The 72,089-nt window shown below is 31.6% G+C and overlaps 1 protein-coding gene, 1 long non-coding RNA gene and 1 other non-coding gene across 3 annotated transcripts; 2 read left to right on the forward strand and 1 right to left on the reverse strand.

The window, feature by feature from the left end:
- Positions 1–1,989: 1,989 nt before the first annotated feature.
- On the forward strand, positions 1,990–11,245 carry LOC127711557 (uncharacterized). The gene is made up of 3 exons (XR_007986785.1): positions 1,990–2,196; positions 5,724–5,917; positions 11,120–11,245. It is a non-coding gene; the product is annotated as an uncharacterized LOC127711557 (long non-coding RNA).
- A 13,628-nt stretch (positions 11,246–24,873) lies between these two features.
- On the forward strand, positions 24,874–52,766 carry LOC127711548 (SH2B adapter protein 2-like). The gene is made up of 7 exons (XM_052217632.1): positions 24,874–25,706; positions 32,746–32,847; positions 36,591–36,724; positions 41,892–41,929; positions 43,351–43,500; positions 44,745–44,953; positions 46,298–52,766. The coding sequence occupies exons 1-7, from the start codon at positions 24,999–25,001 to the stop codon at positions 46,694–46,696; spliced, it is 1,740 nt and encodes a 579-aa protein (XP_052073592.1). The 5' UTR covers positions 24,874–24,998; the 3' UTR covers positions 46,697–52,766.
- Positions 45,789–45,909, reverse strand: LOC127713151 (U6atac minor spliceosomal RNA). The gene has a single exon (XR_007987492.1). It is a non-coding gene; the product is annotated as a U6atac minor spliceosomal RNA (small nuclear RNA).
- Positions 52,767–72,089: the final 19,323 nt, after the last annotated feature.

The raw sequence follows: 72,089 nt of genomic DNA on the forward strand, positions 1-72,089 counted from the left end.
AAAAGTCACTCAGTACATGTATATATGTTTTAGTGAGCGTTGAGGGTATACATTCGATAGATAATTTAAATTTTGATCTTATAATTTTGGTTTTGATAAAATCAACCCAACATTAAAGAGAAGTTATTTGGGAAACGTCATGCATGACCGATGATCATATTCAATACCAATCATCATTTTGATTAGGACGTTTGATCTTTAATAATTAGGACTGATTGGTGATGGTTATAAACACATACAAGTAAACTTTGCAAAAAAAAAAAAAAAAAAAACGTGTCCTTGGAAAAATTATAAAAATACATGAATATTGTTTTTACAAAAAGAAGTTTAATACATTTTTCGTTTTGTATGTAATAAATAAAGCCATTTAGAAATATAAGAAATCTTCACATAGTCGGGAATTTCAATTCAAGTTATTTCATTTGAAAACGTTAAAAAAATATAAATCTTATTCGATGTAAAATGTGGCGTCCTTGGAGATCCAAACCCCGTTTAAATAGGGTTTGTATACTTTCGTCTATTTGTGACAGCGATGTTTTCCTCTTTGTTTTATTTCGTGGAAATTCAAACTTTATCTAAAAGCAAGCGACTATTGTTCTCGAAAGTGTTAGCTTACATGTTGAGAAGTTAATCCATTTTAATCCTAGCATTGTCCATTTCTTGTTATCATATATATGTTTTTAATTGTATTATTTGTTTTAATCATTAAGTGACAAATTTCATTATTACATGTAGTTATGATTAAGTAAGATTACGTAATTCATATTAGATCGTTTCTATGTAAATGGTCAGTTGGAGACCATCGGTCAAGCTGTACGGACGCCGTACATTTACAGTGACATTCATTGTGTTTAGTATAGAACATTTATTGGAATTACCATTTGTTTTATCTTTCTGGAATATTACCGTTGAACTTTTATTGTAATTAATGTATTGCACTTTTGGAGAAGTTATATATAAACCATCGTAAAGCTTAACTTAGTTTTGTTGACTTTAGACAGTGACTTTCCCCCCAGAATTCCAAATATAACAGGAACGACGAAAACCCCTGTTATATATATTGCCGAACATTCTATAATCAAGGATATGTACAAATCCTTGCTATAATATAATAAATCGCGTCGCCAATATCACCACAATTACATAAATTACAAATACAATCTTCTCCTAAATATTTGGCATCTAACAATTTCAATAGGAAATTTTGAGTCGAAACTGAAGTACCAAATCTACAAAAAGAATCACTATTTTTTGTAGTAGTAGGCGTCTAAAACTAAACTGTTTATAATCTTTTTTTTCTCTCCTAAATTAAATGAAACTCTTGAAATAATTTAACATTATCTATAGACAGCTTACAATTTCAAATCTTTTTAGAAGTATATGAGTGTATAGTAATAATTTGTTCATTAACCCCCCTTTTTTCTTCTATAAAATTACATTGTAATCGATTTTATTTCCAAATTTGTGTTTGCTAGGATTGACACTTTGAACGTACAACATGCATAAAGTAACAAGTAAAAAGTCACGATTCAGTTTTGGGATATTTTTTTCTTTGAATAAACTTAATTTTAAGAACGTTTCAGTATTTTTCTGAAATATTTTTAAAAGGAAACGGACTTGTAAACAAAATTTATTTTTGAATATTAATATTGAACAATGATTGTTAAGAAAACAATCTGCCAAAGTGGTTTGGTAATTAACTGGCTTCATGCTGTCAAAAATGTCTCCTTTTTATAAGTTTTTGAAAAAAAAACTATTTGAAGGCGAATTGATCATTTCCTCAACTATCTATAAATAAAGGTAATTCGTCAAGAACTTTCTCTCATATATTTAAACAATTGTAAAATAATTAATTTAAACTTTTGTACTGCGACTTTCTGTCCGTTTACCAATACTTATTCCTTGTTAGGTTTTTTCATATCCATTTACGAATACTTATAATGTGATAATTTTCGGAAGCTTTTATCCTATTTTCATACCAAACAACCATGTTACCCGTAGAACGGAGTTAAGTACAAATTTAGGAATTTAGTACTTAAAATTTTCAACAACAAAATTTTATACTTTCATTTACCTGGATTTTGTTCTACGCTTCGAAGCCGCCACCCTGTATCAAACATAGCCAACACCTCGCATGGCGTATTCACGATGTTGAGGGATTGACAATATACAATCAAAGTTAGCAATATACAGCAAGTAAGTAATTGGGTGTTGAATGCCAGTAGATCTGAATTTGTAAATTGAATTTAACCTGTTTAGAATGTGTATTGTTGAATTGTTTAATAAAATTACACACATATGATAATCCAGTCTGATATGCATAAAACCACTTTAAGTTCAAAGTATCAATGAAACTGGGTCTGCATGAAAAAATGACTTATCACATAATACCAGAACCTATGTTTACTGTTAGATGATAAGAAAATATAGCTGTAGGCCTAGTTTACAAATTATTTATTCTTTTAATTTCTATTTGACTGTCTGGGTGCTTCTTATGTGTTTTAAATGTTTGCGTTTTGTATGCTATAGTTAAGTTTTATAGACTGTTGTACGTCATTTGGTCGTTTTTAAGTTTTTGCCATGGCGTTGTCAGTATGTCTTCGACTTATAAGTTTTATATAATCTGCATCTCTTGTGCTGTATTTTAAAATGTATCTTTACACATTCATCAATACACCAAAAAATATGAATAAAGCTTTCGTATATATAAAAATAAGGAGATGTGGTATGATTGGTAATGAAACAACTATCCGGGATATTTTGAGACAAAGTGCACGTATTAGTAGTCAGCCGAAACCACTAAGCGTTTTGCATCCATACGTTGTTTTTTTTTTTCGGGATACTGACTGCATAGTATTTTATCAATGTACTAGTTAATGTTCTCGAGGGATGACCCTATTACAGAGACATATATACACATATGTGTATATATGTCTCTGCCCTATTACGTGTCAGTAACCTCCTCGACTCGGTTCATTTTACGGCGGCTAATTTTTGTCTTAAGAATAAACATAATTGATAAGTTTCTTTCCCCTGCATTCCTCGATCGCACTTGTAAATAGCACATTGGCCTCAAGACATTGGTACACTATACGTTACAACTCTTGCCGTCAGTACTCAAAATTGGAAAAATATTAAATAAGAAGGTATAGAAAATTATTGCACACACACTATTACCAACCACAGACATGATGTTTTTCTCAATTGGCCTAAATCGTTATTCCGCAATACAACGAGGGTGATGAAAAGAATCTGAAAACCCACCACTTTGAACATAGGCACCGACATGCTGTGAATTTGAAAAATTCCCAAATGAATAACTATGCATTACTTTTCTACTGTAAAGTTTTATTAAATACACATTTGATTTGAAATGGCATATCAGAGAGATATATAAACATATATCATAGGCTGATCCAAGGGAGGGGGAGGCTTGGGGGCCCGGGCCCCTCCTTTCTTAGGAAAAATTTGGTTGATTATATAGGGAATCACTGAAGCATGACTGGAGCTGGCCCTCCCTTATGAAAAGTTCTGGATCCACCACTGTATATTCATAAAAAAACCTAACAAATTATCCAAAAGATGAATAAATAGTCTTTAAGGACTCCAGGAGTCAATTTCACAAAAATACTTACGACTAAGATTGATTATAAGTATACTTGAGTCGGTTTTACAAAAAAAAAACTTACAAGTAATCGTAAGTATACTGTATTGTACATGACTTAATGACTATCAATATTATTTGTAAGTTTTTTTGTGAAACTGCTGAATTGTTTTTCCATGCTTATGGTACATCTAAGTTGTAAGCTTTTTTTAAAACCACCTCAAGGGTATAATGTCTGCTTGCCCATAGAATCCGTTTGCCCTATTTTTATCAAAAATGAACTATATTGATATTAATAGTATAAAGGTTAAATAATTTATTCATACATTTTTAATTGACTAGAATTATTGAGGAATTTAAACCATTCCTATTTTTAAAAAGTGACAAAAATAAAATTTATATATAACAGGGTGATACGAATGAGAAAAACTCAAGAAATTGTTTTCAATTAAGATAAATACATGCAGTTAATAATGGTTTTCAGTTGTTTTTTAAAGCAGAGGCAGATTTAGTGGGGGGGGGGGGGGGGGGGGGGGGGGGGGGGGGGGGGTATTTGGGGCCCCCTTTTCTTGAATGAAAAAATTGGTTGATTATATAGGGAATCACTGAAGCATGACAGGAGCAGGCCCCCTCTTAGCTTTAGGCAGTCACTTATGAAAATTTCTGGATCGGCCACTGTAAAATCGTCTTCAGTTGTATTATATTAAAAACTGTATACCTGTATTCTATAGTGCAAATCAAAGGAAAATAATGTAAATTATCTGGTAGTAGCAATACAATATAAATATTATTCAAAAATAAACATTATACATCAAGATAACAAAATAAAATTTAAAATCAGGGCGAATGGACCCTGGACAAACAGATATTAACTTATTCAGGCTAACAAGTAATTAAGGTTGAATATGAATCAGGGCGAACGGACCTGGATCCAAACTCCAGTAGGGTAACTCCTATAGGTCAAAAGTTCATGTTTATAAATTTCGTCAGGTCACCAGTACCTCACTAATCAAAATGAAACAACATGTTACAGACAATTTACATCTTTAATTTCAACATAATTTAGGTTATAAATATCTTTCTTCTACATTTTTGGATAAATACTCAATTATCCGGCAAATTCCAAGTTGAAACTTCTTCAGCAGGCCTATCCCCACCAGAGACCAAACGATGCACAAGTTAGGTATAGGTAACGATATGAATGCAACAATGAGCAAAAGCCATACCATCTAGCTGGCTATAAAAGTCTTTGAATAATAATAATAAATATAAAATAAATCAAACAAGGAATTTAATGGTTAATTTGGGCAACTGTTTTGAATTTAAAAAAAAGCTTTAACAATGTTAATTTTTGTGTGCATTTATTGTTGCTAATTTTGAATAATGGACAAACATGTGAGATTGATTATTGTGATTTAAGAAAAACCTGCATACATAAAATTGAAAATGGAAATGGGGAATATGTCAAAGAGACAACAACCCAACCAAAGAGAAGACAACAGCCGAAGGCCACCAATAGGTCTTCAACACGGCAAGAAAATCCCGCACCCGGAGGTGGTCTTCAGCTCATAAATATGTATCAGATATAAGAATTCAATACAGCTCTCAGTCGCATTAAATAATAAAAACCTCACAATAAGTTCTGAAAATCAGAATGAACAGTATTGTAAGATTCTCAAAGTGTACACATCATGCACATGGAGTTATGAAACTTAAATTAATCATGCTAATTTAACATGTTAAAGATTGGCATTCAACTTGGAGTAGCCTTATGGCATTGTATAGTGTAATGAATTCAGGGGATAATGGCACTACCTCTTTGATTTTAAAGTCCTCAGAATCAATCTTTAATATTAATATGCATACTCTTGTACAAAGGAATATAAGTATGCAATAGACATATAAAAAAATAAGAGGTATCCATGCTATACATTTATGACAAGATCTTAATCAAGTATTAATTTTGGTTTGTTTAAATATTTCGGATGTTAGTATGACTATGACGTCCTTTTTTGTGATGATGTTTTCGTTTAAATTTGGAAAAATTGTTTGTACCAACAAAAATAAATACACGAAGTTATTTCAGAATTATGTGTTTATCATTTTTTTTTATGTTTAGGTTGCCAGCAAGATGAAAAGAACAATGCAGTTCAAAAGTTAAAATGTGGATAAGCTGATGTACAAGGTCCTACTTTTGCAGATTTTCATAATTTGCATGAATGAATTTGAAGTTTATATCATGGAGGGCAGAGAAAGAAAAGAAACACTTCAATTTTCCTGCTTCTGAAGGATAAATGTAAAACATCTTGTTCGGTAAGTTTCATGCTCTGTTTTGATACTGTTTGTGCATCCATCTGTCTTTCTCTAAATTATATTCACTTAAAGTTTTTGGTTACAGTTCACCATGAACTTCAATTAGTAACTTGTGGTTTTACATGTATATACTCAAAATTTAGTACTTTAAAATGTTCATGTATTTTTGTCGAGCCTGCGACTTTTGTCGCAGAAAGCTCGACATAGGGATAGTGATCCGGTGGCAGCTACGGCGGTGGCGTTAGCTAACTTCCTAAAAGCTTTATATTTTAGAAGGTGGAAGACCTGGATGCTTCATACTTTGTATATAGATGCCTCATGATACCAATTCTGTCTGTCACATGTCCATTATCCTTGACCTCATTTTCATGGTTCAGTGGCTACTTGAAAACAAAAGTTCAGATTTTTTGTAATGTTAATTTCTCTCTTATTATGAGTAATAGGATAACTATATTTGGTGTGTGCGTACCTTGCAAGGTCCTCATGCTCGTCAGAGAGTTTTCACTTGACCTAGACCTCATTTCATGGATCAGTGAACAAGAACTTAGTCTTAGATGCATGATTTTTTATATTAGTTGTTAGTGGCTTTGAACTAGCTGTCAGTAACTGCGAGTACTCTCAGATCTGTACTTAGTGTCTTTTTGTTGTTTGGATGTACAAGTACCACTTGTATTTGTAGTATTTGTATTTTTATCCATCTGATGAGTTAAGCCTCTTTCAACTGATTTTTATAGTTTGTTCTTATGTTGTACTGTTACACCACTGTCCCAGGTTAGGGGGAGGGTTGGGATCCCGCTAACATGTTTAACCCCGCCACATTCTGTATGTATGTGCTTGTCCCAAGTCAGGAGCCTGTAATTCAGTGGTTGTCGTTTGTTTATGTGTTACATATTTGTTTTTCGTTCATTTTTATACACCCGTTTACGGGACGTATTATGGTATTTACCATTTCTGAGTTTTGAGGTTTTATTCATTAAAAAAGGGGGGATTTTCCAGTTTTCGGACAATAACTCAAAAACAATTTCACTAATTTGCATGAAACTTGTTTGAATTGTTTATATCTATTGATGTGAGCTCCCTTTAGTTTCTTATAAATTTCAGGTTTTCTGTTTCCGAGTTTTGGGGTTTTATTCATTAAAAAAGGGGGGATTTTCAGTTTTCGGACAATAACTCAAAAACAATTTCACCAATTTGCAAGAAACTTTGGTGAATTGTTTTTTTCTATTGACATGAGCTCCCTTTTGATTTTTACAAATTTTAGACTATACATTTCCGATTTATGGGGTTTTATTCATTACAAAAAGGGGGATTTTCCAGTTTTCGGACAATAACTCAAAAATGCTTTCAGCTTTTTTAGCTCACCCGGGCCCAAAGGGCCCCATGTGAACTTATGCCATCACTTGGCGTCCCTCGTCGTCATCGTCTGTCATCGTAAACTATTTCAAAAGTCTTCTCCTCTGAAACTACTGGGCCAAATACCTTCAAACTTTAAATAAATGTTCCTAAGGGTATCTAGTTTATAAATTGTATCCAAAGTTTTGATCAATTGACAAACATGGCAGCCATGGCTAAAAATAGAACATAGGGGTCAAATGCAGTTTTTGGCTTATATCTCAAAAACTAAAGCTTTTAGAGCAAATCTGACATGGGGTAAAATTGTTCAATTGGTCAAGATCTAGCAGCTTTGAAATTTTCAGACGAATCGAACAACCCATTGTTGGGTTGCTGCCACCGAATTGGTAGTTTTAACAAAATTTTGCAGTTTTTTGTTATTATTTTGAATATAATAATAGATATATACAAACTGTAAGCAGCAATAATGTTCAGCAAAGTAAGATCTACAAAAAAGTTAAATGACCATAATTGTCAATTGACCCCTTAAGGAGTTATTGCCCTTTAAAGACAATTTTACACAATTTGTTCATCAAGTTTGCTAACATTTAAAAATCTTCTCCTCTGAAACTACTTGGCCAATTACCTTCAAACTTTAAGTAAATGTTCTTTAGGGTATCTTGTTTATAAATTGTATCCGAATTTTGTATCCATAGACAAACATGGCTGCCATGGCTAAAAATAGAACATGAGGATCAAATGCAGTTTTTGGCTTATATCTCAAAAACTAAATCTTTTAGAGCAAATGTGACATGGGGTAAAATTGTTTAATTGGTCAAGATCTATTAGCCCTGAAATTATCAGACAAATCGAACAACCCTTTGTTTGGTTGCTTCCACCGAATTGGTAGTTTTAACAAAATTTTGCAGTTTTTTGTTATTATTTTGAATATTATTATAGATATATATAAACTATAAGCAGCAATAATGTTCAGCAAAGTAAGATCTACAAAAAAGTTAATATGACCAAAATTGTCAATTGACCCCTCAAGGAGTTATTGCCCTTTAAAGACAATTTTACACAATTTGTTCATCAAGTTTGCTAACATTTAAAAATCTTCTCTGAAATACAGGTGAGCAATTCAGGCTCTTGAGAGCCTCTTGTTTATGAAACTTTGGTAAATTGTTTATATCTATTTTTGTAAGCTCCCTTTTGATTTTTATAAATTTTTGATTTTACATTTCCAAGTTATAAAATTTTATTTGTTTATAGTCTGACAACAGATTTACTAAGTATTGCGCAACAGCACAGTGTATTGCACAATAGCAAGAAATCTTTAATTGAATATAAATTCATTTTATATAACAATTTCAAGTTCTTTGACTACATTTTAATATTCAGAAACCTATAATATGTCAAATATTTAATTACATTCCAAATTCAGACCTGTAGCTTGAATATTGTGTCCATTTTTGCCCCAACTGTTTAGGGTTGGACCTCTGCGGGCGTATCCAGCTGCGCTCAGCAAAGCAGTTTATTTGTACATAAATTAGGCCGTTAGTTTTCTCGTTTGAATTGTTTTACATTGTCATTTCGGGACCATTTATAGCTGACTGTGTGGTATGGGCTTTGCTCATTGTTGAAGGCCTTACGGTGACCTATAGTTGTTAATTTCTGTTTCATTTGGTCTCTTGTGGAGAGTTGTCTCATTGGCAATCATACCACATCTTCTTTTTTATATTTAAGGTTAAGTTTTGGTGGCCAAGTCCATATCTCAGATACTATAAGCAATAGGTCTATTATATTCGGTGTATGGAAAGACTGTAAGAGGTACATGACCAACTGGCAGGTGTCATCTGACCTTGACCTCATTTTCATGGTTCAGTGGTTATAGTAAAGTTTTTGTGTTTTGGTCTGTTTTTCTTATACTGTATGCAACAGGTCTACTATATTTGGTGTATGGAATGATTGTAAGGTGTACATGTCTAGCTGGCAGGTGTCATCTGACCTTGACCTCATTTTCATGGTTCAGTATTCAAAGTTAAATTTTTGAGTTTTGGTCTTTTTTTCTAATACTAAATGCAATAGGTCAACTATATTTGGTGTATGGAAACATTTTATGATGTACATGTCAGTCTTGCAGGTTTTATTTGACATTGACCTCATTTTCACGGTTCATTGCTCAGTGTTAAGTTTTTGTGTTATGGTCTGTTTTTCTTAATCTATAAGCAATAGGTCAACTATATGTGTTGTATGGAAGGATTGTAAGCTGTACATGTCTGCCTGGCATGGTTCTTCTGACCTTCACCTCATTTCCATGGTTCATTGGTCAGTGTTTACTTTTCTTGGTTAAGTCTGCTTCTTAGAAACTATAAGCAATAGGTCAACTGTACTGTAAATTCAGAAATTATTGCGTGCATTTATTATTGAGATTTTGTCATTTTGGACTAAAATATGATTTAAATTATTGCGATAATGAGAAAAATCCTGTATAATTCATATAAAAAATTTCAAAATGCGTATTTAAATTATTGCAATTATAACCTTTTTTCGCAATAATAAAAACATCGAATAATTTCTGAATTTACAGTATTTAGTATATTGAATGGTTGTAAGGCAGTGTAAGGTGTACATGTATTTCTTGTCGGGTTTATATGACCTTGAACTCATTTTCTTGGATCATGTTGAGTTTATGTGATAGTTGTAGTAAAGCTTTATATTTAGGACTATCAACATGATATCAATGATTAGTAAAGAAGGCGCAACATTTCAGCGTGTGCACTCTTGTTTATACATTATACACCACATTTACTGTTTTTACCCTGATTTTATGGATCACTTAACATAGAAATGTCATAATGTGAAATTATAGTACATTCTTAGGATAAAGTTTTAGGTTAAGGTACATAGCTTACCATGAAGTTGAATTTCATACACATGTTCATTATGTGGTGAACTTTTAAATTCAGTGCCAAACTAAGATTTTGAGCCTGATTACATGATTGACTAGACATTGACACATGCTAGTGTTTGCCAGGCATGGTGTCCTGTACTAGGAATTTGTCCTGTACTAAGAACTTTAATAGTACTCGCTGAGTATGGAGTTTTTATGAAATTTTTGCATGACATCCTGTCAACTGCTTGTTGATCATGTTTATACATCATGTACATGTCTTAAAATTAATATCTGACACATTGGTGTTTTGTGAACTTGAAAATACGTTATTTGATAGAATAATAATATTTTGAGATTATCAAAATATAAAATATCCCATTTTTACTATTAATAATCAAGTATTAAAAAAAGAAAATTTAGGATATATGTATAACCATATATAAAAATGAGACAGCAACCGAACAACACAAAAATAAGAAAAAAAAACAATATAATTTTTTGTATCAATGTTATAATTTCCAACATGTCCAAAGAATTCAAGGTATTTTCTCATTGAAATAAAACACAAGTGGAACTCTTTCAGAACTTCAGAAGCTTAAATATGTTTTGTTTGTTGGCGTTTTGTATAATATATTGCAAATTCTTGTGAAAAATGGAATGTTATTGTAATTGCCTAAAGTTTAAACATTGATCTATATATATATATATATATATAACAGGGGAAAATACCCAAATGTTATAAAGAAGAATACATAAATTGATTGTTATATAATATTAAAATAGGAAGATGTGGTATATTGCTAATTTGACAACTCTCCATCAGAGACCAAAGGATGTAGGATGTTAGCAACTGATGACACTGGACAACCTACAACAATCAGTAGCATAGCTATTTTTATTGAAAATCATATGTTATTGCTACATGTACAATTTTTTAGTATCCGTAACTTGGGATTTTATTGGTTCTTTTTCAGAAGGATTGAAATTCATCAATTAGAATAAAAGGAGAAAACACAGAAACAAGACCAGAATAAATTCAAAGACAAAAGTCAGATCAGTTATTATTTTCATCACTAAGTCAATGAATTGAAGTTCTATTAATTATCTAAAGTCAAAAGATATTAAAACCACAATAATGACAATGTTCTGTGTTGAATGGCCAAAAAGTGGACTATACATTATGATCACACAATGCTGGATGATAAGAAACTATTAATTTTTTGGGTGGAGGGATATCCTGAAAAAAAATAGATTTATGTAAAAAGCTACTAGTATGTTAAGCCTAGTAAAAGAGTTTTCATTGATTTCAAATGGGAAAAAATTGTGTTTCAAATAATTATTCTAGAATTCATAAATAAACATATATTGATACTTACATTATCTACTTTGTTGTTTAAAAGTTTAGTTTTGAACAGTTATAGAACAATATAATTGCATTAACATTTCCAAGGAAAAAAAGATATACAACTAAAAAGATTCATCTTAAAACAATTTACTACCAAACAGAATTCATTGTAACATACACATTACTGTATATTTATAATTTGAATCTCATAGGATTTTATTTCGTCCCATGGGATATTAAAAATCCCATGGGATAATTATAGTCCCATGGGATTTTTTTTGTCCCATGGGACAACAAATATCCCATGGGACTACAATTATCCCATGGGACCCCAAAAAATCCTATGGGATTTAACCAAAATCCCATGGGATAATTGTCAATCCCATGGGATTTGCCTTATCCAATGGGATATTGAAAATCCCATGTTTTTCTAAGTCAAATTACAAAATATATATAATAATAACAGCAGAAAACCAATGAATTTATTGAATCCCATGTAATTCCGCACATTTTGGTTATATACACGACACTGTAGCTGTAAGGAGAGGCGGCGGCGGATTTGCAAATGAGTGTTTTGCAAATTAAAAGTGTCCAGTGTTTAAAGTTTGAGAACAGAAACGACAGCTTTAGCTTATTTTCATTTATAAAAGGGCATAACTCAAGAACGGTAACAGTGACGCTACCCAATTTATAACTTGATCTGTGTTTTGTGGTGATAAGCATTTCGTGTAAGTTTTAAAACATTTGGTTAATGCATACTAAAGTTAGAGAACGGAAACCAATTTTTGGGACTTTCTGGACGGACGGGAGAGACAGGTCGGACGGACATGGGTAACATTTAACGCTACGTCAGGGCAGAACAACAGGTCAGTAAAACAGTGACATGCCTTTCCGAAAGTTACAACATTTGCCAGCTTTTGTATATGCCGTATTCATATTGTATACATCAGGTATGAAAAGATGTAATAGGACTGTGTTCAAGCCTTATATTGTGTATACATCTTAAATGGTGTCAAGCGAATTGTATTTTTATCAAATGCATAATTAGATATTTGAACCTAATACTTTATTTTCTTTAAAAAGACGGCAAATAAATATTTTGAAATTAGCAAGTTGCCATACAGTTGAAAACAAGTTGCCATACAGTAAATTTGTCAACATGAGCAAATTGCCGTACCCTAGACTTTATTTTTTATGGTCTATATTCTTTAAAAACGTTCATTTTGACAACAAATTTCAGTAAATATGATGCCAAACTATAATAATTTAAAAAAGTGTCTGGAAAAATAATGAAAAACAGTTGAATATCTTGCCAATGGGGCGACAGAGGACAATCGACATCGAAATTTTCAGGTACTAAGTGGCAAGTTCTTGAGTATAACACAAAATCTTGTCTTAATTTTGTACTTATCGACCTAATAATTTAAAGAATTATATATCAGAAAATCATTTCTTAAACGGTACCCTCGTCAAATCAGAAGAAATGCTTTAAATTGAATGAATTCTTACCTTGTTTACTTTTTTTTCCATTTCTTTCCGCTTCGTTAGTACCCAATTTCCGGTGGCGATGATACACAGTGAATTCATAGTAATATGAAATTTTCTTTAATAAAGCTAATCGACCATTCTTTTCTTTGTAATTTTTACAGGATACAATAATTTCCATCTCCCCCGCTACAAATTTTATTTTTTTGTTAGCATATTCTAATTGCAATTTTGACTGTGGTCAGTTCTGTGGATACTTTGTTTTTTGTCTAGATGACACCACTAATCCGGACTTTCTCTTGTTCTTTCTGTACTTCTTTTTTATGCTCCTTGTAAAACTTTCCGACTCAGAACTTGAATCTTTGCTATCGGAAAGGGAACTTTTAGAAATAGTATCTGAACTCTTTAACTTATGTTTGTGTTTTTTACTGCGAGTCTTCCGTTTCTCTTTTGACAAAACAGAACTTTCACTGTCTGAATCTTCCGAGCTGAAACAACTCGTTTGACTAGAATCAGATATTAACTGATACCCCTGTAATTGATCATGTACAGCCTTTAATAATTTTTTGTTGGATCTTAAGTCATCTATATCAAAGTTTTTCTTGATTAAAGATTTACCTGAATCTTTCTTTTTCTGTGACCTCTTTTCTTTCTCCTTTTTATTGCCTTTCTTCCCTTCAACCATGCCACCGATCGCCACGTCATGTTTCTTTAACTCCTCCAACTCCGCCTTCCCTCGTTCTAACTGCTCCTTCAATTTTTTACTACGCATCTTCTTTTTAATCAACTCCTTCTCTTTTAAAACCAATTCTTCCTTCTCGTCAAACGAATCGAGACCACCGGACACTATTTCTTTAACTTCACTCATGTCGCCCTCTGCCGGAAAATATGCGGACGTTAACAAACCAGTCGGCCTTGAACTTGTCACTTTCACTGGAGAACCTAATGGGGAAAACAGCCCAGAACCATGAAGGTCTTCCTCCGACGAAGAATTCGGAGCACCAGAAATACCAGTATTGTGCAAAGAATGATAGTTAATGCGTTGAACCTTTCGTGTATCGTACGGCATTACAACCGCATCATAAAGGTTGGGAGAAAATGAACATTCTATCCTTCTGCCAACTTCCAACTGTGTAGATATCAGCGTGGACACCACAATGCATAGAGCACTAACCAACATGGATGCAAACCAAACCATAAATTAAACGTGTTGAATTGACCAGTAAACTAATTGAAATGACAAGGGAATATGAAATTTGCCAGAAGTGAACAGATATTTCTATCAACCAATCAGAGGAGATTAAAATACGAACGATAAATTATGCATACAAACAGGTAACGAGTTATGTCGAAAGTATCCGAGATGGAATTAAGCATTTTTAATTAATTAAAAATTTACCAATTAGGTTAGATGTCTAAAAACTACCATAATCTCCTGGACATATCAAAACATTGGTGCTTCCTAATTATACTTTTTTCCCTGGAAGAGTCGAAATTCCGGAATTAACCAAAGTTCAGTTTAAAGTTCCGTTTGGTGCATCCTTTTGTTGATTTTTCTTCCATATATTAATTCCGCCCCATAAAAATGTTTGGAATTGGGAAAACTTAACGTGGATGGGAATGAGGGCCAAGAATAGGTGGTGTGCGTCTTATCAAAATTTTAGTACACACACTGGCCTTAAATTGGGATAATGATGTGGCACACATAAGAGAAGTTATCTCAAGAATAAATACATGCTAACTTTAAAAATACAGAAGAGCATACACATATCAATCACGGTATATAGAATGCATCCAGTGACTCCTAGTATTTTTTAATTAAAATGGAAAAGTTTACAGCAATAACATTTTTTATCAAGGGGGCCTCGGTGGAGCTGCTAATCACCCATTTTAAAAGTTAAATTAAAAATTTCAAAGATCGCGAATTGGTCAGATCTTTTGCTCGCCAGCTCAAAGGTACCAAATTTGGGGTGAATGAACAGATCCCAAATGAGGTTAATGACCGCCGCAAACTTCTTTGGCCATATTATAAGGAGGCAAAAAAACAAGGACAGAAAACGCACTTTAAACGAGACAAGTTGTTTATTAACGGCGAAGAAATTGGACCCCCTACTGATCGTCACATGGAAACAGACAATAGACAACGACATGAAACAGAAGGTGAACCATCCCGCCGAGGTCCTCAACAGAACAACGACCGTACCCGTGGAGCCCCTCACAGACGTGAAAGACGAAGATAGGTAAACCGTGGAGGTTTAACGGACAATTTAAATGATAGTTTAAATCACTCAGATGGAACTGGCTCTCGCACTAACACTGGTATTAATTCTAATCATGTAAATAAAGATATTGTTCATTTATTGTCATTAAATGTTTGTGGATTAAAACGGAAACTACTGTATCAAGAATTTAGGGATTTATTAAACTGTAATGATTTATAATGTCTTACTGAAACAAAATTGGACGATTTAGATGAAATTAGTTTTGAAGATTTTACCTTTCATTATAAAAACAGGAAAAAATTTACTAGCTTTAGATCAGGTGGGATAGCTTTAGGCTATAGATCACAATATGCAAAATTTATTCATTGCATAGAAACAGATTGTCCTTTTGTTTTATGGTTTAGAGTGGATCGTACATTATTAAGAACAGAAGATGATATAATTATGGGTATAGTGTATATCCCGCCTGAAAATACTCGTTATACGTCTGAAAATGCGATGTCAGAAATTGAAATAGAATTACTTGAATTACAAAAGAATAGTAATTGTATTTTTCTTCTTGGTGATTTCAAAAGTCGTACTGCAAATGAACAAGATTTTTTAGATATATCTGATTTCGAAGAACATTTAACTGATTTTATAGATGTAAATGAGTTTAATGACATTCATGTCTTAGACCGTGATCTTAATATACTAAGAATACGTAATAGTTCTGATACATATGGAAGAAAATTAATTAATTCAATTTTGTAAAAATAATCACATGTATATTTTAAATGGAAGAGTCGGTAAAGACCGAGTACTTGGTAAACCTACAAGCCGAAGTATTAGTGTAGTAGATTATATATTATGTACTGCTAATATTTTATGCAAAATAGATAATTTCGAAGTTTCTGATTTTTGTAATTTATTCTCAGATAGACACTCTCCTTTGTGCTTGTCTTTAACTGTGAATGGTTTTAATAATACACAATGTGAATGTGAAGTAATTGATGAAAATAATGTACACATTTGTAAATGGAAACATAAAAAGACAATTGAATACAAAAACAACATTGATGTTGATAAAGTAAACGAATTATTGTTAAATGTAATGTCTAAATATGATGATATTAGTTCAGTTGATCAAGGTACTGTAGATGGTATTGTAAGTGATATTACGACTGTACTATTGAGTGCTGCAAAAGACACATTTGGGGTATTTAATAAAAATTCTAAAAACACTGGCGGGAAAGGGAACTTTTCAAACAAAGATTGGTTTAATAAAGACTGTAAAAAAGTTAGACAAGAATTTCGAAAAAACAGAAGACTTTATAAACACTATGGATCTAATTTATTTAAAGAAAGACTTCGACAATCAGAAAAACATTACAAAAAAGTCATGGACGAGAATATCAAACTGTATAATGAAAACTTGCGCACTAAGATGAGACATATGCGATTCAAAAACCCAAGGGAATTTTGGAAAATATGGAATAAAGTAAAGCATAAAAACAATTGTAATATCACCACTGAGTCATTGTTTAACTTTTTTAAAAGAAATAAACAAAAATAATTATGAAGGAGATACTTATGATATTAATAATGATGTTAGCCAAGAATCTTCAAATTCTATGTTAAATGAAAGTATAACAGCTGAAGAAATATTGAAAGCTATAAAAAATATTAAAAATAACAAATCGATATGATTGTAAATGAATACATTTCCTCGTCTATTGATTGTATGATTGATATTTATGTGTATATATTTAATATTATTTTTGATTCGGATATTTTACCCGAGGCATGGATTATAGGTACCGAACCACAAAATTACCGTTCTATTACTCTTTTGTAATGTCTTGGTAAGATTTTTACTTCTATTTTGAACACTAGATTATGTGATTATCTTGATGAATATTCTATTTTACTAGAAAATCAAGCCGGTTTCAGACATGGATATTCAACTACTGATCATTTATTTTCATTATATGCACTATTTGAGTTACTTAGATTAAGGAAGAAAAAACTTTACTGTGCCTTTGTCGACTTTGAAAAGGCCTTTGATTTTATACAAAGAAATTTTTTATTATTTAAACTTTTAGAGAATAATATAAATGGCAAATTTTTCCGTATTATACAAAATATGTACGAAAATGTAAAATCACGCATTATATTTAATGGTGAGAAATCAGAGTTATTTGCTTGTGAAATGGGTGTAAGACAGGGAGAAAATCTTTCTCCTGCTCTTTTTGCAATATTTTTAAATGATTTACAGCATTTTTTTAAGGCAAAGATGTACTTGGTGTTAACTCTATTAGTGATGACCTTGAACACGAGTTGACAGGATTTTTGAAAATATTTATGTTATTATATGCGGATGACACTGTAATGTGTTCCGAGAGTAGTGAAGATCTAAAAAACATGTTAAATGAATTCTGTGATTATTGTGAAAAATAGCAACTCAAAATAAATATTAATAAGACAAAAGTTCTTATATTCTCCAAAGGGAGACAATCCAAAAATATAAATCAATTGCTTTGAAAAGCAATTGTAGACGGTCTTTCCCCGTTCTAAAACATGATTGATTGATATGTGTGTGTGTTTGTTTGTGTTTTTTTGTTTGTTTGTTTTTTTTTCTCTCTTTAAAGGGTCCATATTAGTGTGTTGGTTAAATTTCTATATTTAGTTTGGAAAGTTTTTATTCTATTTCAGGGTCTGCGCGCGTCTTTGTCTCGCGCCAGGTTGTGGCGTCACGTGACAAGGCTTTACAATAGCGAAAACTTAGTATTTTTATTTCTTTTTAGGTGGAGACGTTGGACAGATAACATGTATAGCGACGGAATACACACAATGTATTTCTTTTGTCATTGTAGGTAATTGACGTTTCGATCACAGTTCACGAGCAGTGCATGCTTTGGATTTAATTGATCCTGTGTAACTTTAAAACACGTTTATCGATTATTTTCATACAATGTACATTTTTCAGCACCAGTTTGTAACACAGATTTGTATTTCAATCTAGGAGCGGACATTTTATTGTAGGATTTCACTGAAATTTACGGAACTAGCAAGCGATTTTTACGGCATTGCAATTTCTTTTCTCTAGGAAAATTCTTGAGAGATATCTGCACCACGTTGTTTTATGAAGATGTAATACATGTATACCCTGCTGACTGCAAATTTTGGGGTCAATTGGACATGTAGTTTCAGAGAACATCTGATAACAAGCATGTGGATTTTTTTTTTCAGAACAGATGTAAGAACAATATTAAAAACCAATTGTTCAGAGAACAATTGAAGGTATTTCCACCCGAAACGATATATTTTGATGTGAAAAATATTAAAACTCGGTTAGAAATGTAATTTTCAGCGCCAAATGATAGCTTATTATACGCTGAATATAGTAAAAATATATGGTTTCTATACATTTTTGTTTGAAATAAGGGAGATAATTTGTTACTTCCGGTTTGAAAAGGTCACTTCCGGTATCATTTGATAGTTTACTTGACACTGATTCCAAAAATATATGGTTCTATGTACTTTTACATTAAATATAGACAAGAAATAGCTACTTCCGGTTTACAAAAGGTCATTTCCTGTTGATTTTTTTCAAGGTCATATGGCTTGCAACTTAATGCACAAAGTACCATAGCTTTATCAGGCATACATTAAAAGTTAAAGCAAAGGTCAAAATCTAGAACGTCAAATCAAACTTTGACCGTGACCCCAATTTCACGGTCATGAAACAAGGGCCTCAAATCAAAACACCCTAGGTCTCTACTATATATTGTTAATGAGTTATATTACCATACAGCTAATATTAGATATAAAAGGGGCGAAAACTCCCATTAAATGTCTACGTACCCTTTCAACTAAAATTTACGCGTTACGACATGTCGCAACTAACAATTCTGTAAAAATATTTTGTCGATATCTTATACAATCTCTGAAAATAAGTGATAACAAGCCAAAATCAAAATTTAGAATATGACCTTGACCTTTGACCTTGACCTTATTTTCTTTTTTTTTGGACCGAGGACCTCAAATCAAAAGACCTCAGGTCTCTATAAGTTGTGGTTTTTCAGTTACAAATGCACATCACTTATATCAAATGCATAAGGGGAAATAACTCTCATATGGAGTCTCCGAATAGCTTCGGTCAAAATTAATCAAATCATCCTGAGGATATAACGAGCAATTTGGTAAAATAAATTAGTCGGTTTCTTATGCGGTTGCGACGTATAAGTAATAACAAGAAAAACAGTGTTCAGGGAGATAACTCTTATATGGGAAAGTATTCGGTTACGCGATGTCAGTTTCAAAAGCGTATTAACTGTTCGATATCATATACCATATGTCTAAGCGACATCTTGCGAAACAAAAAAACAGCGAAGTAAAAAAATTAGGCGGAAGAAAAAAAATACTAATCAGAACAAAACCAATAGGTCTTTCCACGGAAAAGTGGAAAGACCTAATTATTAGATTTTTTATACAGAATAGAGAATTAGAAATTGTAACTGATTATAAATACCTCGGTATATTTTTTGCTAGAAGTGGTTCATTTTTAAAGACCCGAAAATATATTTGTGAACAAGCTACTAAAGCAATGTATGGTATATTAAAAAAATGTAGACAAAACAGTTTAACTATAGAATGTCAGTTAGACATGTTTGATAAGATAGTTTTACCTATCCTTCTTTATGGTTCGGAAATTTGGGGATTTGAAAATTTTGATCTGATAGAACGTGTACATTTAAAATTTTGTAAGCTTGTTCTACATTTAAAACAGAGTACACCTAGCTGTATTGTTTATGCAGAATCGGGTAGATATCCTGTTATTCTTAATGCCAAAGTGCGTATGGTTAGTTTCTTATGGACTTATCATTTTTTACCTGGGAGGGGGGGCTGGTCATTTTGAAATCAAAAATACAAAATTTCTTGACCCCCCCCCCCCCCATAATATTTGACTATTTTTATTTGATCCCCCCTGTGAAAACATTTTAAAAATGTGACCGCCCCCTCTATTAAACATGCCAAAATTTAAGAAGGCAAAACACTTATCATTTTATTTCACGAACATATTGAAAATGAAATATTCTCAGTGGTTTGAGTCCAAAAACATATTTGAGGGAAAATTGCCTTGAAATAGGGCTCTTCCATGAATATTCGAAGTTGAGCAAGCCTGTGCTTTGAGTAGCTTATTCTGACCTTTTTTCTAATTTCCTATATTGGGCTATTAAAGAAAACTTGATCCTAAGTAACTCTGTAAAAATCTACATTATAAAGTTAACTTTTTGAAACAGTAACAACACATTATTTACTAAGAGGGGTCTATTATATGTCCCTCTCTTGAACGCTGCTTAAACTTAAGGCCTTATTGAAACCTCCATTGAGTCGCTAAACTTTTATATGGATAGTTCATTTCAGCTTGAACAATTCAATTACTCATTTATTGTCACATTTCATTCATAAATGTGTGATAGTAACCTCAAAATTTAGATTTATTAGCCTAAAAAGTACAAATTTTGAGGGAGTGTGAGGTATAAATGGAGTCGAAGGGATCTTGTAATGAAAACAAAAAGATACATAAGGGTTGTTCATCATCTCAGAATCATCTTTTGTATCAATATTCAACTGTTTGTATGCAATATTTAATCATTTATTGGAGAAGATATTGCTCTACACTATATTCTTTCATGATGTGGCGTGATTTGTATTTTTGGACAAAATTTTGCACAAATCGCTGCATGCAGATTTCGTTTTAATTTATACTTAATTTCTCTCAAACTATTTAGCTCATTATAACAAAACTTGGCAGTAATGCTTGTCAATCTAGTGATCGAAGTGAGTGAAATATCTTGACTGAATAATTCGGATTACGAAGCACCTATGCATTTTATATGGGACAAAATGACACAAAATGGCAGCTTCCTACATCACCAGAGTCTAATGTGATGTCTTAATTAATTGTATATGAATGATGTTAAAGATGTATTTTCGATTTGACTGTTTTATAATGTTCATCTTGATATTTTGTCTTTTGAAGTATATGAACTACTAATCTCCATGTGCAAAAAATATTGATCCCCCAACTTTAAATTTATAAAAAATTTGAACCCCCCTTTTCCACATACAGAAAAAAACTTGATCCCCCTGCATTTTGACCAGCCCCCCCCCCCCCTCTCCCAGATAAAAAATGATAAGTCCCTTATGTAGATTACTGTGTGGTAAAGAAAGTAAAATTTCATGTCTTTTGTATAAACTATTGTATATTAATTTTCACAACTATGGTCTTAATTGTAAATGGATATCATTTGTAAAAAATGTTTTTGATACCTGTGGAATGTCAAATATCTGGTTTAACCAACTGTTAGATAAATGGGTAATTAAAAGTATTGAGTTGAAACTTAAAGACCAGTTTTTGCAGAATTGCCTAAGCGAAATTAACACTACTCCTAAATGTTTATGTTATAGAATTTTAAAAACTGATATTAAATTGGAAAGTTATTTTTCCAAATTGTCAATATATAATCAATTTTTATTGTGTAAATTTAGATGTGGAAGTCACCGATTACCTATCGAGACGGGAAGGTGGAATAACATATCCAGAAATGATAGGTTGTGCCATCTTTGCGAATCAAGAGACATAGCTATAGGTGATGAATATCATTATGTTATGACATGTAATGCTCTAACTCAAGAAAGAAATAGGTTGTTACCACACTATTGTACTTTTTGTCCAAATGTATATAAATATCAACAATTAATGAGCTCTAGTAACTATATTGTTCTTGAAAAACTATGTAGATTTATAAAAATTATAAATGTGAGGGTCACTCCTCCTGGTTAGTTTGTAATTTAATGTTTATGTCTGTATTGTTCACATGTGCTTTAATATTCAATGCAATTGTTTATACATATATATTCTCTGTAACTATGTAATTTGTAGTTAATGAGATATAAAATTCATTCATTCACCCAGGCGAAGATGGATCATTATGACTATAATGGAAAATGCAGTTGTAAGTGTTTAAATGAAAGTTTGTACGATTAATAATTACTCTAAACAACAATAATAAACACGATTTAGATCTATGTTAATAAGATTAAAATCTATGTAAGTCGTATCATTGCATAATTTATGTTCGTAAAATGTCAGGGTAAAAAATTCAAAAGGATTTTTTTTTTTCTGTTTACTGATTGCCTTGAAATCTACAAAATGAACTATTTTAGAATGTGTATGATAACTCTAGGAGTATTATATGACCATTGTTTTTCAATTTTTAGTCTTTGTTAAATTGACATTTTTTTTTTCTAAATTGTGCAAAATTTATCTTTGTTTCAAATAAATAAATACTGGGCATGAGTAAATTTTTATCCTGTCCAGTATTACAGTGAAAGTTTCACATAACATTACATTTCATATAAGATATGATAACCATCACCGGAAGTATAAATCAATCAAATTTTAACCCTTTTGTCCATGTTTACGAGTGTTAGGAACCATATCACCTCAAGTTTCCAAAATATTTTATAAAAACACCAAATAATAAAGGAATGGTACTATGAAACATCCAAGATATTTGTTTATGACTCAGATTTTTTTCCCTGTAATGAAATGCAGGGTTTATTTCCTACAACTGTCAAATTCAATGGGAATATTTTTTATCGACGGATGTGAAGTACTAGGTTTAGGTGGTATTACACCTCAAACGAAAAATCACAGTTCATTTATTATTCTATGTATAAGTTAAACATTTTTTTATACAAACTAAATTCGGTCAGCGTATATGGAAAGCATATCTATTATGTTAACGATACTGGATCAACCGTTAAATTGTTTCTCCCTATAAATATGGAACTATTCAAATATGATTTCAAAAGCACAAAGCATCCTAAAAATTAACACGGCATTTTTTTTTTTTTTTGCATAACAGTGTAGAGAACAGAAAATTCAAGATATTGCGTGAAAAAAATAAGAACGCACCCTTTTTAATATCCTGTCTATGCTGTTGCCAACAAATTTATTATTGACATCACTTTTATACTTGTAAAAAGTGCAATTACTTGTTGTAAACCAAGACCACAGAAGGAAAACAATATCACTGCATAAGAGAGAATATTTATTTCATAACAGCATTCATAAATATAGAAAATTGTCTATCCTGTTATATATACTATGGTTAAAGTAACTGGGTAGACAATATTTGACAGAAACGTCTTAAAAAAGTATATAATTACATGTTTTTACACATGATGAAAATAAAATGTTTGGTTTTTTGAACTCATTTGAAGGTTACAGCATCGTAATATTCGCAATTTTGCACACACAAAATGCAATACTGCTTTCGGTAACAGGATACATGTAGACAAAACGGGTAACATAACAGAACTTATTATAGTGATATATGATTGTTTACGTTCGTTCATATGTTAACAAAAAAAAAAGACAAAATTGAAAGAATATGGACGAGGGAATTACTTGTTGTTGGGTTTATTAGAAAGAGAGAGCAAAAAAACGGAACATTCTCTGTTGCTACTTTGGACGTATGGTTATTTTTATAAACTTTGAAAAACAATTTTAGATGCATTTTTCGGTAAAACATGGAAAATTGACAAACAAATTAATTAGTACACAGAATACAAGAATAAGAAGTTTTGTTCTTGAAACCGCAACATTAGCACAAGCTTAACTTAGTATCGAGATTTTTTCTAAATAGCCGAAAATTCACATTGAACATGGTAACAGGAGACGAGAGACAAACTTATATTGCACCTATAAAAAATGTTTCAATATATATATATATAGTATTCTTGTAAGACATTTTTATTTTTTATGTATTGTTCCAAAAGTATTGTTTGTTTTGATTTCGATATAAAGAGGGTGGTTTAAGCTGGTAACTTTTTATCAATTTCAAAACTCGACATTTTTGTGAAAATGACCCATATATATGGCTCTGCTTCTCTAAACACTAGTTTGCTATTTGTGGAAGAATACACCTTATCGCTATTTATTTAAATCCGGATAAGTTCTAGAATTACACAACTTTTTCATCCAGTTGAAGCGATCTTACAATGCATTGCCGTGCATAAAACTTTTCAAAGAGAAATGTCACGTTTTATAAACCATCGTAAACACTTCAATCAAAGCATTTTTATTACTTTAACTTGTGTTTTAAAAAAGTGGATCATAATCTATCAAAGTTTCAAATGTTTGCTTTCTAATTTTTTCCTTCCTTAACTCGTTACTGATGACCTTTGTTTTTGCGACACTTGACCCAAACAGGAAGTTGTCTAAGTGACTGTTTTTTTTCCGGATTGGACTAAAAAGCGATAAAGTGTATACTAACCCGAATAATTCAGTCGTTATATTCCGCTGATCTACGATTACTTCATTAACGCTCAAGTAGGAGAGAACGATTACGGGGAGGGACTGAATTATTCGGGTTAGGTGTATACGTTTATTTAGAGTGTCCACGTATTGCCTTTCTTTTTATCTGCTTGTTCGGCAATGTAATCTATGATAAATGCAGTAGCATGTACTGTTGAACTTTAAATACATTGATGACAATTTGTAAGCTTCGAAATCTGCTAATTCTGATGCAAATTATATTTATGAAGGTTATGTGAACATTTCCCTTCGGTTCCCCGTTAATTGTGCGCATGACGTCTACGCATAATATATATGTTTGTCTTCCGGTTACAATGACTGAAGTGCAACTCCGTACAAAACACTGAGGTATGGAAAGTAAAACCAGCATAAAAGGTAAAGGGAAGTTAAAAATTAATAAGAAGATAAACAATGAAGATTATTTGTAAATGGCATCCATGAACGGCGAACTTTCAAGTGCATCAGAAAGCACATCGTGGGAAGATTTCTGCGACAGCAGGGCCGAAACTGCATCGGAAAATTTTGTAAAAGACTTCCTGGATTTTCGACGTGTGAATGGCAATTGTCAGGTTAACGATCCCTTACAGTATGCCAGAAAATTTGTGGACTATTTCCTGAAATATTTCGATGAAAAATTGAAAAGAAGTTCTTATTATCAGGAGTCAAACCAAACAGTTCCAAAACTTAGTCTCAGTTCAGTTCCACACAGACTGACACCACAGATTAGTTTACATGACGACTATGACGATGATCCACAAATTGTCCCTCAGGTTAATTTGTCAAGAAATGGGGAGACATCAAAATCTGTTAAAAGTCCACATCACAGAAAAGGGGGCTTACTCCGAAAATTTTCACTCAGGGGAATACGGAAGAAAGGTAAGCATCAGGTAGAAGATGTGAATAATGACCAGCCCACTCAAGATTCTAAAAAACATAAACATATTAATCCACTTAAACACGAGAAATTACAAAAACAATCAAAACTATTGGAAGTTAATGAAAACTGTGTCAAGGAAGGAATAGTTCATGTTCTGACCGGAGAAGATGCCAAAGGAAAGTCAAGATGGGAGAAAACAAGATTGGTATTACTGACGAAAGATGGAGGCAGCTCATTAGAATTTTATTCACCTCCAAAGGTAATAATTTTAGGTTAATTTGAGATTGGTCAGGTGCTTTTTAACCTGATGAGCTCTGATGGTTGATATTAGTTTTAAAAAAGAAACCTCACACACAGTTAATGTACATGTGTACATTTAAATTTGTTATACATTTTGTACATGCATATGTAGTCCAACATCTTTAAAGAGAGTTAATGAACTGAACATGTTAAACTTACAGATGAACTCCAAAAACTGTGATTTTTTAAGAAACATCTTACAAATGTAACAATATGTACTTCGTAATATTTAATTTGTAACCAATTGATATTCAACAAAGCAATGAACATGCATTTTGTTTTATTGTTCTACATGTGCAGTGCAACCAAAGATTAAGAATAATATACTGCAATAACATTATTTTTAATTAGATAACTACAAAATTTATCTTTTGTCATTGGATAAAATCATAGGGAATCTTCCTTGATAAAACGTTATATTCACCGCAGGAAAGTCATGAGAGTTAAATAAAAGATTTGGTACAGCTTATGTGAACCTAAAAAGTTCTTTTTCTAGGCAAAATCAATAACACAGATTTATGACCAGGGCGACCAAAACGGTTGTATTGTCCGGACTTGACCGAAAAAATTATATCTATGACTTGTTGTTCCGAACCTGAAATGGACATTTAATGTGGGTTTGCCATTTTAACATTATTCAGAAAAAAAATGAAGTTTTTGGGATCTTTTTGATCTGATCTTTTGCCTTAAACAGCCACATTTCTGGTTATAAAAGTGACGTGGCGAATAAGTATTATCAAAACAAACCCTACTTTAACACCTTCTCATTACGATCAAGGTTAATTAGATGTCTGACAGTTGAAATTTACCCTGTTGAGGTTTCAGGTAACCTGATACATGTATGTGCCGGACATTGATCGGTCTATTTAAAGTTATTTTCATAAATTTCAGTGGTTTGCATGATGCCATCTAATTAATTTAGTCAGAAAGATTTAGATTATCAAAAATACATATAAATATGATTTGATGAAAAATTAAAAAAGGTAGTTATAATGGTTTTAAGCGAAAAATCGTCAGAACCACATTTTTTGAACTAGTACAGCATTTGTACAGTCAGGGGTAATACTTATACAAGTCACTTTTATTTACTTGTATAAGTAATTTTATAGGATTTTTATTTTATTTCAAGGTTTTAATCTTCTCCAAAAATTTACTTATACATGTACAAGTAATTTTTTGTACAACCCCTTAAATCTCAAGTTTTGGGAGGTCAAAACATGCCTTAACAGAATTTTTTGGGTTTTTTAACCTTTTACCTCAAGAACTAAGCAAAGAAATCTATTACACAAAGATGTTAAGTTCAAGATATTTACACTTGTATGTACACTGTAACTAACTTTTACATACTAAATATATATATTATCTGCTTTGACAGTTGCTCACTTTTTTAAGTAGAAATATTCGATAAAATTCACTAAAAAAACTAGATATCATTGAGATGGGAGCCATCTCTGTGGGCCCCGCTGTAAATAACGTGTCAACTGAAACCAAAAGTTTTTGACCTTGAACTTTGACCTAGGAAGTTGTACAAACATTATGACACACCCTCTGGTGTTGGTTAATATACATTCACCTGCAATCACCCTTACATTTTGTATATATCATGTATATTAAATAAGTTTTATTATAAGGGTGAAACCAGCAGTAAGATTATTTTTTTTTAATATCGTAGATCCCCTTGTGTGCACATGCAATATTCATGTACATGTACATGTATAAGGGTCTAGATGGGAAATAGAAAATAATAGGTCCATAGTACAGAAAAATGGACAAAAATATGCCAACAAAATAAGAATATTGTTGTATGACGTCAGAGAGTGAAATAACCACGTTTATTTCACATGTGAAATTATCGGTTTTTATTTGACTGGGAAATCAATATAATTCATTGCTACCAATGTAATAATAGAGAATAACGGCCTAAAAAATTAAAGAATGCAGAAAAGAAGAACCTGCCATTCAGAGCCTCATGTATGGAAGACAATGTTACATGTATCATGTGGTGCTAAAGATTAGTCATCACTTGTTACATGTGAAATCTACATTTGTACCTATTCCTATAATCCTTTTGATGTATATTTATTAGCTACCTGTAATGTACTTTCACAATCATGGTGATTGAAATAATTACACAGCTCTCTTCAAAGGGAAAATCATATATACATTGTAACAGGAAGTTTGTATTCTTTTGTTTCATTCCAATCAGATATAATTTTCTTTGATTTTAGAATCTGTTAGCCTTGCAGCATTGTCTTATATATAGTACAATATACATATTACATGCAAGGTATAATCATGTAGTGCACCAGGTTTTAATGTTTTTGAAATATTGTTTATATAATATTAAGATTTAACTTTCAAAATTATGTCATTTGGACAAGGCACTAACTAGTTGAAGAATTTGACCTTGTTTAACTCAGTTTGATTAATTACCATGATTGCAATTATTCAAATGTATATGAAGTTTTTTTAACATTTAATATATTCATGATACAAGTCAGGCCATGCAAAAAAAGATAGTTGATTTTCCCTAACCCTGCAGGGTTTTTTTTTTACCCTTTGGGTAATTTTTTTGGTATTAGATGGAAAAAAAAGAGCAAGAATCTCTTTAAGACATTTATCAACGATGCCTTAATTGTCTAATAATTTCTTTAAAATGTTTATTTTATCATGTTTATCATTCTTAAAAGTTTAAAATTGCTTATAGCACATTATATAGATCAAGATATAAAGCTCAAACAATTTTTCTTCCTGAATCTCATGTCAGTTTTTTAGAAAAAAATCTCGGTAGAGCGAAACTGCATGTGCCTCAATTGAATTTTTGACAAAAAAATAAAATAAGATAGAAAATTTCCTACTCTCATGCCTGTCAACCCTATAAATTTGTTGTGTTTAAGTGGAAACAACAATTTTTATTGTCTTAAATGCACTAAAAGATTATATCCTCTTCCTGTAGATCTTCATAGTACATGTACATGTGTTTTATATATATACATGAACAGTATTTACAATGTAAGACACCACACTTATAAAGTTGTCTAAATGCTACATACATTTGTAGTACTCCAATGGTATAAAATTACAAAATGTAATCAAATAGCAAAACAATAAGACTTTAAAGATCTATATATAACAGGAAAGAGTTAGACCAAAAATATTAAATGGGCCTTGGTAAAGCAGAAACACACCTACCACAAACACATACATTTGTAACTCCTCCGAGAAAAGGAGACATTCAAATGAAGACAAACAATGATGAACAACACAGGGTCCAGGGTTTGAAATTAGCAGGGGCCCACTAGGCAATGGCCCCTAAAATTTGGTGTGGGCTACTTAAATTTCTGCCTTTCTTGTATAGGACTATATATGTGGGCTACCATTGCCAAAGTCTTAAGTTCAATCCCTGGGGTCCAGATAGCCTGATATGGTACAGACTTGGTACAGTACATCATACATGTGATTCAATGTAAATAGTATATTGTCTTCTTATAAAAAGCAAATTATCAAAGAACCTTAAAATCTGCATGTATGATAGTATCAAGGGCTACATTGTACGTGTCCTTTTTACACTCCACTAGGATAAAACAAGGACAAACATATCATTTGTCAAAACTAAGAGAATGTAAGTGTGTTTACATGTAAGTCTGTCAGTAATCATGGTGATGCAATGTTTTAATTCGGAGGTGCATATATATACTTATGGCCGAACATATTGATAAGCGTGTTAAGGGTGTCCTTCAAAAGAAAATAGCTAGGGTAGGTACACGTATGTACAGTTACCAAAAAATGTAGGTAGGATATTTTGCTATTTTAGCACTTTTTTTTTTAAAACTTGAGTACATGTATATGGGGGAGACCTGTAATTATATCATGATTCTCTACCAGAATTCTAATAAAACTTTAAATAGAAAGCATTTTTACTTTGAGGTTTTCAAAAAGGGTTGGTGTTGAAACTGGGTATTTTGACCTTACATATAACTGTTACTGTTACAAATGTATGTGTGAATTATGTAACTGAAAGCAGATCTGTTTAAAAAATTGAATCAGAAGTTATTTACAGAGTCCCTTAAGCTTTCAAATTATAAGCCTGGTACCTTTGATAACTATTTACACCAGTGGGTCGATGCCACTGCTGGTGGACGTTTCGTCCCCGAGGGTATAACCAGCCCAGTAGTCAGCACTTCGGTGTTGACATGAATATCAATTTAATATAGGGTCATTTTTATAAATTAACTGTTTGCAAAAGTATGAATTATTCGAAACACTAAGGATTTTCTTATCCCAGGCATAGATTACCTTAGACGTATTTGGCACAACTTTTTGGAATTTTGGGTCCTCAATGCTCTTCAACTTTATACTTAATTGTTTGGCTTTCTAACTATTTTGATCTGAGCGTCACTGATGAGTCTTATGTAGACGAAACGCGCTTCTGGCGTATCAAATTATAAGCCTGGTACCTTTGATAACTATTTGATATGAACTCTTAGTGATAAAGGATAAAAAATGAGATAAAGAGGTACAAATAATACTGATATATTGGAAATTGAAATTAATGCATGAGGCACTGGTATATATACATACGACTATTCTTTGTATGGCCTTATAATAAATCCTGTTAATGTTGTTTGGAAATTCAAATAGCTGATAGGGACTTTAACTTAATTTACTCATTTTATAAGTGACAAATATTTTTGACAAAATAAGTGGAACTGAAAATTAATTAAATGTTTACATGTACATATTTTTGTGTATATATATAATGAACACTAATTATCAACATGTACATGTACATTCAGTGCTCTCTTATACATGTAGCACAAATGCTGCACCATGTGATCATATTTCTATAGTTTTTAGCATCATGCTTTCTGAAAAGATTTTCATTGTAGAATGTATTATAAATGTGGTATTTTTTATTTTATTTTTGGGGAAACTGCTTTTTGAAATCTATTTATGGTGCTATTTGAAAATACTGGTCTGGTTGCTGACATGTACAGTATGCTTAAAAAGATTGGTGAACTGTAATAACTACCCCATCAACAGACAAAACTATGTGTAGCCATACCATGAAAGATTTGTAGAACATTGACTTTTAATTGATAAATGTCATAGAACAACAGCTGTGATAAATATTTTGTTCCATAATATTTATGGTGCACATTTATATATAACAACAACAGTTAATTCCAATCTTAAAAAAATGGAGTTCAATGACAGAACTAAGTAACCCTCGATATGACTTTATAGTACTTACAACAATGATCAAATTACCCCTCATTGTGCCTCAGATTCCACCTACAGAACTATGAATGAAAGGATATGCCTGAGGGAATACACCAAATGCTATCTTTAAGTTGATTAATGTCCCTGAAAATATGTTTGTTTACAGTCAAGGTCATTCTATCTACATTTATCTACATTGTAGTGTAAACACTTTTTATTGAACATGAATAAAGGGAGATTTAATTCAAACACCTAGGAATTGATCATTGATAGTTATGCATGCATTCAAATAAAATGTACTTTTGAAGTGATCCATGCTTTGATTAAATTGTTCATAAAGATGTCCCACATTTTTAATTTATTACAGAGCTTATCCCTTGAACATGTTGAATGTCTGATATTCAAATAAATGTAAATTCATGATCAACCTGTCTTGAATATCATACCCATGGTATTTAACTTTAAACGTGAAGTAGAGTTGTCACATGTACATTAGTACGCAAAGTTTGTATATATAGTACGTACTGTATACTGGCAGTGTCCTGAAAAGGGGGACTCAGACAATGTAATTACCTTGTTAACGTTATATTTAGTAAAGGGTGTCTGACTGGATGATCAAACCAAAATTTTTGTTATATTACATCTTTTTCAATGTACATTGTAGCAAAAATAAAGAATTTTCAAAAGATGAACCAAATGTACATGTTGTCTTAATTTAACACTCAGTTTTTTTTATCTGATTATTTTTCAAATATTTTATTTTCAAAAATGCAGATGCTTATTAATCTCATAGGATTTCGAATTCTCACAAAACCATCCACGTGCTAGTTAAGTAGAGTTATAATGAAGTTGACCTCTCAGGTACAAGATGGAAATCTACTATATGGACTTTGTTGGTATACATACATGTATAGTAGTTACAGATTTGGGGTAGTAAGTCTTTGACTGATGAGACCTGAACATGATTTACTATAAGGCGAGGTCATATGTTGGAGAAGTGAATGACCCAAATAAATAATCATCAACCAAAAAATAACTTGCAAAAGTCTTTGAAATGCAAAGAGAATTTGCATAAAAATGTATGTGAATATGCCACTATAGTCATGCATCAATGGTTACACCACTAAAGTCAAACATCAGTGGTTATCATTCATGATATAAAACATACAGCAAAATTTGAAGAGACTCAACATTTTTACTAACTAAAACAGTTAATTCTGAGCAAAGAAGTGCGATTTCATTATTGTTCTTTGAATTATCTAAAAGTTTCAAAGAGCACACCCTATATATTAAAGGCTATCAGTATAGGAGATTCAATAGGATCCGTATTTCTGATTGCTATTCAGAACATAATGTATTATGCAAAGTGTACAATAATATATGTACCATTAAAATAAAACTTTTAAGTATAATTGCAAATAGAACTACTAGCGTATAATTACTTACGTAAATAAGAAGATGTGGTATGACTGCCAATGAGACAATTCCCCACAAGCATTTTACAAGAGACCAAATGACCCAGAAATTAACAACTATAGGTCATTGTACTGCATACTCAGCTCTAGAAGGCCCCGAAAAGACAAATGTAAAACAATTCAAACGAGAAAACTAACGGCCTGATTTATGTTCAAAATAATGAACGAAAAACAAATATGATATACAGCAAAAAACGACAATCATTGCCTACATTTATAATAATTTAAAGAAAAAATACATTTGAATTAATAATATAAAGACTTTACATTAATTGGTCTGTTTTTGTTTTTATCTTGCAGTCCTTAAAACCCAAAGCCGGTTTGTTTTGTTTCCTGATCACTCAAGCCAGGGTGACTACATCCCTAGAGATGCCTGACCATGAATACACATTTGTTTTAAAGGTATGTGTATAATTATATGTGTACAAAGTTGTGTGTATAATAGAGTTGCATAATTCCCATTTAAAAACAAACAAATAATGTAAATTCAGAAATTATTGTGAAGTTTTTATTAATGCGAATGAATCGACTAGCTGAGTACCTGATTCATATATTTGTATGCAGCTTTTGCTCTAATCGCAATATTTGTACATTCTTTAAAAATCGCAATAATAAAAATCGCAATAATAAATGCAATTTCTGAATTGACAGTATATATTATACTGGGACTAAAACGTGAATATATTGGTCTCAGATATATAAAGGAGACTTACAAATGGTTATAATATATATAGTACATGTAGGAAGTCAATAGATAAATTATACTTGGACTAATACATGAATATATAAATCCCAGATACATTTATATCGGAGTCTTACACCTGGTTAGTACATGTAGGAAGTCAATAAATAAATTATACTTGGACTAATACATGAATATGTAAATCCCAGATGTACAGGAGACTTACACCTGGTTATACTACATGTAAGAAGTCAGATGATATGTTAATCAAGTCAATTTGATTTAAATTTAGTACATGTAGTAAAGTCAACAATAATAAATCTAAGAATACAGTTCTAGTGTCAACAAAGGATTGTCTTATAACCTAACAAATAGTCAATTTAATCTAAATAAGATTAAAAATGAAGTTTAAATTCCATTAACAAGTCAACAATAACAAAGTCAAATTGATAAAATTACAGTGAATCAATGAAAATTAAGTACAATTTACACCTCCACAAATGACAGAGTTTTATAACCTCACCAAAAATACTAAGATTTAAATTAAAGTTAAATGTATAAGTTATAACCACTAACATTTAATACCTCAGATGTTTATATCACAATTGAAATTCCAATACATTTTAATTCTACATATCCGTTGTTGAAATAGGCAAAAAAAAAAAGAGCTACAATGTAAGATGTACACAGATTTTGAATTGTTATAATTGCATGGGTTGTTCCTTTTTTATGCCTCCGACGTCAACGGAGCGGGCATTAAGTGTTACCCTTGTCGGTCCGCCCATACGTACATCCCCAAATTGGTTTCCGTTCTCTAACTTTAGTTTGCCTCAACCAAATGTTATGAAACTTATACACAATGCTTATCACCACAAAACACAGATCAAGTTTGAATTTGGGTGGCGTCACTTTTACCGTTCAAGAGTTATGCCCCTTTATAACGTTATATGCAACTGGGGGCATCATCTGTGTCCCATGGACACATTCTCTATTTATTAAGTTTTGCGATCAGCATTTGAGAAACTCAGAATAGATTTTAAGAAGTATTTTGACAGAATTTTGAAATAATGTGTAATGTCTCTAGCATATTGTCTTTAGTGCAGAATAGAACACAATATTTTATTCACCAAATTAGGGTTCCAGGAGCCAGGAGGGCATAAAAACATCAACAATATTATTTTAAAAATTTGCAGAAAAATAATGTAAATATATATCATGTATATATATATTCAATCTAGACAATAGACATGTAATAATAAAAAAAACAACAAAAAACAACAACATATGTGATTATAAAATTTATATTTTGCGGACATTGACCCAAGTGCACCAGGCAATTGTATTTTGACTATTAAAAAAACAAAGCATAAGTAGTTGGTGCTGTATATAGACATATGGAGAGAGTTGAGATATTTTGGTTAGACCAAAATTAAGAAAAAAAATAAATTTTTGTCTTATAGACATAATTTATAAACAGTAAACATGCATGGTAATTTGATTAATCGAAATGATATGGATAGATGCAAACAAAAATAAAACAAAACCAAAATAAAACAAATTAGTTGAAGATATGTTCATGTATAATTACAATGTACAGGTACGGCATACCGTGACCTTGTAGGACAGTATTTCAGACTTGAGTGACTAAAAGGAATTTAAATCATTATGTGTAAATATTATAATTGTCAATATAACAAACATCTTTTGGAAGGATATGACTAAGTCAGTACTGGATGATGACAAAAACTAGAAAATTTCAGTATATATTTCTTGTAAAATCACAGATTTAAAAAAATGTAAACGAAAAGTCCATTTCAAAATATATGTCATTTTCAACACTAATCCTCCTCTAAAGTAGAAGTAAGGATCTCTTAATCCAAACTTATTGGTTATTTTTTTTAGTTGTGAGTTCAAAGACCTAAAACAGGGGTGCATGTTTGTAAGACTGTTTTCACCCCTTCTCTCTTTTTTAGCCAAAGTCTAATTATAAGATAAAACAGTTACTGTTAATTTGAAAAAGTATCTATAGTTGCTTGTGAAAAAAGCCCAGCTAGGGACTTTTGTAAAGCTTGAAATTTTCATGAAATTTTTGAAATCAGCTTTTAAAGATAAAAAAATCATTAAAAAAAGGGATAAAAATGTTACTTTATGCGTTCCTTCTTTAATGTATTATCTATAATCAACTTTATATATCGTATTAAAGTAAGTGTGTCCATACACATGATTTAATTTACATATATATTCTCTTTGTACATTATACATTTGTACAATTGTGATCCAGTTTTAAGATATGTAAAAAAATAAACTGGAATGCTTGAAATATATGTTTATATGTTAATGGAATACTTTTATAGTGCAAAAACGTGACAAATATAAGTACTGATGGGACAATTATGTACACAGCCAAGAGATTCTCTGAATTTTGTTTATATGTTACAGTGAAACCTGCCTCAACTTACCCATATATATCATGCATTTAAGGGGGGAGAAGGTGGTAAGGGGGGGGGGGGACGTCTTAAAATATTAAAGTATAGTTTGGAATAAACAGATTGAATTTCTTTACAATATTCAGGGTTAGTAGAGATTTTTTAAGTTTCAACATGTATCTGGTTTATTTTTAGGTTAGACAGCTAGATCTTACAAACACTGAATCATTTCCCACGTTTTTGCCTATTTTCACTTAATTCTATTATCATAACGATAAAAAAAAAATTTTAAATGAGAACTTTCCTGTCAGCTAAACTTGATAAATTTATTATTATTTATATTCCACACAGTTTTGTATTTTTCAAGATTTTTCTGAAAACCCCTAAGGTGCCTCTTCATATCATTCATTATGACAAATTAAGCAAATGAACATGTTCAATATAATTAAAGTAATGATCTGACATCCTTGTGGTTTATTTATCATTCAGGTTTCTCTTCCTACAGCTACAAAAAAGTTACTACATGTACGTGTATAATATGATGACAAAACTACATGTATCCTGGTTAATTCAGTACAAGTGCAGCATATGACAGATTAAAAATTACAAAATTACATAGTTTTTCGCTTACAGAAATGAAAAAAATGACACCTACATGATTAAGTATTCAGCTACTATATATTTTTGCAAAATGCACAAAAAAATAAAATAATAGAGTCCTCAAAACTTAACTAATTAGTAGAGCTCAACAAGTATGATACATGTATTTCATATATGTGTATATTAAAGGGGAACCTAAGAACAACCTAATGTTAAAAATATGAGTTTTATTGATGACATTTTCAAGATTATATTGTTAGTAATATTAAATTATAATTGTGACAATTTATAAAATTGAATTTTTTTTTTAGTTCACAGAGAGGGTTATCATCATGATAATTTGAGTGTATTTGATAAAATATATGCAATAGATACACTGACATGGTTAGTAAAATAATACAAATTAAATTACTGAAGTTTGAAAATATCTTTTTCAGGGTCAAGGTACAAGTGAGTTTGTGATTGAGGCACATGATATGAATGAAGTACATTCATGGTTAGATGCTTTAAGAACACGCATCAATACCTCACTTGATGTTCCTGAGGATGATTTGGAACCCACTCCTTCAATGTAAGACACTATTGTATAATAGAGTGGTTTGGTCAAATACAATTTGGTTTACTGGACAAGCATGACAAGTTTGTCGATTGAAAATAAAAAGACCATATAAAGATAGCAACCTGTAAATGTCTTGTGTAACACATTTTGGCTATTAAATGATTAAAATATACTGTCCTATACATGTACATGTTGTATGTTTAAACTACAACAATGTAAGTCTTAAGACCCTTGAAAGAAAATGTTTTATTTTTTTTTTATAAAGGGCATTTATACTTGACCTAGCTTAAACTGCTGGTTTCAGAATTTTATGTCGTCCAATGTTTAGTTCTCCACAGAAAAAAAGAGATACTTTTATTGATGAAATTGACCCCATAATTAAATGTTTTCATTTTTGTCGAGCCTGCGACTTTTGTCGCAGAAAGCTCGACATAGGGATAGCGATCAGGCGGCGGCTACGGCGGCGGCGGCGTTAGCTAACTTCTTAAAAGCTTTATATTTTAGAAGATGGAAGACCTGGATGCTTCATACTTTGTATATGGATGCCTCATGTTACGAAGTTTCCGTCAGTCACATGTCCAATGTCCTTGACCTCATTTTCATGGTTCAGTGACTACTTGAAAAAAAAGTTCAGATTTTTTGTTATGTTAAATTCTCTCTTATTATAAGTAATAGGATAACTATATTTGGTATGTGCGTACCTTGCAAGGTCCTCATGCCCGTCAGACAGTTTTCACTTGACCTCGACCTCATTTCATGGATCAGTGAACAAGGTTAAGTTTTCGTGGTCAAGTCCATATCTCAGATACTATAAGCAATAGGTCTAGTATATTCGGTGTATGGAAGGACTGTAAGGTGTACATGTCCAACTGGCAGGTGTCATCTGACCTTGACCTCATTTTCATGGTTCAGTGGTTATAGTTAAGTTTTTGTGTTTTGGTCTGTTTTTCTTATACTGTATGCATTAGGTCTACTATATTTGGTGTATGGAATGATTGTAAGGTGTACATGTCTAGCTGGCAGGTGTCATCTGACCTTGACCTCATTTTCATGGTTCAGTGGTCAAAGTTAAGTTTTTGAGTTTTGGTCTTTCTTTCTAATACTGCATGCAATAGGTCAGCTATATTTGGTGTTTGGAATGATTGTAAGGTGTACATGTCTAGCTGGCAGGTGTCATCTTACCTTGACCTCATTTTCATGGTTCAGTGGTCAAAGTTAAGTTTTTGAGTTTTGGTCTTTTTTCTAATACTATATGCAATAGTTCAACTATATTTGGTGTATGGAAATATTTTATGATCTATATGTCAGTTACGCAGGTTTTATTTGACCTTGACCTCATTTTCAAGGTTCATTGCTCAGTGTTAAGTTTTTGTGTTTTCGTCTGTTTTTCTTAAACTATAAGCAATAGGTCAACTATATTTGTTGTATGGAAGAATTGTTAGCTGTACATGCCTGCCTAGCATGGTTCATCTGACCTTGACCTCATTTTCATGGTTCATTGGTCAATGTTTAGTTTACTTGGTTAATGTTAAGTTTATGTGACAGTTGTAATAAAGCTTTATATTTAGGACTATCAACATAATATCAATGATTAGTAAAGAAGGCGAGACATTTCAGCGTGTGCACTCTTGTTCATATCAATTTTTGAATTATATAATGATTATATTTTTGCAATGATTTTTGTGGAGATGTTTAAGAGATATCCCTTTTACAGTCATGAAATTTATAAATTAAATTTAGTAAAGTGATAAAGATTTTAAAAATCTTGACCATGTGACTTGCATATGCTGGGTAATGATATACAGCAAAACCCTCCTCCAAAACATATTTGGCAAACAAGTAAAGAAGATAATTAAATGGCCTTTTATATTGAAATTTACTAAATTTTGGTGAATTGCTTTAATCATGTCATAGTCGTATCATCAAGACATAGTTAATTAACATTTTTATGCCCCCGCCGTTACCCGAGGGGGCATTAATTGTTTACCTTGTCCATATGTACATCCCAAAATTGGTTTCCGTTCTCTAACTTTAGTTTGCCTTAACCAAATGATATGAAACTTATACACACTAACTACCACAAAACCCAGGTCAAGTTTGAATTTGGATGGCGACACTTTTACCGTTCTGGAGTAATGGCCCTTTATAATGTAATATGGCAGCAGGGCATCATCTGTGTCCCATAGACACATTCTCCATTTATTTGAAGTCTGTTTTCAGATGAATAAAAAATAAAGCCTGTATTCAGATGAATAAAAAACAAAGCCTGTATTCAGATGAATAAAAAATAAAGCCTGTTTTCAGATGAATAAAAGTAAGGCCTGTATTCAGATGAATAACAAGTAAAACCTGTATTCAGATGAATAAAAAATAAAGCCTGTTTTCAGATGAATAAAAAACAAAGCCCGTATTAAGATGAATAAAAAACAAAGCTAGCATTCAGATGAATAAAAAATGAAGCCTGTATTCACACTATTCAGGTGAATAAAAAAATAAAGCCTGTTTACAGATAAATAAAAAGTTAGGCCTGTATTTAGATGAATAAAAAATAAAGTCTTTTTCAGATGAATAAAAAAAAAAGCCTGTATTCAGATAAATAAAAAGTAAGGCCTTTATTCAGATGAATAAGAAATAAAGCCTGTCTTAAGATGAATAAAAAATAAAACCTGTATTCAGATGAATAAAAAATAAAGCCTGTATTCAGATGCATGAATAAAAAGTAAAGCCTGTATTCAAATGAATAAAAAATAAAGTCTGTTTTCAGATGAATAAAAAATAAAGCCTGTATTCAGATGAATAAAAAATAAAGCCTGTACTCAGATGAATAAAAAATAAAGCCTGTTTTCAGATAAATAATAAAATAAGTAAATGAACAAAAGTCACAAAATTGATTGGACAAAAAGTCTCATCAAATAGGTCCAAATTAATTAGTAAACTTATAATAGAAAATTCTTGAAATAATTTATGCATTGTTAAATAATGGATTTTAAAATCTGTGTACAGTAAAAGATATTAGTATAAATGATCCCTCATACATTTTTTTATGGTTATAAGATGAATGTGCAGGGCAATATACGATCTCCAACCCAAAATATCAGATTAGGATATCTCAAGAATTTGTACATATGAATGTAGGTGTAAATTTTTGATGACTGTAAACAAACATAATTGTACAGCTGACATTTATTGTCACTTCATAGGTAAAATCAGGTAAACAAAACATTAATTTGGACTACCTGTAAATTAGGAGGCTCCATACAAGAAAAAGATATATATACCGGGTAAACCATTAGTGTGTGCATACAGGGAGAAATGAATAAATTAGCATGTTACTGTTTCTGACTTACAGAAGTTAAATTATGTATTATTATAAAATTATAAATTACTGAAAGACCAAAAGAAACAATTCGCAATGAATGGACTTGTTATAATGTATCAATATTTCATGTGTATTTTAACTAGACACCATCTATTAAACCGCCGGTCACCATACAGCATTCAGCAATGAGCAAAGCCTATACCGCATAGTCAGCTATAAATGGCCTTTTCTAGACTTTTTTAGGTCTGTTTGATTTCATGTCATAGTTTAGAAATAGTATGTAATTATTGTTTTACCTGTATAAGAATGATTTTTTGTTGGACGAATCAGTCAACGACATGGTTCTTCCACGTGCCTTCCTTGTTTCACTTTTCAATGTTGACATTCTTTTCTTTTTAATAATTGAACCTGCTGAGCCCGCAAGATAAATTGGTCGTGTGAATACTGGTTCAATAAAGGTTTAATTATTGACTTGCAAGCCAATAATACATCAGCGATCTTTGTGTTCTCCATTATTTTGACAAAATTTAACCAAACAAACTGCTAATAGCAAAAATATTATTTCAATATTCTGGTTTTTATAAATTTTTGAAACAAAAAAAACATATTCTTTTTTGTTTTGTTTTGATAGTCACTTATCCCTCTGTCTTTTAACCTGTAAGTCGAAAGCAAAATTTAAATTATTTAGGTTCGAGCTTAGACTGAATAATGTAATATTTCTACATGTAATATATATATTTATAGATTATTGATGGTTTTTCAAACGAGAGGGTGTTTCTCTGCTACAATCTCATCGAAGGGCGACAGCCCTGAGATGAGATGTGGCTGAGAAACATCCTTGAGTTTGAAAGACCATTGATAATCTATTTATCGCTATTTTGCCTATGATGTCGTTCATGTTTACATTGACAACGTCACGTGCGCCCTTAGTTTCTAACGATAATTTTCCATCTCCAGCAAGTAGCATGATATGAAAAATTATCACCAAAAAAGATCAAAGGAAAAATGCACAAGATAGCGATAAATATATAAAATTATAAGTTGATATAAGCAGCACAAATAAAACATCAGTTTGAAATACTTATGTCAGTAAAGAACTTGAGATCCCAAATGAGAAGTTAAAATATGATTTTTTTCACGTAATCTCAGAACTGAAAGCAAAACTATTAATGTTGACTGTCTACCTGTAGAAATAAGGAAGCTTAAAAATGAAAAGAGAGATTTATTGTAAACTCAACTAACACCACAGAAAAGGTGGCCAAGTGATTATTAGTTTACATGAAATCATTCAAATTACTCTATTTATAAACCAGTATTATAAATTTTAAATATATACAAGCGGAAATTGAAAACAAAAGTGCGCAGATTATGGAAATATTTCTAAAGGTTATTACGTACATATATATATAACAACAAAGAAAAATGAGAATTGAATATATATATATATTAATTCATTATGAAAACTTTGTATACAGATTTTGATCAGTATTTTCTGTGAACGGATATATATACCAAGTAACCAAGAGTAAAAATCCTAAAAAGAAAAGTGATCTTGAAAAAAACCCACTTACAATGACATTCAGAAAAATGTTCACACAGATAATTCTTTTGTGTGAACATTTTCTACAGATTTTGATCAGTAGAAAAAGTTACGTCCTTGAAATTTAAAAAAAACAACACCTACTATCTGACTATAGGAAATGATCGCCAAATTTACAACTGTCTTTGTTAGGTAACATATTGAGATGTGTTCATTCAGTCATAATGTCCTTTTGATATGTAGCATTTCCTTGTAGTGCTTTCGCTGATCGGTATATATGCACACTTTCATGATAAAAATAAATATTTATTACTTTGTAGGAGGCCAAGACTTGCCACAGCCCCTAGTGGAAGGACAGGTATGTCACCTTATCAATTGAGGTTCAATACAGGAGTTATTTATTTTTATTTATTTTTAAGTTAGATTTATATAAAAATATATCAATTTATATCGGTGTATTGTTGGAACCAAACTTATTAAGGCCACACATAAAAATATTTTGGTTTGCCCAAACCCTACCCAAAGTTAGACAGAGTGGGTAGGTAGGTAGGCATTTTCTTTTTTTTTGGCAAAGAGAGGTTGAAGTGTCATATGTTTTTTAGTATTCATGACTATCTGATTAAAAAAAAAACTTTTTCACATCAGCGCAATAAAAGATTTTGAGTAGGCACTGAGCTATTTTCTGGGTAGGTAGGGTTAGGGCAAACAAACATATTCTTTTTTATGGCCTAAATGTGTTGTTTATCTACTTTAAGTTATTGACAATATAAATTGATTGTTGATTGCTTTATGTCCAGTGACAAATATTTCATGCATGTTCTTGAAGAGACAATATAGATGTATTGGTGTTAAAACCTGAGAGAATATGGCATTGATGGACACTGACCATGAAGTCGTTGCCAAATGCTAATATTGTCCATGATGTTTGTGACAAAAAAAATCACAAAACAATTTGTATAATGGTTATGATGCTGTCTAAAAAGATAAAAGTAATATTCTTTATTAAATTAATTTATCAATGTGTGAACTGTGCCCACTGATTGAATATACATGTACTTACAATATTAATTTGTAGACATTTTGGCCATATATAGAAATCAATGTGTTATCAAGATAATTAACCCAACATCTGTTTTGTTAAATTATGATGTTTCACCTAACTTTTAGAAAGTGTGTGATATTAGGAATTTAAAAGTACACATACTGTTTGCACCTGTCCTAAGTCAGGAACCTGATGTTCAGTGGTTGTCGTTTGTTGATGTGGTTCATAAGTGTTTCTCGTTTCTCGTTTTTTATATAGATTAGACCGTTGGTTTTCCTAGGCCTGTTTGAATGGTTTTACACTAGTCATTTTTGGGGCCCTTAATAGCTTGCTGTTCGGTGTGAGACAAGGCTCCTTGTTGAGGGCCGTACTTTGACCTATAATTGTTTACTTTTACAAATTGTGACTTGGATGGAGAGTTGTCTCATTGGCACTCATACCACATCTTCTTATATCTATATACATTATACTAAACCTATACTTCATGGCAAGCTATAAAAATGACAAACTTAAAATAATTCAAACGAGAATTCAAACAAGAAAACAACCAGCCTGATTTATGTATGTCAGTATTAGCAAAATACCAAATGCTAAAAAAATACAGTTACATGTAATACTGTTGGAAAGAATTATATACTTATAGATAATTTTCAGTGAAAGCAGACTCATTGTTAAATCATGCCTTCTTGTTATGTAATATCTGCCACTGTACTTTATACAAGCCTTTAATGTTACAGAATCTCCTAGTCCTGGAATTATCCAGTCAAGCACATCACAGCGAAGTCTTACAAGTAACCCTCCTGATGTTCCTCCAAGACCAAGTCCAAGATCGTTACCTAGGACAGAGCATATATCAACTTCTCTCAGACATATAGGGGATCATTTAGGTAGACATCTGAATGTCTTTTGGGTATTTTGGGTTTAATGTTGTTTGTTTATCAGCACCAAATCCACATCTCCTTTTAATCATATGAAAATGTATAATTTTAAAAACCAGGGGTTATTTTGTTTGTCAATATTTAGGCAGATTGATTTTAAGGCACAGTTTATTATATTATGGTATATCGACAAACCTTTTTATAAAAAAATCCTTCTCAAAACATTGCATATAACTCAGGAAATAAAAAAAAACAAAAAACATGAAAAAGGCTTTTCTTTCAATTTTCATTAAATTTTCACCAATAACATTTAACAGCCTCAGATGTATTTTCTTACTGTTACTATTAAATAATTTTGAATGTTTTAAGTTTTAATAAAATTATGATTTTAGCTACATATGTGAGTCAGTTTTTCAACCAGCACCTTTATTTTTGTACATTGACTCTCAAGTTTGCTTTTACATATACAGATTCTCTTAATCTTTATACATATTGCCAAGAGTACAGAAATGAAACTCCCATTGGATTTGGAAAATTTCAAATTTGTAGTTTTAGGGAAGTAGGATTTTGGATGTCAAAAACTTTTGATTTGTATTCATTGTTTTATATACATAGCTTTTATAAGGGCAAAGTGGTATATTTATGTGCTGTGTATTTAGTTTGTATGTATCATTCTTTCTACATAGTCCCTATAGCTAGTTGTGTCATAGCCTCATGACTATTCTTATAGACCATGTTTTTATTTATGAATGAGTTACACCAATTGACTCTGAGGCAATCGGCGTAAATGACGTCATTGAATCATCTGTTCTTACTGTGGTGCAATTACATAAGCATTTTCATATAGGAAATGTACGGTAAAAATACATGAATTTGAAAGTTGTTTTCCTCTTAATTTTTCATAACATAAATATAAGAATATGATTGTCAGTGAGACAGCTATTCTTCAGAGACCTGGATGTAAGCAACTATAATTCACCATCTTTAACTATGGGCAAAACTTGTACCATATAGTAGGCTATAAAGATATCTGGCATTAGAAAATGTGAAACAATTGAAACTAGAAAACCAATAGCCTAATTTATGCTAAAACCATACAGAAAACTTTTTTTTTTATATAAAGCACTGTTTTTATCTTCAATTAAAGCTATGATTTTCAAACAATTCTATTTTTACTAGCATGATACTTTAAGACTGCTTTTCTAGTTGTCATGAAGAAAAAAAAAATTTAAACGTTGCTTTATTTTTTTCAGAATCACATAATCGGGATTCATCAGGAGACATACAGATAGAACAAACATTACGGGAGTATCCATGGTTTCATGAAAATTTAACAAGATCTGAAGCAGCTCAGTTAGTCCTTCAGCAAGGCCCAACAGGACATGGGGTGTTTCTAGTTCGACCCAGTGAAACAAGAAAAGGAGAAAGTGTTCTAACTTTCAATTTTCAAGGAAAAGCTAAGGTATTTAACATTGAAAATGATTTGTTTCTAAAGGATACAAATTATGGACTCACTTATATTCTGAAAATTAGAGATAGTTTAAAGTTTATTTGATTGAAATATATTTGAATTCAGGGTCAATTTGACCCCAAATGATACGGTCTATTTGAAGGAACATGTTATCAAAATTGTGGTTAAACTCATTCTGGGAAAATAAGAACCCTCCACATAATAATAAAATCATAGTTTGTGCAGATATTTTGTTTAAAAAAGAAACCTATAAAAGAATTATACAAATGATCCTGATAAGTAGATTGACTCGTAATAAAATTGAAAGTTGCTTATGTCTAACCAGCGAGTATTTAACCATGTTAACAGAAATCTTCTGATGAATTATAACATATATTAAGGACACAGTTTCTTAACTTTATTATTTCAAAAGTCACCTTTAACCAACAAAAATTTTCATGATTTTTTTTTGCCAAATTTTAATGTATGTGAGGGCTATTCCAATAAAATGTATGTGGGAGGGTAGGAAGGGACTTTCAAAATATCCTTACAACAAAGAACCATTTTTTAGATAATTTTGCATAATGGTAATAGACGCATACTGAAAAAAGACCCATGACCCACATTCAATAATTAAACTTCCTACCCTCCCACATACATTTTAATGGAATAGCCCTGACTGAAATTTATCCTTTAATACTGGCTGTAAACCACTTGAGGTTAAGCTAGCAACAATCAATCAATGTGTTGTATTAAAAAATTGGTCGCACTGCTTGCAAATACACAGGATGGTAATTGAGATAAATCACTACTAATTGCAAATTCAGCAGTTCACAATGGGTAAGTGTAAAAAATAAGGTTGTCTCCTAAGTAGGGAGACAAGCGCCTTACATGTATTGTATAGACCACAAGGGTCTCTTCCGTCCTTATCTAGGGGAGTGCTAACCTTCTCTCCTTTCTTACAACACAATGTTAAATAGCATAAGAGTATTATATATACCTTTCATTTTTTATCAGAAGTCATATAAGGGTAAAATAAAAAGTTGATATTTGCATCATTTTTCATAAGCCTTATATTTATGTGTTTCTTTCTGTTTTTAATGTTAGTATTTAGTAGAAGATTATATTTAATTATCAAGAATAAAAATCTTTTGGAATTTATAGGACTGTGATTGCAAAATAGTTTTACATAAAATTTCAAGGGAAGTAACTCAAAATGATAAATATTGGATGTTGCATATTTATGTCTTAGAATAACTAATATAACATTTATTTCAGTTATTATAGCATTGAAATATTTATATAAATAATAGCAATTATGTAATAATTAGTTGATACAATTTTTGTTTTTTGCAGCATTTAAGAATGACTTTAAATAATGATGGTCAGTGTCGTGTACAGCATTTATGGTTCCAGTCTATTTTCGATATGTTAGAACACTTTAGAACTCATCCGATTCCATTAGAATCAGGAGGAACATCTGATGTGACTTTAACAGATTATGTGGTGGCAATAGAGAGACCAGTGACTCCAAACTTACCGCGAGGCTCGCCTAGATCCCGCGGTGGTGGCCATCATGGATCTAATCCAAATCTTGGTAATAATTCCTTAGGAGCTATGGGAGGCAGTCAGGAAAATCGTGATATAGTTGTTGTTCATGGATCAGTGAGAGCACGGACAGAATCAATAGAGAATGTGATGCGTGAACAGGGACAACACGGACGTGCAATTGAAAATCAGTACTCATTCGTATGATTCTCATCATATTCTTAAAGTTTTCTGCCACACTTTTTAGAAATGGTATTGGTAGAATCATGTTAAGCCTTTTATTTCTTTCATATACTACTGTAAACTTATATTTTTTAGGGGCTTCTTTCTGAATACTGGTTTCTGTAGTCTAGATTGCTGGTCTATCTGTACAGATCCCTGACCTCTGGCATGGCCCCTTAAATTTCTTGTTAAAGATTTTTTTTAATGTTTTTATAAAAATGTAAGGTTCCTTTTTTTTTTTGCTTTTGTTCTTTTATTTAGCCCTTTTACAGTAGGCCAAATAAAATAATGTGTGTGGTTTTAATTTTTGTTTTTGGGGAGCATTTTAGTAAGCTCTGTTAAAGTCACAATGTGTTCTATGTTTGTTCCATATAAGGAAAATCAATGTTGCTAGAACCACACATAGTATTTTATTTGGCTTTGTCACAAATTCCAAATGAACTTGAGAATCACTCTGGAAAAGGCTGAGTTATACTTTCAATTAATGAATATTGTTAAATATTTCTTAATTAATTATACCAGACCAGATTTTTTATTCACTACATGTTGAAATATTCTAAGTATGAAAATCTTAACTTACTGATGTAAAGTATGTTTTATTATATAATGTATTTGGCAATACATATAAGTGACTGCATGTCAAATTGTTACAGATACAAGATATTTGGATTTTGTTTTTTCCCACCTGCCTACCATGGACAGCCCCCCTCCCCCTTTTCGTTTTTTCATTTATATTTAACTTTTTATATTTGGTAGAAATATTGAATACAAATGCTTTTCTCTTTTTTGCAAGAAATTGTATATATATCACTTTTTATGATAGAAAGAACAAAAATGGCATGTCTACTCTGTAGGCTGTATGCCCAAATTTCAATGTGACCACTTGAATTCATCTGATTGCCTGGTTGTTCAAATAACATTTTTTAAATAATGCTTTTTCATTTTTCTCTAAAAAAAAGATGAAAGATTTGTATAATGAATAATATCATTGTAAAGCAAGTGGCATTAAATCTTTAACATTCATCTTTTTTTCTTAAAATTTAGCTCTAGTTGTAAGATGAATCATATTTAATGGCAAAGTAATCTTAAATATGCTACCAATTTGAATTTTACAAAAAAAATTTAAAAAATTTATGATGATGAATGCATTGAATTCTTTTGTCAAAAATATGTTGAGAAAGTTGGTTTTGTTTTGAACTTTGCACATAAGAAACTTTAGAAATCAATTCCTTCAAACAATAATTTAGATTTTTATTGGTAGCACCCTACCCTTAAATTGGAGTTCTCGCTTGTTACATGAATTTTTTTCTTCATGTTCGTGGAATTATCATGTATAATGGTTAGGTTTTTTATACAAATAAAAAATGGCTCTTATATGCATACATATTTTTTGTGCAGTTCATTGAATCACTTTTATGTTTTCAAAAAACACAAATATTTATATTTATATAGGTTCAAATATTGTATATTACTGAAATGAATTTTTCAAATGTCTTCTCTGGTTTTATGTTCATGAAACACAAAGATTTATATTTATAGATACAAATATTGTATGTTGCAGAAATGAATTTTTCAGATATCTACTCTGATTTTATGTTAAGGATACTAGTAGATAATACTTTTGTTATACAGCACACACACAAGTTGATCATTTTAAACATCCCTTATGCTAATGTTTAGTGAATCCATTTCAAACAAGGGGCACTTTTCACAAAAGTCTTTCGACAAAAATGGATTGTAAGTTATACATTTTTGTACTGATAATATTTTTGTTATACAGCACACACAAGTTGATCATTTTAAACATCACTTATGCTAATGTTTAGTGAATCCATTTCAAACAAGGGGCACTTTTCACAAAAAGTCTTTCGACAGAAATGGATTGTAAGTTATACATTTTTGTACTGAAATGTTCATGACTTACATGTACTGTAAATTCGGAAATTATAGTGTGTATTTATTTTTTCCAATTTTTGAAGAATGGACATAAATGCGAGATTAATTATTGACATTTCAAGAAAATCTGTACACAGATATAAGAATGCAAGTTCTTGTTATTGCAATAATCACCAAGTCACATTATTCGCATTAATAAAAACCTTGCAATAATTTCTGAATTTTCAGTATTTGATCTGATAAGATTTTTAATGACAGGATTGTTGAGGGATAAAAGTTCTCTGATTTACAGCCCTGTTGTACATACAAATTATATTTTAGAGTGATTCAACTAGAATAACTACTGTTCACTGGGTTTTACAACCATGAGTGATTTTTTTACTAGACCATGGAGTGTTAACTGTAGATTCTGTTAAATGTCATGGTACTAGATTTTAAATTTAGATTTCTGCTCAGTTTACTCTAAATTCAGAAATTTTTGCATGCATTTATTATTACAAATTTTGAAAAAAATGAGAAAAAAAATGCGGGAAATGTTGCATAGAAATAATGCAATCAAAATGTTTAATATTGACAAATATATCCTGTTGCAATTTTTCTTAAAAATGTCTGAATTTACCGTACTTATCTGCTGTTCTTATGTACACCTTTGTCTAATGACAATATTTATTCAAGTTTACACACTGATGTATTTGTTAAGTTTTCATATCATGTTTTTGGTTGTATACTTTTGAACTTTTATTGCTATTATAAACATAAATTATGTACTAAAAATATTGCAACCTTGTTCAGGGGACTCTTAAAAATGGTTTTAATTAATATTAGGTGATAACAAAGGAGTGTTTACACAAACATGTACTTTTAAACTAGATGCAAGGTTCTTCTAAAAGTTTTTTATCAGGCAGTTCATACAGTGGCAGATTTAGGGGAGAGGGGACCTAGAGGGCCTAACAAGGTTGCAACAGTACTAACAAAGTTTACATACTTTATACAAATGTTTTGCAATGAATATTGAAGAATTTTAAAATGTGTGGGTCATTTCAGGGTTTAGTAGATTTCTAGTTAAAATGACCAATTTTAAACCCTTAAATATTTGCATGTGTCTTGTTTTGCTCTTAATGCTGCCAGAAATAGACATTCGTTTTCTCTACCTGCCTTTGCATCTCAAATTCACGTCTACTGGGTTTCAAGATAATTTTGAACTTTGTGTAATATGATTTAATTGATCAATTTTATGCAATAACATAGCTTTACTTTACCAGTAGTTGCTTTATTGGTCCTTTATTTCATTTGATTATATTATCAATTTTCCACTCATCCTGTATATCCATGAAATATTTGCCACTGGACATTAAGCAAACAACAACCATTTGATATTTGACCTCCATGGGTCAACTGAAATGGTCATCATAACAACAAATAGAATGTTTAGTTTCTTGAAAAAAAATCTGAGGAATATATCTTTATTGTCATATAAACATAATTAGTTTGTGACAAAAACCAAAAAACAAAAACAAACATAATATAGCAAAGAAATAACAATGCTATAAGAAATGAACACATGGAAAAAAATTATAAGATTTCTGCCCTCAGTTCTAATGACTGTTTTATAAAGGAGCCAATATTTTTAACATGTTCCATGATAGAAGGGTTTAGCCTTTCTTTTACCTTTTGTTCTTGGGTAAGAGACATAAAATTATCAGAAGGTAAACAATTTTCAAATAGATTATCCCTTAGTCTTTTGTTACATTCTAGGAGGAAGTGTTTTTCATCCAGCAGCAAGTGGCACAGTTTACATAGTCTATCCTTTCTAGGAATTTTATAATAGCGACCCTTTTCTATTTCTAAATTATGGTCACTAATTCTCAACTTAGTGAAGCATTTTCTTATAGAAAAGTCATTGGAAGCTAAATAAAATTCCCTATCCAAGCTAAGTTTTAAATTTTTATGAAGTAACAGTTTGCTATTTTCATCATAACTATATATTCTGTTTTCAAAAATATTTTTATATTTTTTTTTAAATTCATTTTTAATCAAGGGCTTTAAAGAGAATAGTTATATTGATTGAAAAAATTTCAACAATATTGATACAGTATTTTGATATGATGATTCATACTTGAACATCCAATGAGGTTCACGATGGGGGTCCTTCATTGCTGTATTCTTCAAATCTTTAAAAATAACACTATTTCTGTAATATTTATCATGAAAATGTATTTTACTGTTAATTTTTTCTGAAATTATATGATTTCTTTATTCTGTTTTTTGTTCGTTACTGTAATCGGTATTGTATTACCTAATTCTTTTATTTACCACTGTTATTCTTTACACTTTTGCACCCCATTATTCTCTATTCATTAATTTTTATGGTCATTATATTATTTGGCCACTTTTCTCTATTCTTTAAACCCCATCCAGACCCTCAATATCAAAAGGTACTTTTGAACATCTAGATAAATTCCTTTGCTTAAGAATCGAATAACAAAAAATATATCTTTTTTTTTTCCCATAAAGTGTTGTCGAAAGAATTGTCAGTATCCACTTAGAATTTTTCTTGGAATAACTGTATAATTCATTATCTGAATCAAAAGAGGTTTTTTAAAACAGAAATGGTCTGAAGTGTAGTCATGGTGTTATCTAGCTCAGATGTAGGGTGAATTGTTGATTCTTTGTAAGTAATTCTAATTCAGCTAGAGTTATTTCCCTTTGAGCACATTTTTTTTCTTTCATGTAATTTATGTATTAAAGTTTGACATCTTTTAACAAAAAATTGTGAAAACGTCAACTACATTGATACTTCAAAATTATGTTTATTCTATAATATGAGGCATTGCCTATGCTTAAAAACTATATTGTTATTTAATTGACAACTACACGTCAATTTTTTATGATAAATGTAGAAATTGGATATGTTATTTTTGGGGTTAAATAAGAGTTAATTCATACATTACAGTGAAGTTTCATGCTTTAATATTTTAATGATTTTATTTTTTATTATTCAGGATCATACGATTGGAACAACTACGTTTTTATTTTTAGAAGTTTTTAAACAGAGTTTTTTTATTATATGATGATCATCAGTCTTGAGTTGATTAATTTGATTGTTTTTGTTAAATATGTTTGAATTATTATCTTCAGACTATATACTTAACCAAATAGCTTTTTAAAACAGAGAATCTATCATGAAAATTATGAGTATTTAATAAGAGACCAATGTTTGGTTTTTAGTACTTTACATCAACAGTAAGTGCTAGTTATATAGATATTGAAATACCTGTCTAAAATTTCTAAACCTTTTACACTCGAGGCAAGGATGTTAACAACTACTGGGTTTTTCTCATTGTTGAAGGCTGTATGGTTGCCTATAATTGCTTACATCCACTTCATTTGAACTCTGATGGATAGTTGTCTCATTGGCAATCATACTAAATCTCCTTATTTTTATACAGTTTACTGTATAGTCTTCAACAAAGACAAACCCATACCAAATAGTAAGCTATAAAAGACATAGGATAACAATACAGGAGAGAAAATTAATTTGAGCTAATTAATCACATTATATGAAACACAAATCTGACAGACGGCAACCAATGACAACCATTGGACTAATGGTTTATGATTTGTTTACACAATTTAAGTGTTCAGGCTACCAGATCATTAAAAATTGGGTTCCTTTTTTTTTATCTTGTTTTTGCTTTCCCTTTTATAAATAACTATGGTACAAAAAATTTTAAATATGAAAAAAAAGTGAAATAAATCATACAGAACTTCACCCTCTAGGATATTTTCTTCAGAGGGAGATTCTGCACTTTGGAAATTTTACATCTAAATAATAAGCAGTTTTTAAAAAAATATGTTTAAAATTAAAGCTGTCTCTTCAAATAAAAATCATCATTTTAATTAATGAATGAAAATTAAAACAACTTGAGAATTTCATGTCTTTAAAGCACAATGCAATATTTCACTGATGAATAATTTATTTTGCAAGCTTATAGAAAGATTACATTTCCACATTATTTTGAAATGTCTTTTTATGTATTTATGATTTTTAATGTTATTGTACTAGATTTTATCATTTGTACATAAAAACTTTACATCATTGTTTTATTGATATATGTCATATATATGTTATTGTAATAATAAAAACTGTGATGCTTAATTTTTCGTTTTTTCTTTATATTGTATACTTTATATAAGAAGATAATGTCTAGAGCATGACAGAGAAAGGGTAATAAACTATTTGAAAAGATGTAATAAATAATACATCCAACATTGATAACATGAATTACCAAAAACATTACAACCGCATACTTACCATCACCAGACTGTTTGGACAATGAACACGGGACCTTATTTGACCTAAGTTTTGTATTCATGTATATGACAGATGAGAATGATTTAAATGCTCGAATCACATCCAAGTTCTGAAAATAGGTAAATATCAATAGAATGGATCCTAGCTTCATTATTCAACACCAAACAAGAAATAGTACGCATTTACATGTCATGCACAACTAAATTGAGACATCTTGAGGAGCGGTATATTTTTCCAGACGAGACATGTCAAGCCAAAAACTACTATAAAAAGTTACTGTGACTGGTATTTGTCAAGTAGACTAATTTCTCCTTTAAAGTAAGTCAATTAAAGTAAACAGATTTTATGTACAAATAAAAACATGGATGCAGCAAAGAAAATTTCATAAGAAAATCAATAATAATAACCAAAACTGTAACATTGCACAAATAACCAACACAGCACATTGTATGAGTAAATCTCATTTACATGATGCATTGATTAACCAGATTTTATACATGCAGCATGCCAGAACTCTCACTTAAACGACAGATACGTTGCATATAATTCAGTGTTATATAAATAGCTTCTTAATCAGGGCCCGTATGCATAAAACATCTTAACTTAAGTGTTCCTTAAACTTAGATTTCACTAATAATTCCCTTAGTTAAGTAAAATTCTTAAGTTGTATGCATAAACTTACTTTAAAAGTCTTCACTTAACTAAGGAATACTTAAATCGGAACCTTTCTCTAATTACCGTATGATATATATTAGCTCATCACATGTACTCATCCGTGTAAAAGTTTGTTGTGATTATTTACATTGAATGATCAATACATACTTTTAAAGAGTTAGGGTTAAATTGATATTGGTATGTAAAACAATTCAGTACTACGTAGCATAGTACAATGTTGAAACAGATGAAAAATTGGCGCATAAGAGAAAAGGTTGACGTTTTGATGGATGAGCATGGGAAGAAAAAAACAATATTTGTAATCCAAATCTTTACCCTACTTAATCTTAAATTCGGATTTCATGGATGTAATATTTTCTGGAGACAACAATATGTTTTAAACTCTAACAAAACATGATAAAGGTTTCAATGGCGTAGCACCACTGTAGCATTGTAAGCATGTGCTTACAAATAATTTTATAATTTTTTTTCAATAAAAATTTTACTTTAATCGTTCAGCTTTATATGGCCCGCCGTCTCCCCTTCCAGACCCCTTGCTTACATTTTCTTTTGGGGTTTTAAAAATCTATTTCGATTTCGTAAGTTCACTTACCTTTTACAACAACAAAAAAGGGGGCTAGGATCAATTTTCCACGAATCCATGAAAAAACTAGGACATTTTTCAAAAGTCCTACAATCTTTACTAAATAACATTATTAGATTCATATGTTTACGGTAAGGTATTATCAACATCTTAGCGTACTTAGCAATATTTTCGTTTACAGCAAAATATCAGTGAATATATAAGGAAATATGAAAAATCATTTAATACGGTTTAGGTATCATAAATACGTTATATAAACTTCGAATTCCATGGGGAAGCAGTGGCGGATCCAGAAATTTTCATAAGGGATTGGGGCCACTGACTGCCATAAGAGGGGGCCGCTCCAGTGATTCCCTAAACAATCAACCAAATTGTTTCAACAAAATGGAGGTCCATGCCCCCCAGAAATCCGCCTCTTGGTAGGTCTTAAATCTTTCCACGGTGTATTATAACAATTCAACGTTCAAATTTATTTGTGTACACATGCACGTAAAGAGTAAACAAAAGAAAATAATAGCATGAATTCCATGCGTGTAAAAACTGAGTACTTTTCGGTATACACAACAACGAGATTGAGAAATAAGGGTAGAATGAAGTTATATAACTACCCTCTGTTATCTCTTGATTTGTTGATTATACGTGATTGGAAGAAAATTACGATGATTGTTAATATTTAGCAATAAACAAACGAATTATTAGTAGTTTATTACTGATATAATTATTAATCAATTAAATTGTAGCTAAATATTAATGTTCTGCAAAAAACGCATACTTTCGACTGATTTTTAACTATTTTTGAAAATTTAAGGTAGCTCTATAGGTACCTTAGACTTAAGTGTAATCTTAGGCGTTTTCTTAGTTTAAGGGGTTTTATGCATACCACTTAAGTTTTGTGGGTGTGACCTAAAACATCTAAGATTTTACTAAGGAAAAACTTAGTCTAAGATTTTTTTTGCATACCACTTAGATAAAAAGGGCGGAGTTTCCTTAACTTAAGTGTTTACTAAGGAAAATCTTAACTTAAGTAGCTTTATGCATACGGGCCCAGAAGTACAAAATACAATACAGTTATGAAATGAAATATTATGTCTCTAATATAGAATGACTTGTGAATGTTAAAATATGCCTCTCAAAACATGCACAAGGTCAAACCTTAATGAGCTTGTTCATGACATCTTTACATAAATCTGTTGGAAGGGTACTGATTGATACTTCAGTCTTGAAGAATATGACTTATTTATTAGTTGTAATTGGTTTTGAACGATCTCTCATTAACTGCAAGTACTCTGTATCTATTGTTTTTTTCTATTTTTATACGACCGCAAAAAAATTTTGCCGTCGTATATCGGTATGACGTCGTCGTCGTCGTCGTCGTCGTCCGAAGACACATTGGTTTTCGCACTCTAACTTTAAGTTTAAGTGAATGGATCTCTATGAAATTTTACCATCAGGTTCAATACCACAAAAGGAAAGTTGGGATTGATTTTGAGGGTAATGGTACCAACAGTGAAGGAATTAGGGGCCAAAAAGGGGCCAAAAATACGCATTTTTGTAACTTCCAGACATAACTTGTGTGTAAGTGTATGGATCTTTCTGAAATTGTACTACAAGGTTCCATATCACAAAGGGAAAGCTGGAATTGAGTTTGGGGGTAATTGCCCAAAACGTTTAGGAATAAGGGGCCAAAAATAAGCATTTTTCTAGTTTCTAGACAATAACTTGTGTTCAAGTGTATGGATCTCTCTGAAATTGTACTGCAAGGTACCATACCACAAAGGGAAGGTGGGATTAATTTTGGGGGTAATTGCCTCAAAATTTTAGGAATTAGGGGCCAAAAAGGGGCAAAAAACAAGCATTCTTCTAGTTTCAGGACAATAACTTGTGTGTAAGTGTATGGATCTTTATGAAATTGTACTACAAGGTTCCATGTCACAAAGGGAAAGCTGAGTTTGAGTTGGGGGTAATTGCCCTAAACGTTTAGGAATTTGGGGCCGAAAAGGGGCCAAAAAAAACAAGCATTTTTCTAGTTTCCAGACAATAACTTGTGTTCAAGTGCATGGATCTCTCTGAAATTGTACTGCAAGGTACCATGCCACAAAGGGAAGGCTGGGATTGAGTTTGGGGGTGATGAATCATAAGGGGGTTCAAAAAAAATTGGAGGGGGGGGTTTCCTTTTTTTCCTTTTTTTTTTCTTTAAAATTTTCCATTTTAAATTGGTCATTTCTGATTTATATATAAAAGCAAATAATAATGATATGGTTTAAATAGGTAAATTAAAATTTTTTAAGTTCTTAGACCACATTCATTATGTGTCAGAAACCTATGCTGTGTCAAATATTTTATCACAATCCAAATTCAGTGCTGTATCAAGCTTGAATGTTGTGTCCATACTTGCCCCAACTGTTCAGGGTTCGACCTCTGCGGTCGTATCAAGCTGCGCCCAGCGGAGCATTTTATTTTAGTTTTGATATATTGATTTAAGCCATTTGTAACTGATTTTTGTCCTGCCAGAATGCGAGATAGGGAATACTATTGGCCAGCTGTGGTAGCCTAAACCATTTTTATGATGCTATATATTTCAGAGGGTCGAAGACCTAGATGGCTCATACCTAGTATACAGATGCCTTATGTTACAAATTTTCTGTTTTACATATGTCCATTGTCCTTATCCTAATTTTCGTGGTTCGTCAACACCTTCATAAACAGGTTTAGAATAGAGAATGGAAACAGGGAATGTTTCAAAGAGACAACAACCCGACCAAAGAGCAGAAAACAGCCCACAGCCACCAATTTCTGCACCTTGAGGCGGGCTTAAGCTAGCCCATAAACAATAACAATAATGTATACTAGTTCAGGGAAATGGATGCCACATTAAACCCCGAAATATACAAATGAACCAAAATTTAAAAGACATGCAAAGGCTAGAGATTTCATGTAAATTTCTCACTTATGAGTAGTAGGATTACTGTGTTGGTATCTTGGTTTCTTGCAAGGCCTACATGTCCCTCAGACAAGGTTCACTTGACCTCGACCTCATTTCATGCATCAGTGATCAAGATTTTGTTTACATGATTAGGTCAGTTTCTCGCATAGAAAGCACTAGGTCAACTATATTTGGTGTATGGAATGATTGGAAGGTGTACATGTCAGTCTGGCAGGTGTCATCTGACATTGATCTTATTTTCATGGTTCATTGGTCAATGTTAAGTTTTTGTGGTTTGGTCTGTTTTTCTAATACTATAAACAATAGGTCAAATATATTTGGTGTATGGAATGATTGTAAGGTGTACATGTCTGTCTGGCAGGTATCATCTAACCTTGACCACCTTTTCATGGTTCGTTGGTCAATGTTAAGTTTTCCTGGTTAAGTCTGATTTTCAGATACTATTAAGCAAAAGATCAACTATATTTGATGAATGGAATGATTGTAGGTGTACATGTCTATCTGGCAGGGTTCTGCTGACCTTTGGCCTTATTTTAATGGATCATTGATAATGTTAAGTTTATGTGATAACTATAGTAAAATTATATCGCAAGGACTATCAACACAAAACAAATCATGAATAGGAAAGCAAACGAGACGTTTCAACTTGTGCACTCTTGTTTCATTTACTTTAGATTATTTAGCATTATTACATTTGGCATCCATTGTCATTCAGTCAATAAGCTAGTATAAGCTGCGGTTCGCATCCCCGAATCCCCAGCAGAATTTCTCCTGCTAAATTGCAAATAGTCCTGGTGAAAAATAAAATAAATTCAGGAGAAATAAGCTTCACAATTATTGGGGAAATGGTTTGTCCCAAAACCTGGTAATATTACCTTTAAGGCAAATAAAAATAGTTGAAGATTTGTTCTTCATGTTTTTAAATCGCTTATTTAAATCCTTCTGAATTGACATTCTTTACACAAATTTATTCTATGCATAGCACACTGTAGAATGTTGTGCAATTCGTCACGTTGTACTTTGAAGTCTACTTGAAAGTATTTAGCTATCGATACATGTAGTAGAGAGTAAGAAAACACGAATTCTGAACCAACAAATTATGCACTCTGGGTTAGTTTTTTATTTGTTATTTGTTATTTATCGTCTGTAATTACTAGTATCGGCAGTCAGGAACCCTTTCAAGGTGTCTGTTCTTAAGTCTCAGCGTTTTCTTTAAGGAATTCGATGTTGATAACAGTCTTTGGTGGTCTATTTGTCTTATATATTCATAACTTATCTAAATGCGCTGCAAAAATATTGAAAAGACACTTATCTGATGACAAAATGCATATGTTAACCTCGAGATGTGATTGTCTTGTGTTTTTAGATTGCTGTACGAGTGACATTAACTTCACATGTATGTATATCCTTATTCATAATTTATATACGAAAGAACTGCATCGTTGGTCTCGTGGTAGCGTGTTCGCTTCGAATGCGGAAGATCGGGGTTTCGATTCTCGACCAGATCAAATCAAAGACTTGAAACTGGTATTTTCTGCTTCTCCGCACGCGGCAAATAGGAGTAAGAGCAAAGACTAGTCAGCTCGGAGTCAGAATAATATGTCGGGTAGGGTGAGATATCTTCCTGCATTACAGAAATCCTGGAAATCTTAAATCCAAAGAATGTGACACAATGAAAATATTTTAAAACTTTTTGTTAAGGACACACTGTGACAGGATATTTGTTTTTACAAATGAGTCCATCTTTAAATGAAGTTTATTAAATTATCTATCTATTAAAATTTTATTTATTTATTTTCCAGGACCTGATCTTATTAGTCATAAGTTATTGACTAGCTGTAATAAGATAAAATTGCATTTATGTATACTTATTACGTCTCAATGCAAGCTAGTAAACTTATTCCAGTCTTTAAAAAATGGAGATCCTTTAGTTCCCTCTAACCATCGTGCGATTTCACTAATCAGTTGTGTATGTAAAGTCAAGGAAAGGGTCAGACAAATGTATATAAGCGGTATATATATAATTGTATGGTTAAACATGGCGTATGTGACCTTTACCAATCTGATTTTTTGGCAAAACATTCAAGTACACACTAACTCTTGGAAATTTACAATTCGATATAAAATATCTTTTTTTTTATTGCAAAAGTAAACCTTGACAGGTTATGCAAAATGCAGCATATAAAATAAGCATTACATCTATTACAATAAACACAATTAACGTACAAACAAGTCAAGTTGATATTCTAATATAAAAAAAAAGAGATTATTGACCAATGTGGACCTCACTTTCGCAACTGCCAAATTTTACAAAACCTTGCCAAATTTAAATTTTCAATATTGCCTTCAACAGCAATTTATAATACTGAAAATCTTTTTCATACAATGTTTAAGATCATAGATAAAGATGAAGTGTTATCTGTGCACTTAGATTCTTTTGCTCTTTAGAATATGTTTTTTTTTCTCAGTTAACTTTTAGATTGATTGATTAATTGAATGATTATTTGTTGCTTTACATCAAGTGGCAAATATATCATGCATGTTCAAGACGATAGCTAATTAACATTGCATACAATAGGTAGGTCCTGTAATAGAGGACATACGGGATGAAGGTCTGGGGGACTGCCACTTGAAAATGAGGGTAATACTATATTGGTTTAGGACAGAAATTTTGCCTTGCAACAGGCCACCTACGGACCCCTCAAATAGTTGTTGCAAGGGATCTTAACGTGCAGCGATCGTATGTGTTTAACGTCCCCGAACGTGGCTGCGTACTTGTACATCCACACAGCCAAATGGACGCTCCAATTTGGCAAGGTTTTTACTGGCGGTAGAATGAAGACCTAAGTGATCATATTTCTATTCCCCAGTCAACATTTGGGGGAACTCCTCCTACATAAAATAACTCATGAGTACAGTAACGTACCATCAAGTATCAAGACCCAATTATACTTCCCCAAAGAAACCTTCCTGACATAATAAATGTAACTGACCTAAATCAGTATTTGTGACAGTGATTATTTTTCTATTTCTTAGGTTTTTTGGTTATTTTTTTCATAATGGCTACATATATGAATTCATTAACTGGACTTCTGGACAAATTATATACTGTGGATTCATTATTATTTATGGGATGTCAATTTTCTTGGATTTCGTTGGACCACGAATTTAAATGTTCAACGAGGTACACATTTTCTACAGGCGTGTATGGAGACTGGCAAAACCACAAAATTCAATATCCACGAAGATATATTTTTTCATCAATTCTCGAAAAGTTGGTATCCTCGAAAATAAATGAATACATAGTATTCGTTTTCTTAAATTATTTTCTAAACCCTTTAAAAAATGGAAATATAGATTCCACGTACCACTGCAACACATGTGTTACGATATTTCTCCACTCAGACAGTTATATTTCAAAATTTAAAGAGCGAGGCTTGCCGAGCTTTTTAAATAATTAAAATTTTACTGTTGAAAGTTGAGAAATATCGTAATACACGAGTTATATTGGTGGAATCTGTTTCTCTAATGATTTTTATTCTTTATTTTCAAATATTTGCAGAAAGTTGTGTTCTTTATATGTGACGTCATCAGACATGTGGCCTTTTTTCATGACGTTACAATAGGAAATTCAAAAGAAACAAGGAAAATTTGACGTCATAATTAAATTTCGACTAATCATTTGCAGAGAACAGATATTTCACTAGTGAGGAGAACATTTTTTTTTCAAAATCGGTTGAGAAATGTGAAAAAAGGGAAAAATTAGAGAAACGATAGTTATTCTCTTTTGGTTGCGGCCTGTTATCTATTTCTTACATGACGAGATATTTCTCTTATCACACTGCACGGAGTGTGATACGAAAAAGTGATACGAAAATCTACCTTAATTTGATTGGCTTATCCAGCACCATGAGAAGATATTACGAAATTTCCATTGGATACTCGTTAGGTCATTGATGACTTTCAAAGGTTAAGACAATGTACATCTCGTCCATGGCAACGGCAATATTTGATTTCTTCACTAATATACAAAACACTCACACTTTTCACGTGCAAATCTTCTTTTTGTCAAATTTTATTATATTCTGAAGCGTACAAAAGTTTTAAAATGTCCGATGTTAAAGTTTGACACCGGAACAGGATATATGACGTCATACTTGTATGTGCAACTATTCGCGGAATTTTTATTGTAACACAACGAGAGTGTTGACCATAAGAGAAATAGGTTTAACAACTTGTAAGAATTAGATATCGCTTGATATCAACTCTTGTTTTTTACTTGAAATAATAATAATAGGCTCGTTTATTATTATATTGAAATTAAATAACTCCGACCTTACAAGTAGAAAGAACTGCTCATATTTGATGTCGAAATATGCGCCTTAGATATGCACACAATAGAAATAACTAAAAGCAACACGCCGTAACTTTTCTACCAGTAAGAAACACCCGAATATTGCATGCAAAATTTCACCAGTTTGCTTCATTTGTATAGGTTTGTTAAAATGTTTAAGGGAACTTTTTACTTATTTAATTCATGACGTTTTATCTCTGTCATCCTATCTTGTTAGGACTACATATGGTTCATTAAAACAGGAAAGGAGACAACGTTTATTTTAATTGGTAACGACAGCGGCAAATCCATCATACGTTTACTGTTATCATTATAAGAGATCAGTCTTTGAAGTATGAAAGAAGCTTATGATATGAGTGCAAAAGGAAATGTTAAAGAAGACAATTTATTTTTAATTATATAAGTTAAATAACAGCTGTTTGTATGATTGTTTTACAGATTATTTTCTTAAACGTTATAAACAGCGTTTTTATTTGAATTGCAACATTTGATTTCGTGCAGATCTGTCGGAGGAAGGGCCTTTCCAAATTTTTTTGTTCATATGGTGTTCTTTAACACCACTACCCATGTAAGCGGAGGGTTGAGCGGTCACAAACATGTTTAACCCTTCCTCAATCATAATGTTCCTGTCCAAAGTCAGATGACTGAAATTTAGAGGTGGTCGTCTGTGGAATTTATTTCTTGTTTATTACTTTATCATAAATCAGCCCTTTGGTTTTCCCGTCTTAATTAATTGGTTCACAATTTTTATGTCGGAGCTTTGTATAGCATACTATACACAAGATACAGTATGGGTTTTGATCATTGTTGAAGGCGATAGGTTATCTTCTTTCTTTGATCTCTGGTGGATAGTTGCTTCGTTGGTAATTATGCCACGTCTCCTTATCTTTAGATTATTCCTGCATTGATACGAATCACAGTTTGTGGCCAAACTGAGTAGAAATCCATAACACTTCCCTTTACCTTGATAATATGTTTTGTTTCAATTATCAAACAGTTTCTAATTATACTGTGTACATTGACTTCTGGTAAATTATTAAGTCGAGGATCGTAACCACAAATTGCCCAACACCTAAATCGCCGTATTGGAGCGACACAGGATATTGGTAATAGCTGAAGCAGAGAAAGGTTGTAAAATTTTATAATCACAGGTAAGAATTCCATTTTTTTATGCATTTGTTATTATTGTGCGTGTTTAAAGATTTGTATAATGATATGTTGGGAATTGACCTGTTTTCCAAATCATTTTGGTATTTTAGACATCAGCATAAATTAAATCTGGAGACAAACAAATACCATCTAGTACCAAGAAAAAAATAGGCACCGACTACTTCATATCAAGTTGCCGATTTAATGCTTCTAAAGATTGGATATTTCTTCCTGTTATTCAATTTTGACCCAGTATTATACACAAGACCATAATTTCATATGTTGTCTTTAAAAGTTATGAACAAAGTCAAAGCTTCGATAGTGTACCGCAGCTTGTATAATTTTACAACCTTTCTCCGCTTCAGCTAGTAGCAATATCCGGTGTCGCTCCCATACGATGTAACATAAATTATTTGTCGAAAGCGGATCTAGTGCAGACATTTTTTAATCGTGTATAATCTAATAATCTTCCTTCAAAAGATCAGGTATAGCCACAACAACTTAACGTTAGGTTATGAGGCTAGTCTCACAAAAAGTAGAGGATCATTTCTAATTAGATTGGACTCATCACCGGGTTTATCAATAAGATGGATGCAGATGGTATCAGGATATGCTTATATATATATATATATGTCTATACTTGTATTCTGGCATTTTACAAGATCCTGCTTTTCAGAATATTTACGACGTCTTTACACTAAATGGCTTTGAGGTGTACTCATTGACACTTTTGTCTCGGAGAACATTGTTTATCATTTGAAGCTGAAAGCTTGGAACTATCTTTTGGTAACTGCGAGTACTGTTAAAGCGGTACTTTGGGTCTTTTATCTTGTTAATTGCGTTAAGAGAATTGATCTGATCAGCAAAACCCATTCAAACTAATTTGCACAGTTTGTTTATATTTACGTTGTGTTGTTACATCACTGTCGACGGTAAGTGGGAGGACTATGAGCTTACAAAAATGTTTAACCCCGCCACATTTTTTTTTATCCAGTAGTTATCGTTAATTTCTGCCATCTATATTTGCGTTTCCTTCATTTTTCTAGTGTAAATCAGGTCGTTCGTTTTTTTGTATGAATAATTTTTACACTTTGTCAAATATGGACCTTTTATATTTTATACGACATTTGTTTTAATCATTGTTGAAGTTCGACGGGTGACCTGTAATCGTTTTTTTTCCGGTGGCCTTTAAATGGATTGTTGTGGCATTTGTGATTGCTACACTTTTGCTGTCATTTCAGGCTATTACGGTTATTATGTTCCAAGGCTTGTTATATTTCGAAACTCTTAGTTTAAAAGATGGCTATAAGACAGAACATTTTGACATTCTAGTCCACACAATTGTTACATAGCATCTATCGTGGAAAGAGCATAGCATCGTCTATTCCGGATTAAAAGTCCATATTCATACCGAGAAGGACAACATATTTATACATAGCTAGGCCAAACGGACGCCAATACTCCTTCAGCACGTGTTCACAAATTAGTGCTGGATTAAGTAGTCCTTATGACATATTAAGATATCCCATACAACCTGGCGGGTTACTTTCACTGGACTATAGAGCCAATGAAAGAACTAAAGATCGCCAGCCGCAAGGCTTTGGATGAGAAGTCCATAATAAATTAAAGGTATTTATCATGAATAGGAAATGTCAATACAAATATATATATATATATTTATTGTTAATCTTTTATCATTTAATACAATAATTAAATAAACTATCTACAGAATTCAACATTTCTAAAAGTTACCTCAGAAAAGTGTATGTTTTTCACCAGTTCACACTACAATTAAAGTAGTAGTAGGTGCCACCACAATACCCTCGAAACACAGTTTATAAAACAATGCTTATGCATCTAGAGTTGCAAAATACACACACAATTAAGATATCAAACATAGCAAAATAATAGACAAACATCGACATAATCCACTATTGTTAACGATAAAGCATCATTTGTCTACTAAAAAACACCAATATGCATTCTTATACAAACCATGGAAGTATTATATAATATTACTTCCATGTACAAACTGATACCACTAGATGCTGAATTGAAAATGAAATATCAAATAATTACGTTTAACAAGAAAAATTCAGTTGTCTCCTGATTTGAAGGCATCTTTTTCGTCTAGCGATAGTTGCAATTGATAGACCAATGTATATATTTCAATACTAGAACTAAGAGTAGGACAAATATTTTCTATTATTCATTAATCGAAGTAAAATATATCAGAATAGAGACACAGCAAATGATTACATTTTCACTCTGATAATCAACGAAACGAATTAATGCAAAGAACTTAAGCAGTTTAATAGACAAACTTAATACAAACCGAGATAGCATGTTTGGAATGGTTAACTGTGTAATGAGAAAGTATGTAAGCGGAATGTAAACGCTGATTAAGAACTGAACTTGGACAAATAATGAAAGACTTAATATCAAATGTTCGGCAAAAGATCTAGATTAGTATTACGAATTCGCGTTCCATTGGTCCGGATATATTACTAGGTTTCATATAGGACAATGAGGTGAGTGTGGCATGCATATGCTTACAACCTGTTTGACGATATATTACGTACACGATCACGATCGATTTGGTTGACCGGTATGGAATATCTGCTTCACAGATGACGACGGATATGTTTCAATCGTCGTTACCACAACCCCGTTCCCTTTTCCCCTAATGTGACCTACCGAATTAAACTTATTACCGGGTTTGTACTTAAATGAGCAACACAACGGGTGCCACATGTGGAACTGGGTTTGATTAGTTTCCGGAGCACCTGGGATCATCCCTGGTTTTTGGTGGGGTTCGTGTTGCTCAGTCTTTAGTTTTCTATGCTGAGATTTGTGTACTGTTGTATATGTCTTTTGATCTTTTTCTTTTTAGCCATGGTTTTGTCAGTTTATTTTCGACTTATGAGTTTGAATGTCCATTTGGCATCTTTGGCCTCTCTTTTAGTAGTTTGCAGTGTTGTGGTTTGTTTGAATTGATAGTTGATTGTTGTGTTTTGCATCTGCTCTGTTCGCGGTGTTAAGTCTTTTATGATCTATCTAAAATTCCAATTTCTGACACTGTATATTTTAGTGGTCTCCTTAATCTAGATTTTGTTATATGAATGTATGATTTATACAATGAAGCACAATGACTCTTCTAAAGAAATTATAATAATGAACACTATGATTTCCAATTTTATATAAAACATTCAGAGATGAATTTATTTACCTATTAATAAAGTCTTTGTTTAAATGTAAGTGTTTGTCGTGTAAAGTCTTGGAGGCAAGTCTTTGGTAGCCTGTGTTTAGTTAAGTATTTTGGTTTATATTTATTATATATATTTGAAAAATCCCATGGGGAGAGTCATCATATACTATTGGTACTGTTTCTACGAAAAATTGCTTCTATTAAATAAGTCATCATAATAGTAGTTTTGTTAATTGTTAATTTAATTTATCGCATTTGCACTTACCAAATATTATGATCTAACAACGTTAACAATGTGTAACTTACAAACACGAAAATAAGAAGGCACACATAATAATATAAAAACGTAAATAATTTGTTTATATACATTGTGATACTTATATAATCTTTAAATATTAGAAATGCAAAAATCAAAAACATGAAGCAAGTGATACAAATAAACAATATCTTCATTAAAACACTCTTGCATATTTATTTTATCATTTATTTTTCAATCCATTATTTAATATCCTGTCAGAACAAAAACATCAAGGGGATTTAAACGAAACAAACACTAAATCAACAATATTGAACACATTTAAAAAAAAAATGTTCGTAATCTATTTGTAAAGTTTATGATTTGCACTCATAGCTTTTTTTATGTATTTAAATATCACTGTGTCTAAACTACCCCGGGAAAACATGTTTGGACTCATTGGTATCTAATATCCGGTACGGTGACGGACCATCAACAGACAGAGAAAAGGTAAGATTTTTGTTTATTTATTTGTTATTTTTATGATATTGAAGAATATAAATACATATGTAACTATTTTCGATTGTGAGATAAAATATTTTCTGCAACCGTTCTAGACTAATGGAGAAAAAGTTAAAAGGCATGTCAAAATGATGAATTGAGTAAACCTTGCCTCGATTTTGTTTCATTTCTCGTTAAATTGTGCACATTGTACGGAAAGAAATATATTAACATGGAGATTGTCACTTTGAGCACCTCAATATTTGTATTTCTGTGCATGGATCGAAAGAAGTGGGTCATGTCAAAATGGAAGGACCTAGTTTTGTCAATGTGTACGACCCGGTTTCGTCCTAAAATTTTACAAAGCAGAACCCGGTTTTGACCTAAAAAATAGTGTATAATCGCATATAATTAAACTCTGGCGTTCGAAAGGAGTTTGACTCGATGAAAAACGATTTCTCTCAGAGGCACCTTATTATCTATTTGAATCCGTAAACACTTGAACTCTTGCTTTATTGGAACAAAAATGATTTTAATATTGCTTTGTATTAAAACAAATATTTAACTGCGAAATACAAAGAAATAAAGGTTGTCACGCAATTTGAGTTTTAAGCTCTCTATACGTTCATTGATATGGATAATGTAAATTTAAATGTCAAAACTTGGAGTGTACGACCAGAACTGAATTGAAGACTGCACATTTGATAAGCGATTTTCTTGCACAACAGGATGGTTATCTTAATAATTACTCCACTCTACCTAAGGGTGGGTGTAATCTTTCCTGTGATCGTTTGAAAACAAATATTCTGAACACTAAATTTTCATTATAAAGCAAGAGAATAAGACAAATGTATATGCATGCAGAATCGCCCTAAAATATAAATTGTCATGCGGGACAAAGGATCCTACTTGTAACTATCATACTAAGTATAAATTAGTTTAATAGTCTCAGGCCATCCAGACAATGCAATTATGATTATTTTATTAATAATTTTATAAATATTAAACGGTTCTTTTATCTCTCCATTGTGTAATGATTATCGTACATTGACAAATGTTTTACATTTCAAGGAAGTTTAAAATTGTCAATATATAAGGGCGGATCCATGATTTTTGAAACGGGGCGTAATTCCGTAAAACGGATTATGTACCGCCGAACGAAGCGAGACGAACATTTTTTTGGACGATTTTATGCTAAAAAAATCATAATTATATAAATCGCGAAAAACATGATATAATAACTTTTTTTTGCCATCAAAGGGGGGCGGGGGGGGGGGGGGCGTTCGCCCTCTACGCCCCCTAGATCCGCCGCTAATATAATATAACTATATCGTATACCATCTTAAAATTTTATAAGAAACGAGAAAGCAGCTAAGTTGGATGTATGTGAGTTGGATTATCATGTTTATTCTCAAAATTCACATTGGTATTTTGGTCTTGTCGGAATGCGAGACCAAGGGATGCAAAGTTGTAGTGGCTTGAACTATTTGTATAAAGATTCATGTTTCAGAAGTTAGAAGACCCGAATGCACCATACCTTGCACACAGATCTCTTATGTTACGAAGATTATATCTATCATATGTCCATTGCCATTGACCTCATTTTCATAGTTCAGCGATTTCCTAAAAAATGAATAGCTGTTTTTTATCAAGTGAATTTCACACTAATAATGGTTGATAAGATAGCGATTTTTGATTTATGGGATCCTTGCAAGTTCTGCTTGTCCGTCAGGCAGGGTTCACCTTACCTTTACCGCATTACATGATCAAGGTTAATATTTCGTGGTCAAGTCCGTATCTCTAATACTCATATGTAATAGGTCAACTATATTTTGTGTATGGTGCACATGACTTTTAAGGGTTCATGTCACCTTGACCTTATTTTGTCCGTCTGGCAGGTTTCATCTGACCTTGATTTTTTTCATGGTTCATTGAACAATGTTAAGTGTATGTGATACTTTTAGTAACACCTTTATCTTATAGTACCATAATGGATAGATGGATGGATTGTATGATGGATGGATGGATGGATGGATGGATGGATGAATGGATGGATCGATGGTAGTAAATATTGTAAACAAATTGTATAGTATAGTAAAGCATACTAGCTCTACCCTTTTGATAAATTTCGCGGTTCCGTGACTGAATCATAGTAACTACGCCTCTTTGTTAGCCTGGATTTTTAGTATTCGTATATATTGTCATCTCATAAAGTCATGCTGATTATAAGGGGCACAGTTTTCTCTGCTTTCAAAATCTTTCTGTTTGGACCCGTCCTGGTTTTTCTACTACAACCGGAAACTACATGTGACATATACAATTGATATCGGTATCGGATTCGACCCGAAACTTGATAATTATTGGTAATATTAATTATGTGGAAAACAAAAGGGCCTGGAATGGTGTAATTTTTAATCAACACTATTGCCCTATATTCTTCTCTTCTTTTATCCTCTTCATTACCAGTTGGACATAAGGTCCTATATTAGTTATATATAAAGTTGAATTCTTTGATTCGTCGTTTTTACGTCATGCCGGCTAACAAATCTGGCTTCGTTATTTTAGTAGTATTAGATATATATATTAAATCTCTTTCGACGGACAATGTTCAGATTCGTGTTAAAGTTGCTTTTCATAAATTTGTGGTTTCAAAAAGAAACGAAACCGGGTCCTATACAAAGACAAAATCGGGTCATTATGTAGTAAACAACATTGACAAAACTGGGTCCTTCCATTTTGACATGATCCAATTCTTTCGTTCCATGCACTGAAATACACATATTGAGGTGCTCAAAGTGACTAGTCTCCATGTTAATATATTTCTTTCCGTACAATGTGCACAATTTAACGAGAAATTAAACAAAATCGAGGCAAGGTACACTCAATTCATCATTTTGATGTGCCTTTTTCTTTAATTCTCCATTTATCTAGAACGGTTGCAGAAAATATTTTATCTCTCAATCGAAAATAGTTATATATGTATTTATATTCTTCAGTATCATAAGATTAACAAATAAATAAACAAAAATCCTACCTTTTCTTTGTCTGTTGATGGTCCGTCACCGTACCGGATATTAGATATCATTGAGTCCAAACATTTTTTGCCGGGGTAGTTTAGACACAGTGAATATGCTAGAGGACGAACTATCTTATAACATAGAAGGAGAAAACTGAATAGAGCACCCTTACATTTATGAAGGACGCATTTATCATTTTAAGTCAGTCCATAAATTATATTTATTAGTTTTCATGGATAATAACATTGTATTTACAATTTACAACAATGTTTAGGTCAGTGTGGTTTAATTTCAGTCGACAGATTGATTCTTTTCTCTTCTTTTACAAGGTACGATAACTTTATTTAAGATTTCCATCTAAATTTTCTTCTCTATTATTGAAAAGTAGTCCCTTACTCTGATTTTGTAAGTTTAAAATGTCAGCAATTTATTAAACCAATATTTAAGTATAATATAGGTCTTGTCCGAAAAATATCTCAACTCAAATAAAGACAGGCTTTTTGAACTCCCACCTACTTCCGATTGTTTTCTTTACAGATTGCGTCTGAAGTCATACATACTTGAAAGAATAAAATAAAAATCATTGGTTTTGCATGTTTTATACTCTTTTACCATCGAGATTACCAGATTATCTATGGACATTTTGAAATGTCTAGTACAGTTACAAATAAAATATGAAAAGTAAAAAAGCAGTTTCAACATGTTCAATATGACCATTTAATTAATTAGTGACAATATTTAACTGAGAACGAAAAACGGTAAATGGCGTTATTACAGTTTTATATATCTGACAAATCAAAAATGTTCTGCGTGTCCTCCTCTCATAGTGTAACATGACCAAGGGGAGGACGATGACGCAAAGACATATGGACACACATACAAATTCAATATTTACATGTTGTGAAATTGTACACTACTCCAAACAATCTGATAAATCACTACAAAGTATACATAAACTTAACAAAACAAGGAATACACCTGCTTCCTGTATCACAGCAGATATCTAATTTCCAGTTTAATATGACCATAATATGACCAATTGACCTTCTTTACAAATTTAGGTCCCATTCATTCAAGACAATACATAACTTAATGCTTAAAACCTACTTCCTAAGACGTCAATTGCTTGTCTTTATGATTCCTGACAGTTTAACTACAGATAATAAATACAGTCAGACATTTTCAATCATTTTCATTGTCAAATTAGTCTTGCGCAATTAATATCTTTGAAGACAATAACACAATTAATCGGTATTCAAATATTTATAAATATGAAAGTATTACAATCATAAAAGATATGCCATATGGGATTAAGTAACTATGACAGCAAGCCTTGTTTTTGTTTATAATATTCTTGATATCATCAAACTTGAGATGCATATATATTGTTATAAATGCATTATCATGAAAACGTCATCACTCAAAAACAATAAAAAACGTCATCACTCAAATACGTTAAAAAAAATTTAACACCAGACTTAAATATCGTGCCATCTTATATATAGATTGTGTATTATTATATGAAATTCACAAATGATCAAAAGCAATGAACACATTTTTCAAAGCAACGCATATGTAACTTACTAAGTGCGTTTTGTAGAATTGCAATATCAGCGTAAAACTTTTTAACACATAATCAATCCAAAAACTGTTACATTGTCATGTAGCTGCATATTAAATGATATTTGAAAAAAGACGCGCAAGAACAATTTATTCATTTATTAATTGATTCATCCATCCATTTATTCAGTGGTATGCACTTAAAACAAACATTTCATACCACTAAAACATTAATGTACCTTGCAAAAGAACGGTCTGAAAACATATTCTGTCGTTTACCCCGAATTATCTTTTGGTCACCTTTATTCATACAGGTATTACCCTTTTCCGTGGGCAGTTTTAAAAGTCTTATTGTTTTGATTTAACCCTCTGGTACCTTCTGCCGATATATTTTTAAGCATTGACAAAAGGGACTTTGAATAAGAATTGATATAGAATCATTTTAGATTTTGTATAAGAAATGGGAATTATTTTTAAAACAAATTTAACGTTTGTCTATACTAAGCAGACGGTTCCTGATTTCTTTTCGCTTTTGTACTTCGTATTTGTTAAAGTATCAAACGAATGAAAGACTTTCTATTGCCTCCTCCTCTGTAATATCTTTCCAAGTTTTTGGCAAATTTGGTTTTTCAACATCATGTTTCTCTGCAAGTTCATCTTGGTATTTGCTCATTACCCACATCCAGTATTTTGACTTATCAGACGAGGGTACAATATCCCATTCTCGAAAATGTGACTTATATTCCTTGTAGTTTCTTATTTCTTTCGGTTCCTCTTCACCCCATTCGTATTGCATATCTGTTTGAATCAAACAATTGCAGAACTCTATTACCAAATGTTTTGTACCTATGTTGAACCAACCGCTTATTCCTTGGGGTCTGTGTTGTATGCATTGATGTGGGATATTCTGCTCTACATGGCTTTTGTCTGTGTGTCTGCAA

The sequence above is a fragment of the Mytilus californianus genome, unplaced genomic scaffold (assembly GCF_021869535.1).
Source record: "Mytilus californianus isolate M0D057914Y unplaced genomic scaffold, xbMytCali1.0.p SCAF_8, whole genome shotgun sequence".
NCBI lineage: Eukaryota > Metazoa > Mollusca > Bivalvia > Mytilida > Mytilidae > Mytilus > Mytilus californianus.

Coding starts and splice junctions, on each gene's coding strand:
- LOC127711548 (XM_052217632.1), top strand. CDS start 24,999: ATGGCATCCATGAACGGCGAACTTTCAAGTGCATCAGAAAGCACATCG. Junction 32,848..36,590: donor AATACACATTTGTTTTAAAG/GTATGTGTATAA, acceptor TATCTTTTTCAG/GGTCAAGGTACAAGTGAGTT. Junction 43,501..44,744: donor ACATATAGGGGATCATTTAG/GTAGACATCTGA, acceptor TATTTTTTTCAG/AATCACATAATCGGGATTCA.